The sequence below is a fragment of the Magallana gigas genome, chromosome 1 (genome assembly GCF_963853765.1).
Source record: "Magallana gigas chromosome 1, xbMagGiga1.1, whole genome shotgun sequence".
Classification (NCBI taxonomy): Eukaryota; Metazoa; Mollusca; class Bivalvia; order Ostreida; family Ostreidae; genus Magallana; species Magallana gigas.
The window spans coordinates 48448638-48520726 of record NC_088853.1 but is presented as its reverse complement, the minus strand read 5'-3'; the positions used below and the strand labels follow the sequence as shown (position 1 = coordinate 48520726).

Sequence of the window (72089 nt, the reverse complement as noted above, 5' to 3'; positions counted from 1 at the left end):
ACCTATTATCATAAAATAAAATTCTTGTTATGATTTATCTTTAAATGCTGTAATGGGATGATGCAGCTCATACATGTATATTTATCCTTGTAAATGACTCAAAAAATCTTACCAACTCCAATGCCATAATGTCTCCAAACTTGCAATCTACCAACAAGGAACTTGAAATTGTTGAATGTTGATATGCTTGGGATTGGTTTAAATCTCTGACGCTCTGTGGTTTCCACTCCAACCACCTTCACTCTGTACTGTACATTCTTACTGGTTTTCTCTATTGCCTAAAATATCAAAATATGTTTGACATTATCCAATTAAATCAGGTATAAATTGTCAAAATATTCTTAACAGAATTTCTTCGTATATTTTGAACTATTTCATAGCTATCATATATAAAGTACCTGCTTCATATCCCTTGCTGTTACGACATCATGTCCTTCATTGACAAATCTTCTTATGTTTGCTTTTATTACATCAGCTGTCCTGTCACATGCCCCTTTCCCATCCTGTGCCTCACAAAAATCAAATGAATGAACTGCCTTACAATGGTGGTAGATTGTTGATATTGTTTCAGAGCTTTTGTAACAACCTGCATTATCTGACCAAAGATGAATGGTGGTGATATCTGGGTACTGTTGATTAAGACTCTGTACCACATCTAGTATGACTGCTGTTGTTACACTGGCATCTTGGGAGATTTGTCCATCAAATATGTGTAGATAGGTCAAACCTTTCAAAATTTCGTCATCCTCTGTAAATACTACTGCTACATGCCATGATATACCTCTCTTCACAAACCAATCCTGACTGTCCTCTCTATACTTGCGAGGCAGAAATTTCATGGCCCAGTCCAAGACGATGCAAGCACTTGAACTTGATAAAGACTTGAATACTTCCTGTTTTGCCTCTTCCTGATTTTTTGCTCTTAGTAGATGTGATTTCCAACTAGAAATGCCCACTTCAGCATGCATCAATCTGAATATGATGTCATCTTTGTCATCCCTGTTTGTAAAATCAAACTGATTGACCAGTTGCTTGACATCCCTGACCACTTCTTTGATTTGCTCACAGGACTCACAAACATGATTATGGCTATGACTGCATTGCAAAGAAAATAGAGTGGAGTCATCACTAAGAGCATGCCTGCGACAATGATCAGCAACTTCTGATGTTTCTGCTACATGAATCTGAGATATACAAAAAAATCCAAATTTCAATATTAGTCAGTAATTATACATTATCTCTCAGTTATTCCTTCAAATTGACCAGAGGGATTTTTTCTGTTCCCTTTAAGCCACTCTTGACAGAAAATGACAGTGGGGAAATATCTCCAAGAAATGGTAAAGCATACAGTACGACCAGACACAACCTAGTACAAGTAACGCCAAGGCAGACTCCACAAGCTGACTTATGGTTCGCTATGTTTCTGCTTTTGGTCTGGTTTTTAAAAATTTGGGTCTGCTCTGCGTCCCGGGGGGTCAGTCCTTGGAGTCTGCTTTATAAACTGAAGTGTGAGCAGATCAGTCTTTTTTTCTTACCCTATGTAAGCCCCACCCTTTGTATATTCCAAATATACATGTAAAGACATTTTGGTTTTTTTCAGTAGTAATTTCAGGGTATGCTTCTGAAATTAGGGTCTGCCATAAAACCGAGAACCAAAGCAGACCCAGAAAGCGGATCTGGGGTTTGGTTGGTCTGCTTTCTGTTACCGGTAGGTTGGGTCTGGTAAGTATTGTACTAGTTATTTTTTTCTCTACTTAAGAAAATTGCTTGCGATTAATACTGACACTGATGAGACTGAAATCTACCTGATCCATGATCTGTCCACATATCCACATATGGAAACAGTCATGTACATAAATAATTGGGGAAACATTTTGAGAGAGATGTTAATACAGACTATATAAATGTATTCTACAGTGTTTCATACAGGCTTTGAAAGCAGCGAGCATTGCAGTTCACCTAGCTGTATCAAAACAAATTTCAAATGGTGTAAATACACTCCATATTAGCAGAATTAATGCACTTAACCATGTCCAATGAAAACTAAAGTCTGTCTGCCACCTTTAAAAAAAGTGGTTTGACATAAGAAATCAGATGTATTATTTACCTTGAAATCAGTTTTAAGATATCTTTTGGCAGCAAGTAAAACATCCTGTAAGTGCTTTGCACGCTCCTCATCATTTTCCAATTTGTGGACAATGTCAATAAGATCTTCAAAACTTCTTCCGCCTTCTGCTAAATAATAGTCCAAGCCTTCAAGAGATTTACGGATGGTTGTGGTGCAGTTTTGGAGAATTCTAAACATTGTACTCCTCCCTAAAATATCATAAAACATTCAATCATAGGATTGTTTTTAGTGAAATGAGTGTTAATAATGCTACATTTTTTTCATGTTTAGTAGTACCTTATTTATTTATATCTTAATTGACTAATATACAGTCACTGTAACGCTCTACTTTCCCACTTGACCTGTGAGTGAACGGTGAGCGCACGCTGAACGAAATTTGGTGAGTGCTTATGAACGGTGAGCGAACGCAGAGCGCAAACGGAACTCAAAGCGAGCGTGAATTGAACGGAGACTGTATATTAACCAAGTGGTTCTATTTCTTGCTCTCTGCAATATTGTTGATATTGATCAATGTTTGCTTGTGATGCCATGCACCTGATAATGTTTGGTGTCTCTATTATCTTTCCCTTTGATGTCCGAATTTTCTTCTGCCCAAATGGTAGGTCTTTCACTATGTGAGAAGATGTAATGAATTCTAGAAAATTATCCAATTTAGCTGGATCCATTCGCTGACGAACATCATCCTTTTCTGGTGGTGGTAGGCAGCACCCCTCAAAGTTAGCATGTTTTTTGGCAATATAGTATCTAAAGTTAATTTTAAAAGTGTTCTTCATTGAATACTTCCATTACTGAGGGCTGAAATCACTTTTATAAAGTTTTTTATATTTACTTATTTCCAAACACAGATGATCTAATATATGTACATATTATTAATAATAGTAACAGCTTGATTTGTGCTGGGGTTCACTAGAAACTCACAGTTGCCAATAATTGTCTTTTTAAACCAGTCTAAATAGTTGTCTTAATTTTTAAAAGAAATTTTACATTTAGATTTAATATCATGAATATTTGTCACTCACTCAGCTAACCATTTTATCACTAGTCAAATCATAAATCACACTTGTTTACTTAGCATGCAGAATACATGTACCGGTACATTAATTTGTACATGCATATTTATATATTCATACCTGTACTCGGTGACATCAGGAAGCAAAATCTTCATTTCCTGGTAAGTTCTTGACACACAGAGTACTGACAAAATCTGTCGTTTTATCTGCCAAGAATAAGCTTTCTTGTAGGACTCAATAAGAGCATCTGTAGTATCATCACAAACAGCTAATGAGACGTCAACTGGCTCTGAATTGCCTACTTCTCTATAGAATTCCTTCACCACTGTCTCCTTTTCATTGTCAAACAGAATTTCTGCAACTCTTTCCAACATGTTCTAGAGAGATACATTACACATTGCTGAATATGATATGTTTTAGTCTTCAATTTTGAATACAGAGTTTCAGGGGGAAATCAATTTTAATTTCTTATTTACTATTCCATGATATTTATTATTACATGTATATCTGTTAAGCTTATTATTAAAACAAAGTTTATCCCATTACAGTTCAAAATTTAGACTGGTCAACAGCACTAAATGTAAAACATGTACTATGATAGAAAATGCAATGGATTTGAGCTATGCATATTTGGATTACAAAATCCCAGACTGGCTAGTGCATAATTATCATATTTATGCTTCACCTATTTTGATAATTTTTACTTACTTTTTATATTTGGCAATATTCAGTTGTTAATTTATATCACTGATCATTACAATTTTTCAAAATGATATAAATGTACCTGCATTCCTTTGAAGTATTTATGTTTTGTCTTTGCTGTGTAGGTTTTCCAGAGTAAATGTGGAAAACTGAATGGTTCCAAATCAATATCTTTTAAAAGTGTGTTCAATCTATCAAAGATATCAACTTTTAAGGAACCTTGTGAACTCATTTCTGTTCCCTCTGTTGAAGTGGACTAGAAACAATTGAAGTAATATGAATAAGAAAATAAGCAAAACCAGTACCACTGGCATTAGCTGAGTTTCACCTCCCTCAGTGACAAATGAATAGTTGAAAATTACCTTGTAAGTGATTAATGTTTGTCAAGTCATTGTGATGATATTAGGTGCTTATCTTTATATCATATTTAAAAAGGATACAACAATTTAGCAAAAGGGATCTGGTTCTAATTATTATGATGTCGACTCCAAATATACTCCCACCCTTCAACTTTATGATGGAGAATAATAATACAAGTTCATAATAAATAGATCCAATATGTATGTCATGGATTTGAAAGTAAGATAACTTGATCTGATTATTAAGTTTACTGAGTTGTTATCTTAAATCTATCATTGCAGATACTTATAATCTGCTAAAGATAAATATTTTAATGTGCTACCATGCTATGAAAAATTTAAAACTTACTTGAGATTGGAAAAATTCACTTTCACTATCAGTGCAATTCTTATCTGCCTGTAAAAAAATTCAAAAGAGTCAAATTCCAAATCCATCTCTCTCTCTCTCTCTCTCTCTCTCTCTCTCTCTCTCTCTCTCTCTCTCTCTCTCTCTCTCTCTCTCAAGATAAAAACATAAAACATTTAATTGTACTTAAATTGTATGAAACTTACCTGAAATTGCATAAATTCATTTTGACCTTCAGGGGCAGTTTTAATGAAAGAATTCAGATCTGCCTGGAAAAAAGTGCACTAAAGTGAATATTCACATCTCAACATCTCTCCCTCCAACTAAAACTTATTTATTCCTTCCAAAAAGTCTCCACCTGACTAACATACTCAGCTTTAAAATATATCTTGATTTGCTGTTTCCAATTATACATTTTATTCAATATTGTATTTACTGGTAATATGCATTTAATATCAATTTAATTTAATATTCAATTCAATTTCATATTTCATACATTTTATTTAAGATTTATAAGTAAAAAATGCCAATGATGAATCAATAAACACCATGTTCTGCATCTCTGTTTGGTTACATATCAAAATAACTATTCAAATCACCTTAAGCTTCCTAACTGTCTCCTGATTTGAAACCATAACATCCATTTCAGCAGTTGCAGAGGACAAGTCATCATGAAGTAGCTCTTCATTTATAACATGTTGTCTGTGAGTCTGAAAGAGGTCATTATATGCAACAAATATTAATAAGACAACAAACCAAGTCACATGCTTAAATTAAGAAACCCTAAGCCTAAGGAAGGCTAAAATATCTACATTTAACAAAAACAAATCAATGCAAATGCCTAACAGAATATGATATAGTTAAAAAAATATGTAATAAATAAATTGCATTTTTCTTCATAAACACACCAATATATGTATCATTAAATCTCATCTCAAGGTAAAGGTAGTCTTATTTAAAATGTTTTATAATATCCAAACAAAACCCATAAAATACTTCTAGGGATTATCTTAGCATCAAACCTTGGTTGTTATATCCCTTGTCATCACATCTTCATCTTCTTCAATACTTGGGGCACTTAGCTTTACTAGGCAGCTGGTGCATATAGCTACAACAATTATTTCTCAATTTAACCATGGTAATAGCCACTAATAGGCCTAGTCGTATTAAAGAGATCTTACTTATTATAGAGCATATTTTTTTACACTGTGACTGAATGTTTAGTAAAAAAATAAATAATCAAAAATTTTAAGATCTTTGTCATCATCATACTTTAAAATCATTATCATTCTCATATCATTTAAGAGAGTTAGTATAAAAGCATATTCGTTTCCATTATAAATCATTGTGCATTTGTGTATTAATATGTATACTGGCGTGCGACCAGTTCTCGCCGAGTACCATTTCTCGCCAGTACATTGTGACGTCATTTTTCGTCTATAAGTTTATGTGTTGATAAAATGACGTCACAATGTACTGGCGAGAAATGGTACTCGGCGAGAACTGGTCGCACGCCAGTATAGGTTATACTAGTACTTACGGGTTCCAATTGGTAGAACGGGTCCATATCCTCTGTGTATTTTAAGGATGTCACTGATAGTAAGTGACCTGCTACACTTTTGCTTTTTGGTGATTGATGCTGATGGATGCGATTCGTGCGAGTTTATGAAAAATGGGACTTGGCAAGTTTTTCTTCTATGCACATCAGAATTTCGTTTTAACAAGAAAGTGAAATGGGTTGAACAAATATAAACATTATGGAAAAGTTTTGGTAATAGACCACATTCAGTGAGAATAATATTTCTATTGTTGATATCAGCCGTGTTTAAATCAATTAAATCATTAGAACATAAAGAATTTTCCGGGAAAATAAAATGACAGATCATTGTTGTTATCTTCTGCTAACTGTTTACATGATGTTTTCTATTTTTCAATACAAAAGAGTTACTGCAAGGGCAATAACTCTTAATGGAATTTAGGTGTTTCCCCTTGGAATTCAAGATTTTTACATGCAAATATTTTCATTAATTAAAATAACACAACTTTGATATTGGAAATGTATATAGGTTATACGAAGAACTTCATATTAGGGAAGTCAAACAGACTTTTTTACTTTGCGTTTAAAATATATATCCCAACAAGTTATAAAGGAAATATAGCCGGATAGACAAAACTTAAATTTACAGCTTACCACCAAAAAATCGAAACCTGAAAATTTTACATACACCAATAGATTAAGCTAGCACTAGGTTATATTTTTGCAAAGTTTTATGAAAATTGATAACCATTGTTTTCCTACAAATTTTGGTGCTTACAGAGAATGACTCTTAAACTCTTTCACTAACTGCGTACGTTACGCTGATGTGCCAGCAATACCGTATATGAAAAATAAGTAAAAAGTTGTACCAATTTTGCTTGTTCAATCATATTAATGTTTCACAATTCGTATACACTTGATTTTTTCGTTTCGTACTCAATTAAAGCCGAATGAATACAATGCTATATTTGAGAGACATTCATAAGAATATCAATAAGGCAGCCACATGTTGATAATCATTCATCAGATATGAATAAATGATACAAAGTAAATCGTTCTTAGCCAGTCTATACCCTTTTAAAGCGATAAACGTGATATGATATTTTCCGTTTTCCTTTCCGTTCTGCTTTCCGTTCCGTTTTCCGTCCCCTGGCGCTTTAATTAAGTATACAATACTGTTATACTTTCATGTTAAATACTTAAATCTGATTGGTTTAGACGCAGTTCATAATCCGTTCTATTACCCTCAGCGTTAGCAACGCACTTAGCAACGGGTAACATTAAAAATTGTTACATGCGCGAAAATAATGCGCGTACGGTTCGTCGTAGAATTCACGTTATTCCTATGTAAAAGCAGTTAAGTTTTTTTTAAGATTAAGACATTCAGTATAACAAAATAAATAGTGCCTGTTTGGTAGGATAACAGCTGACACTGTTTAAAATATATTTTTTAATGTAATGTTACCTGCTTATGAGTTTTAAACTGATAAATTGAATCGACTTTTTATATGGATCGCTCTCTTTGTAACAGATGGAAATATAGTCTAACTATTCATAAAATACATATTTACTTTCTTAATATAATTATAGGACTTTATATTCTATATAAATAAGACCTGATGACAAGTAAAAATACCTCAGCGTTTTAAATAGAAATTTCAATTGTTTGGTAACCTTTCTTACACCACCTCTATTTTGGTAATAATTTGGTTGTAACGTCAGTTTTTTCAATGGGTAGACTTAAAAGAAAAAAAAAACGCTCTAGGAAGGACAAATAAACAATGCCCGATAGGTCCTTCAAATTCGTTTTGAATACATTTATTGGTATTACTTTTATTACTAAAAAACCCCAAGTTTGACAACGATAATGTAAATGCAGACGACATTTTGCGTTACAGTTTCTCAGTAGCTGATCAGACTGTTTATGTCACAACCAGCGATAGGAATTTATAGTGCTTGTATTTTTTTAACAGCTCTAATTCTATATATTGAAATCAATATTGTAGTGCAATACTATACGTTGATATTGAACAAAAAATACTATTATAGATTGAATTTATTTGACAGCTTATAATTACCTAATTAGTTATTGGTTGATTTAAAATTTATTAGTTGGTTTACTCAAAATGTGTACAGCTGTACATAAATGCTGGTGTAAAATAGACTAAGGCCGCAAATGGCGGGTCAAATCAGGTTCACCGTAAATATTATAAAAAAGATAATCAACTCATTATATATGAATTTTATGTATTGAACATTTTAATGCGCAAGAAATCTAACAGTCTAGCTCTTTGTCTTGTTGTAGAATTGTCTTAAGCCATGGTGCGCATACAAAGCAAAAGGATCGTACATATTGGCCGTGGTTTGCGACAATGATAAATAAGATAGTTTATACGGGAACAATATTTACAGAGATATTATATCCATGCATTGATTTGACACAATTCTTTTGAACAAGGACTTTATAATTATCTCCTGACTTGAAATAAATCATATGCCATGCTTTACCATCATAAGTGTAAAATAAATATTTTGTTTTTATCATTTGCAGTTCACTGTTGAATACTTTTAAAGCTGCTTGGTCCGATTTTATATAAAATTTTATGCACGCTTTTAAACGATTGCTATGATTAGTATATATATAATAATAGACATTGCAGTAGTTTTACCCGTCAATTATGCCAAATTTCAATACAAAATTTGCTAACAAAAACAAACGACATTAAAAGGTACCACGTTATTTCGCCTCGTGTTAAATTTCACCCCTGATGACGAGACGAGTATGGTTGTATTACGAATTTGACATCGCTTTAAATAAAGGTCGAAATGATCAGACAAATTACAAATCAACATGTGTACGTTTTGTTCGCCTTATATTTCTAAAGTCTGCTTTCTTTACGATCGATGCAAAGCAAGCGGGTTGAATAACCCCAATCATTCGGGGGACGAAACCAAGCGGTTTCCTTTTCTAAACATTCCCGTGATGCATTTTGGTTTGTCCAAAGAGAAATTATTTTTATTTACTTTGAATATCGCTATCTTTGAAAAGAGACTGATTCTGCTGGTGTAAATAGGAGAAAGTCCATAACTTTCTAAGATAAATGATTTGTATGAAAAAAAATTTATACTGTAATTACAAAAAAATCGGACCAAGCACCTTTAAGTGTATAAACACAATGTTGGTACTACTGACAGAAAACTAGGAACGACAAATAAATATAATGAAGTACATCTGTTCAATTGTGTTATATGTCTATGATTGCATGCATGCTTATTGAAAACAAGTTTATTTCCAGTTATTTTTAAAATTAGTGCACGCACGTAATTTATTGCAAGAGCAGTAATTTATCAAATGTGGGTAACGAATACATTTGCTTGACAGAAATGCTCAAAAAAGCCTTCGAGTCATTTAAGCTAATTTTATTCAAGGTTAGTTTACAAAACAGACTTAAAATACAAAATCGACGATTATTTTGTTTGGATGCTAGAGAATTGGCGTTAGAGGTTTTAAGGGACCAAAAGTTGAAAAACCCCGAGCAATTATGTATAAAAAAAGACAAATATTTTGAAAAGCAATATGGAAGATTAATTGTTTAGAATATTGCTCATGTCAATATTCAACCATCGAGATTTTGTCATATGGCTCCAATAAGGAGATAAGGGGTTAGTCTCTAAAACAGTTTTTTTCAAAATAGCTCAAGAACAATGACACATTTCTAAACACTTGTTGAACAAAATATGTTTAATATCAAAAGAGCTTTTGTTTGATATCAAGAAAAAGAGGCTGGTCCCTCAAATTATGGGTCAAAAGTACTACAAAGGCTTTATTTCATAGCACTTTACTGAGAAATATATTGTAATATGTTAAAGAAGCTAAAATGTTCATCTTTTACTTATGAAACTATATATTATAAAATTTTATCATGCGTTAGGTAATTACGGGTTTTAAAGGGCCAGAAGCAATATAGAATAAAAAATGCTTAGAATGATGTTTTAAGCAATTTTCAACCTTAAAAGTTTCATTATCTGGCCCCAATAAGGAGATAAGGGTTCGGACCCTAAGACCTCTAATCCCAGATAGCTCAAAAACGGTAAAGAATTTCTAAACACTTTTTGTACAATTTAGGGGCCAAAAGGGCTATCGAGTCTTTCTTACATAGCACTTTACAAAGACATATTTTGTAATATGTTTATAGAAGCAGAAATGTTCATCTTGCACATATGGAACTATCCATTATGAAAACTTTATAATGCGTTCCGTAATTAGGTGGGTTAAAGGGACCGGAAATTCAAAACCTCGACTAACTATGTCTAAAAAAAGACAAATATTTTGAAAAGCAATATGGAAAAATAAATGCTTAGAATAATAAAAAGTCAATATTCAACCATCGAAATTTTGTCATATGGCCCAAATAAGGAGATAAGGGGTTAGTCCCTAAAACAGTCTTTTCAAAATAGCTCAAGAACAATAACACATTTCTAAATACTTGTTGAACAAAATATGTTTAATATAAAAAGACCTTTCATTTGATATCAAGAAAAATGTGCTTGCCCTTTAATTTAGGGGCCATAAAGGCTCGGAAGTTTTTTTATTATAGCACTTAACTGAAAAATATTTTGTTTCATGTTTAGGGGGCAAAAATGTTCATCTCACTTTTACTAAACAATAAATCATAACAATTTTATCATGCTATCACCGTGTGAAATGTACCCCTTGGACATGACACCTTTTTCCTTGTCACTCACGTTAAGTGACTTTGATTTGGACACTCTAAATTGACACTCAGTTTATCAAAGTAATCCGTTAATTGAAGTAACTCTTTATATTTACTTTTCTATTATTCTCTATTGTTAAAACTGTGTTTCGTTATCTAAAAGTAATTGTTGGTCATGTTCAATTATTCGGCAGTTGGAGAGCGACGGTCAAGGCGCTTGTACCACCGACTCCCGACCTCGCGGAATATTGTTGTAAGTTTGCGGAGTTTTAATAAATCTTGTAAAACGAATACCGATTGACTCGTACATTTTCCGTGGGTCACTATGCGTTCCGGAATTAGGGGTTTTAAAGGACCAGAAGTTTAAAACTTTGATTACTTATATTTCAAACAGAAAAATATTTTGAAAAGCATTATTTTGAAAAGCAATAGAATGATGTTTCTAACAATATTCAACCATCAAAATTTTGTTATGATAAGGAGATAAAGGGTAAAAGTATTAAAGTCAAAGTCATATTACCTTTAAAAAAATCGCACGGAAGACCTCTTCGTTGCTCGCAACAACATCGTGTCCAGTTCTTATTTTTCTTTTTTCTTCCTAGACGCGAGCTTTGAGGCTTCTTATCGTGCTCATTTCTGAACGTTTTTTTTGCTCAAATTTTGCTCAGGGCTAATAGACTTTACAAAACACTATCTTAATCAATTCATAAGTTGTAGAATTCCTCTTCCGTTAACGAGTTATTTCCTTTTGTAAAAAAAAAATAGGGCCTTTGGTTTCCAATCAAAGGCTCCGAGACTGTGATAGCAGGGAATAGGAATCCAACTAATTTGAATAACAGAGGCATTGTAGTTGTGCATAACGGTTTTTGATTTTTGATTACTTTTTTTATTTAGGAAAAGGTAGGGGGTCAAAAAACAGGATTCCAAAAAGTGCGAAAATTTAGACATATTTTCCTTTTTAGTTTTTAAACGAAAATATTTTGTTAAGACATGTAGAATAAAAGTTGTGCAAAATATCAAGGGCTTTTATTTGACACCAATTAAAAAAGGGCTGGCCCCTTACATTAAGGGCCAATAGCCTTTAAAAGTTTTTGATTCCTAACTCAAAAACGGCTAGGATTTCGATATGACTGTCGCTGGAAAAGTTGTTAGTTGGGATCTCAGAAAGGTCGTTAAAATGTTTTTTGTTTCTAAATTTATGTGAAGTATGAATGTAAAAAGCTTTACATGTTAACATGTACCTGTTTTCATTTGGCAAGTTAACAAAAATCTTTGTGCGTACAGCTAGCTGAAAGTTACCTCAGAAAGTATGCTGGTTCATACAGAAGTATTCATAAGAATAAAGAATTCTTTTATATACATGCTTTTTTAGGAATTTAAGTCATTTTTCAAGTTCTTATAGTGCACAATCCAAAATACGAGATTCAGAAAAAACAAAACCTTCTTTTTCTTTTCTAAACAAACACAATACGGATTTTAAAAAAATCTATTATAACATTTTAGATATCATATTGCATGCATTTAAAATCTACCTTGAATCAAAGCTGTGTGTGTGTGTGTGTGTGTGTGTGTGTGTGCGTGTGTGGTTCTGCCAAACTGGGGGCCTGCCTCAGATACGCAAGTCGTAAAATGGGGACCTCAAATAGTCTGGGGACTTGATTTAAGTCCCCATATTTTTTTATTGCTTAAATCAAAAAAATAGCATGTTCTAAACCTAAAAAATATCGAAATGTATCTAGTCCCATTTTCGGGTTTTCATCAGACATGTGATTACACAGATACCGTGCGGATTGTAGTTGCCATCTTCACTTACGCACCTCTGACGATACACATGTTCGAAATGCGCATGCGCGTGTGTATAGAAAACGGAAATGCCATTTTGTTGAAGCGGGGGAAAAGTATGTCGAGAAGAAGTCGGAGGGAACGGGGAAGGCCAGGTCAACATGGTCAAGGAATCATTGACCGGGATGCCTTTTATATTGAAGAAACTCCGAGTAAAGGTATGTTGATTACATGTTTCGATGACATTTGTGATGTAAACTTGAAATACGATGTGCTGTGGAAGGGGGGGGGGGGGTACTCGCACTCGGTGATTTTCTTCCATAACGATTTGCTATAACATTAGAAATGAAAATCTTATTAAGACGGGTTGTATAGTGAACTTTCCGAGAAATGCACAATGTATACTTTTTAAAATCCCCTTGCAAATCATGAAAGGAATATCTTTGTGCATAACGCTCAAGTGCGATCCAGGATTTTTTCTCGGTTGTATGCTAGGCCTAGTTTTCCCTGGGGTTGGGGCGGAGGGTTCCAAGGCATACATTTGGTCATCTTACTGTGTAAATTTAAGAAATTTTAATTTTCCAGGGGGGGAATAGGCCTTAGAAATTTATTTAAAACGTTTAAAAATTGTGAACATACCACATCTATCTATAGTTTGTCCAAATATATTGATGCAGTACATTTGGACAGTTTTTAATAGAAATACACATACCTGTGCAATTAAAATAGATGAAAGGGAAAATAGTCAAGATAATTTAATTGAAACATTATCATTTGTCACTCAGAAAAATTCACAGGAACAAAACTTATTTCTTATGGCTTATACAGCTCCAACACAATCTCCTGATTTAGCTATACTGGCGTGCGAACAGTTGTCGCTGAGTACTTTTTCTCGCAAGTACATTGTGAAGTCATTTTATCAAAACAAAAAATAATACCGGTATATGAAAAATGATGTTGCAATGTACTGGCGAGAAATGGTACTTGGCGAGAATTGGTCGCACGCCAGTATAGCTTCTAAAACTTATGTAGATAATAAAGCTATTCAGAATAGCTTGGTTTAGTTATTTTGACATACGATTTTCATATATGTGTATTTTTTTCAGCATGTAAACAAAATCGCTTTTTAGAGCAGTGATAGTTTTCAACTTTGAACTGTGTCTGTAAACAATGCAATGTAAAGATTACGGGTACTCATCAATTTGTGTTTCTTTCATAGACTTTGCATTCAAACTTCTAAAAGTTTTGGGGCAATTGTATAATGGCCTCCCAGTTACTTCTTGCATGAAATATAAAGAAGGTCAGTTATGGTAAACAAGATAATTATAGGACCAAATGGGGAATGTTGACATCCATTCGGAAGTCACTTTAAATACCTCACAGAATTTTCAACATTATCATGCGGGTCACTTTGCAGTACAAAATCCCCATAGACATCATATTTTTTAGCTGTGTGTTGAAACCTGATAGGCTAGTGGGGGTGTTTCAAAGGAGAAAACTTGGAAATTTTTCATACTGTTGAATGAATGTCATTAGTTTTGAACCCAGAGGTTTTAACAAATATCAAGTAATAAGCAAAATGTGAATCAAGGATATCTTTAAACAGAGATAACAAATCTAATGTTAAAAGCATGCACTGATCACCTTTGACCTTCAATTGTATTGAAAAATCTCATTGTTAACAATATTTTTGAGTTCCTATTGAGATAAATAAAATAATTATATATTTAGTGAAATAAAAACCGTTGCAAACTAGTTTTTTTAATCTCATAAGATATGTAACACTTTCATTGATAACAATACAGCATACATCCTATTTATTAGCTTTTATTTAGTGTTTCATTTAAATGAATTGAACACAATTTGTAATGGATTCAATTATTTGCCGATCATCGGTTTGTAAGAGACAACCGATTGAACGATTAATCAATATTATCATTTCCAACCAATTTGACAACACTAGAAGTGATGGATCATGACCATGCAATCCCGCTGGTTTGAATCAAATTGCACGAATAAATATATATTTTTTATGGTTCTCAACTCTCAGAAAATAATGACGAGACTATAAATTCTGCGGAGGGGGCTTCTTGCGATTTGACGCGGATATTAATTCCTCCATTTAATTAGTAATCTATGGTATTTGGGCAAGGGAAAGAAAGCTTGCCAGGCGTTCTTCATGTTTTTGGACCGAGCCCAAATATCGCCCATATTTTAAGACGTTATCATGTATTTTGTTTATCCTGTAACATAATATCACATTTTGCATCTCAAATAAGCTTAATTCGTCAGATTTTGCTGCCTATCTGCAGTTGAAACCATGACACCATGGCGTAAACCAAGCAAGAAAAATGATGTCATAGTGTATTTGAACGTTAGTTAAATGCATGAGGCTATATTGGGGCATTTACCGAATATAGCTTTGGTTTATTGGGTTACCTTTATTTGGTCAATGCAAGAAGTAGTTGCAGGATAAAATATTTTAATTCAATTTGATGGTTTACATATTGATAGGTCCCATGTTGATCTCAAGGGTCTAGAAACCCTAAAAATGTTTAGAAAAAAGTCAGGAAACAATGAAATTATCTTGGGAACTTTGTAAAAATATATAGGCCCTAATGATTAAGTACAACAAAAATATTCTGCAAAATAATTTAAATTTAAGGAAAAAATGTTTTCCACACATTAGACCAATTAATCCTAAAAATTGTTTATATCATTAACAATTAGATACAATAAAGTGATTTTGAACTAGGTTGCATTGGAATAAAATCTTTTTTTTTGTATAATTTGAGGAACCCATTCTTGTATATAATTTTAAAATTGATCATTTTACTACATAAAATAATAAAATGTTTGTCAGATGCCTAAGGGGCTGTTAAAATGCAGTGTTTGTCAGATGCCTAAGGGGCTTTGAAAAATGCAGTGATATCATGATTCTGTTAATTTGTGAAGGTATAAATAATTTCTTAACCTAACAATTTGTACATGGAAACAGTCTGTCAATATTCCAACATTTGAATTCTATTTAGTATTTCTGAGTATAGTTTGAACTTGTTTGTACATGTAATTGTGAAATTCAATGATTTTAGGGTTTGTATTGAGACTTTGTTTTAGGATAAAGATAGAAGAGAACAACTGATTGTGTTTAACAGGGTTAATTCTGGGATAATTCAAAACACCCTAACTAATGTTTCTACATCTACAGTTTCTTGAGTGTAAGCTTCTGAATTAAAATCTGAATGGATAATCATAAACCTCAAAATCCGAAAAAGCTAGACCATTATTTTGTAACTCGCAAAAGTTGGCAACCACATGTCTCTTTTAGCGCACAATTTCATTTTTTAATTTGCATACAGCAAGTATATCTTGTAAATTTCAACCCCTAATGGAAGTTCTTTATTTATTTTCAGGAAGAGGTGTATTTACAAAGAAAGAATTTGGACAAAATGAATTCCTATTACCGTATGAAGGAGAGTTATTAGAGAAAGAACCAGATGTAGATGACACATATATTTTTGAATTTACATTCAAAGGAAAGCCTTTTTGGTAAGAAATTTTTGCTGCTTAATTTGTACATCATGTTCACCATGTTTTATTGTTTATGTTAAGAATACAAGGGCTTGGTTGTTGGAGAATGAGTTTCTAGATATTTGTTGAAGGAAAAATTGATTAAAATTGGTAATCTAAGGTGTATGTATTGCAATAGATAAATTCACTGAAAACCCCAGTCTCAATCATGTTAAAAAGTATATTCAATGTAAATTAGAAAAGTAAAAGGACGACACCCGCCGTCTTGGATTTATAGGAGGTCCTCACTTCAAGCTAGTGATAGGAATCGGTGAGATTTTCATAATCAATAATCGACTCTCTGCAACTAACTTATTATCGATAATAACCCATACAAAAAAAAAGCTCTAAAAAGTTATACCTATAAGCCCTTAAAAAAGTTACAAAAAAGTCATAACTAAGTTAGCACAATTTGGAACCATCTGATCAATTATGGTTCCAAATTAGCATCAAAAAGTTATACCTATATTGTAACTTTTTGCTTAAGTACAAAAAAGTCATAACTAGAGTGTAACTATTGACAATTTATTTTTTCATAAAAATAAAATAGGTACAAAAAAGTTATCAAAAAGTTATAATTAAGTTATCATTTAGGTACAAAAAAGTTACAAATTAAAGTTACAGAAAAGTTATCATTTAGGTACAAAAAAGTTATACATATAGGTACAGAAAAGTTATCATTTAGGTACAGAAAAGTTATAGATGTAGGTACAGAAAAGTTATACATATAGTTACAGAAAAGTTATCATTTAGGTACAGAAAAGTTATACGTATAGTTACAGAAAAGTTATCATTTAGGTACAGAAAAGTTATAGACGTAGGTACAGAAAAGTTATACATATAGTTACAGAAAAGTTATCATTTAGGTACAGAAAAGTTATAGATGTAGGTACAGAAAAGTTATACATATAGTTACAGAAAAGTTATCATTTAGTTACAGAAAAGTTATAGACGTAGGTACAGAAAAGTTATACATATAGTTACAGAAAAGTTATCATTTAGGTACAGAAAAGTTATAGATGTAGGTACAGAAAAGTTAAACAAATAGTTACAGAAAAGTTATCATTTAGTTACAGAAAAGTTATAGATGTAGGTACAAAAAAGTTATCATTTAGGTACAGAAAAGTTACACAGAAAAATTACAGATGTAGGCAAAAAATATCCATCTGTATCATAAACTTCAGATAAAAAAAACCCAGGTACATGTATAGGTGTTATACTGATGAAAAAAAGTCCCTAATGTTGACATAAAGAACTTTTCATCAAATTGTTTTTGCTCTTGAATAGGAATTTAAAACAGTTCTGTTCATGTGAGCAAAAGAACACAAGTCAATGTTTTTGTTAATCAATATGTTTACTGAATTATATTTACATCTAATGAGTATGCTTTCCTCCATTTCTTATGGAAACTTATAGTTAACACCTTGTTTAACGATTGGTCGAAACCTACAATGACCTTAGAAAAATCACTGAAATAATAAGGATGATATCAATGCAGACTCACATTCCCATTGAAGACAATTTGGCTGTTTCTTTTAGCTAACGTACTGATGTACATTAAGAATAATATAGTAAATTTTACTTACTCTTTACAAACAATTTATATTAATTTGTTAAAAGAAAGATGTAAATATAAACAATATAATGCTTTCTTTGACGATTCATGCAGGTATAAATGAAGGGAGCAAATGCGGGTAATGTATTTTTTCTGCAATGTCGCTACATTCATATCCCGCATATATCACCAAAGAAAGCATTTTATTGTTTACATAATTATCTCAAATCATTACAGACCCTATATGCAAGTTTTTGAAATAAAGCAATAATCTACGGTAACATAACAGCATTTGGGATTACATGTGTGTCTAATGTTCTTGCTAAATTTAAATAGAAAGTTTGAAAAACATTATTTTGTAAACCAAATTTGACCAAAACCTTCATAAAGCATGTTTTAGGTTAAATTCCTAACATATACTAGCATGATTTTGTTCCAAACATACTAGTATGATTTTTTAAAACAGTCCTGGTTAGATGATACCAATGACCTGCAGTAATCTATCAGCAAACAACTGGATCTGTTTCTTGAATCTGTTCCTAAAATGTATAAAAAAGAATGTTTCATTATGGCAATTTCTTACTACATGTACTTTCATTGTAACTGTTAAAATCCTTGACAACTACCTTATACTTAAAACAGAAAATTATATAGCATACCAAGTTGAATATATATTTGACCAGCACCTGGCAGGTGAAAACTGGTTTCTGTTTACACGGCTGCATGTATTTCTATGGGAACGGTTGCTCTTGCATCTGATCTCTTTCATAGTATTATCCTCGTCCTCCATTAATCTAAAATAAGGCAATAAAATTTAAAACATGATACTGTTTGATAAATTTCAATATATGTAGCATAAATTATTATTAAATATCAGTAACACTTTTCAATTCTCTGTTGACCTGGTACTCCCCCCCCCCCCTAAAAAAAAAAAAAAAACATTGATACAGCAGTTGCAATTATATTCTCAGATTTACAATAATCATTTACTAAAAGATATACATAATATGTGGTTAAAATCTGTATATCTTTATTTGATAAACACACACACTTACTTTTTTCATCTTGTATTAATGATGTATCTTCAATCTGGTGTACATTCTGCTAGCTGGACTTGGTTGGGATTTTTTCTGCAATACAATGATACTTTTTTTTAAAAGAGTCTGCCATAATTTGATTATATAGAATGTACATCACAAGATATACATGGCTGCATAAACTTTGATATAATTGATAAAATCATGCACTTCTTATTAGAATTCTAGAAATATTCCAAATGGAATTCATTTCTAAGTGCAAAGCAATAATATAGAAATTGAGATAAGCAAACACAAATGAATTATTTAAAATGTCACTTGTTTGTATATCAGACTTACCCTGAATGGAAATGGTCATCCACAACTAAAGCCATATCATCCAGGTCTTAAGCATGTCTATCTTTATGAAACCACTGCTTGCAGTTTCATTACTACATACAACACGCTGTGATTCTGCATATTTCTTGAAAAAATCAGGAAAATCTTCACAACAACTCCTGTCTTCTTTGCCCATTTCAAAATTTGATGGCGGAATGGCAATTGTCCAATCAGAATTCACGAAAGTCAAAGTTTGAAATTTTGGCCAATCACGATACAGCCACGATTAATACCGGGATAAATCTTTAAAATTATTTTAGTTAAAAAACAATATTATTTACTTAATATTATCTAAAGAATTCTGCATTTAAATGAAACAAACTTTAATAATATTTTCTTTCCTTACAACCTGTTAGTTTATTAACCGATCATCAAAACTGGGCATTTCCGGTCTTAAGAGCCGCCATTTTGAATAATTTGAGGGAATTTTAAAAACTAAATGAATTTAAATACCAACGCATTTTTACAATTGATGAATATGTAAAACCAAAAATTATAACATTTTTTAAAAATAAAACATGTTTCCCAAAGTTTAAAACACAGTCCTTATAGCTATGTGCTGTTATAAATTACGATGAGAGATAGGCTAGTTCTGGGAAAACGTACAGATGGAAATAGCAGTAATGTTCTTTGTTAACAGCATGTCTAATATGTTTTACGGTGCGACCGTTGGGGCGAGCACAGCATGTGATCAAACAATGAATTATAATAAATTAATAAAATAAAATTAACAACGTGAAATTTGAATGCCAAAAAATAAAACATACCTATTTTTCAGTAAATTTTCATTATTCATAGTTTATAAGATTTGTTATAATTTATTTATTTATATGTAGAACAATAGTTTAATCTCAGATACAATGTTGTTAAATAATAAAGATTTTAATATATAAATTTTCATTGCACTGCATCTCCTCTTTTAAAGTGATTGTGATTATGATTGATTGATTGATTACCCCCTTTTTTTTTGCAGTAGACATTTTTTCTTAAACTTACATATAAAACTTGACTCATCATAGAGCTCCCCCCATGCTAAATTTTTTTTCATTTTTGTCAATTTATACATAGAAAATCGACTTACCATGGATTTGCCCCTCCACTTAAAAAAAAATAATTAATGTTTAATTTTATTTTTAATTTACGCTTAAAAATATTTGCTTATAATGTTAAAAGAACATGGTGTTCCCCCCCCCCCCCCCCCCCCGCATGTAATAAATTGAAGTGAAAATAAAGAAACCATTGAACTGCTAAAGAGCTGAAGGATTAAAATTTTCATGATTTATTTTTCTTTTTGCTTGCAAAGTTTTTTTGGATGAGGCTGCCACCCACCCACCCACCCCCTTTAAAAAAAAGGCGCTGCTACGTATAACGTTACGTTTCAGGAAATTACCGTAATTATAGTGAATAAAATATTTGTGAGCATTCATCCAAATTAGTGCAATTTACAACTGTTTCCTGTATCTGAAGAAATGTCCTTATTCGTCAGCTGTTCTTTATCTTAGCCTTTGCAAGATTTTAAGAGGATTTCGGTCATTTCAGCAGATTTACAATAACTTCAATTAGAGTAATTTCCCCTTATCAGTGCTTATTGTGACGTCAAAGCTGACGTTGGTTAAGTGTCGTCTTACTCTTTAAAACTCCCCTGAGAAATAAAAGTATGCGAAGTATACTGTTTTATTTACTTAAAAAGCATGATGTTCTTAAAATTACACATCTTATAAGCTTTTCAAAGGTTTTACTTTGATTCTCGGGAGAACGTGATGTTGGAAACCATTGGTACTATGAATTGTGGGTCAAAATTTACTGACTCCGAAAAAATATATCGGATCAATGTGTAAACGTTTGTGACGTCACACGATTATTTTTGATTGAAAGTGTACTGAGGTGAACTTTAGAGGTAACATTGACTGTATGTCGCTTACATCGTTATTGTTTTTACTGTCTAAATTTGTCTTGCTGATTCTCGTGAGAGTGTGAAGTGATAAAAATTGCCATGATTACAGGGAACTACTGGGACGATTAAAACGATGCATTACTGGTCCGATTTACTGACGCCAAAAAAATCCGTTGAATGAATGTGCAACTAGTTCGAATTTTCTATTCACACACGCCTTGTCGGTAGAGCTCGCTTCGCGCCGGCGCTGCGCGCCGGCGAGCTGCGCTCGCTATTAATCAAATATGTGAATAAATATGGTGAACCCATCTCATAATAACAAACAATGCTCCCACCCCCCCCCCCCTTTTCTTCGCATGCATTCGATGTCGTGGGAAAATTCTGAATCAATTTCTAGAAATCTACTCTATTCCTTTATTCATGGGGTAGGCCATGAAAAGTTGGAAAAACTTTCAGTGATAATATAAAGTTGATGCTACCCCTTAGTAGTTAACAGTGTTTAAACGAAATCGTAATATGTCTAATGATGTTCAACAGACAGATAACAAAATAATGCTTGCAGGAGCAAAATAAAAATGTCTGCTGGTCAAAACACACACATAAACTTTTTATCTTAAACAAACATCAGTGTCATCACAGCACGGACTAATCATGACCTCTTTAGACACCCTTTACTGTTAACCTGGGATGTGTGTGCGTTCAGGCGGAAAGTGATTTCCTGTTTCTGCCTTATAAAAACAATAAAATTTTGGACAGGTGTTTGTGTTGCAATTGATGGACAGGATTCCCGTTATAATGGTTATGTCATTGTTTTCAAACAAATCTTAGTGATTTTACTAACCTACATCTACACCCCCCCCCCCCCCCCACTTATGGTGATTTTTATAAAAAACAAAGTTATAACGATATTTTGTATTAGTTTTTAGATTTATTGTGATAAAAGTCTACTTTAGACTTGAACCTCTTGGATAAGATTCACTTAAATTTTTAGTGTAAAAATGACAAAGTCCAAACACATTCACAAATTGACTAAGTTCAATGTAGGTACATTTTAGTTATACTGAAAAGTTTCTAAGTTCAATGTAGGTACATTTCAGTTATACTGAAAATTTTCTAAGTTCAATGTAGGTACATTTCAGTTATACTGAAAAGTTTCTAAGTTCAATGTAGGTACATTTTAGTTATACTGAAAAGTTTCTAAGTTCAATGTAGGTACATTTTAGTTATACTAAGAAATTTCTAAGTTCCATGTAGGTACATTTTAGTTATAGGGCAGAAAGTTTAAGTCCAATCTAGGTACAAAAAAGTTATAACTTTTATGTGCCTAAATCTTAGGTACATAAAAGTTACACTTTAGTTACAGAAAAGTTATGACTAAGTGTAACTTTTTTTTGTATGGGAATCAAAATTTGTCATATTTCTTAGTTAAGTGTTAAAAAAATGTAAAGAAACAAGATACAATTAACTGACTTGTTAATAGGCCTTTGATATTTCAATTTATTTAATATTTCTTGCCATAAAAATGCTGTATTCAAAAGATGTTCTTAAGTAGCTAGACGGTTCAACACTCAATTTCTTGAAACAAAAAAATGTCCAAACAAGAGATTGTGCTTTATTTCACGGGTAGGGATAGCGCACGTCTGACATATCAGCCATTTTTAAACCGCAGCTCCTTTTTGGTGTATTGATAGTTCGGGTCTCAAATATTCTGCTATATGATATGCGCTTGTCGAGAGGGAAATAAAAACCCAACCAATTAATTGTAATGAATTTTTTTATAATCGAGCACTTAGAATGCGGTAATAATCAACTAATTTTAGATTATAATCAATGATTAGAACATCACTTATCAGTCTACTTCAACATATGTTTTTAAACAATATTAATATCTCCAACGATTTCTGATGAGATCTAGGTGGGAAAATGATCAAATGAATTATCCCTATCGTCTAACTACATCTGTCTGTCGCATAATAAACACATTGTTCCAAAATGGACTAGATACTTGCCAAACTTGTTGAAAGCAATAGGAAGGTTACTTTTGAGTGACGTAAATTCTCCATATAATCACTGAGATGTTCTGAAAACGTATGATAAATCCAGAGAGAGCAAAAATCTGAGGGCTGTGTGAGAAACCTCTTGGTTTATTGTATTTTTTTGGATCTCCTCAGTGTTTACATGGATATAGTTTGCATCAACCTCCGTTGCTTTCAATAAGTCTAGCGAGTATCGTAATGTATCAGAAAATGTTTACCAATACACAGCCCTAGTGAACTGTGATTATCTAGCTCTAAAAATGTTTCAGTATACCCTTTTACGTATATAAAGCCTTGTTTTTATATTTTATTACATACACATATATATGTAGAACTTATGAAGTGATTTGCAATTTTAGATATTTTGTCTTCATATCTTTCACTGTGACAATACCAGTTATGCAAGGTTCAAATTTATGTTGCTTATTTTATTTTCATCAAGGGTTGATGCTTCAAAAGAAGATGGATCATTTGGACGTCTGTTAAATGATGATCATATCCATCCAAATTGTAGACCAAAAGTGATGGAGATTGATGAAAAGCCAGTCATTTGTTTTTTCTCTCTAAGGCCATTATCCTCTAATACAGAAATGGTATATGACTATGGCCCAGGCAACATCTATCCTTGGAGAGGAAAGGTAATTACTCCATTGCATATGTTGATTGTGGAAGTTTTTGTGATTTAATAGTCGATGAAAGATTTTCACATGTTGATGTTTAAATTTGTATGTATTTTACACTTTAAGTAATCAAAATTATACCCACACTTTGTAAAGAATGTTATTGTTGTTACCCCTGTTAGTCTGTCTGTCAATCTTTTTTTTGAAAATCTTGATATTGCTTGCTCTTACTGTCTGCACTGTTTCTGAGAAGGCAACTTTTAAATCTTTGATATGCCTGATGTCATAAAGTCACTGACAGGCAAAAACTACTAGGGATGGGACGATCCACCGATGCACCGGTGCATCGCGGTATTTATTTTGACGATATTTGAATCGATACATTTACCATTAAGACAACGATACCTTACCGAACTAATTTTTCAAAAATATCCGAGCTTCATATATCGGCTATTTTTAGTCTGTGCGCCTAATATGAAAGTACAAAGATGGCGGAAAACCTCGTAAAGTTGTCAAAACTGTTAGGAAGCTAAATATGGAGTGTGGAAAACTTTTGGAGTACTTGTTTATGAAAAACTAGTGTACACGAGACTAAAGTAATTTGTAAATTGTGCAACGCTCATTATGAATATAACAAAATAACTTTGGACATGCGGTAATACATCGGCAGGTTGAATAAATTTTAAACTTTTATTCATGTTTTCATTTAATTGCAATGTATCGTGATATGTATCGTATCGCACCTCATGTATCGTGATATGTACCGAATAGGCTCAGTACAGTATCGTCCCAGCCCTAAAAACTACCAGATATAGCATGTGGCCTTCTTTTTTTGCTGTCCAATGACAACATATATTTTTTTTCTGTAGATGTCCAAAAGAGATGCATGTAATACACATCCTTAAAACGTTTTTCATTTTTTGTGCATTATATTCTGTTATTTGTTTTGTTACAGGTTGTAACTCGTTATCATTAGACTACTGTGGTATTATTTAAATTTGTGAGGGCCAATTTTCATGAACTATGGGTTATTGCTCATTTGTGGGGATGAAATTTCATAGATGCATCGGTTTTCAGTTTTAGTATGATGACTTACCCAGGTACTCTTTCAAAATGTGTTTTCGTCAAGAGTGTAAATTTGTGGGGGAGTGCTACACACAAATACTACAAATATTTAGCCACCACAAATTCTAATGATTTCACAGTACTTGTCCTTTGGAGTAAAGTCAATCTATATACAATCTAGACTGTCTTATGTGACAATCCAACATTAATCATTATTAACTTAGTACATTGTTTCAAATAGATAAAATATTATGTACAGTATCTTTTATCTTAAAACTAGGATTTAATTATTAGCTGTATTTTAAAATTCATGGCCATTAGGCCACATAAAATTACTTTTTAGATTCTCATCCCCGCCCACCTCTCTGAAAATGACCCGCTCCAGTGTATTTCAGGGAAAAAATATCAAGCTCGGCACATACAAACATTGCAATGGCTGCTTAACATGGATAAACGTTCGATTCCAGTCATGTTTTTATAATAAAGATACAAATGTCTTTCTGCATGTGCAGTTAAGTTGAAATTAAAAGATTACAAATGGGTTTGTATACTCATATTAGCATTAACAATTTAAATATTTCAGGAATAGAGCAGTTGTAATTTCTAGGACATGAATGGTGAAAATAATAGTTTTTAAAAGATAATATAAAATAAATCCACCCACCCGCTCCATTATTTAATCCAAATCAAGATGAGAATCTAGATATCGAGGGTTCCACTTAATATTATAGTCAATTTGCCCGAGAAAAATTATCAGATTAACCATGCAATTATAAGATTAGCCGGTTTAGCATTTTTGTCGTCTTTGATATTGGTATAGAATAAGATATAACTTGTTTCAAGACATAATATATCAATGAAAAATATGTTATGTGGGTCTTGATATGGTCGCATAAGACAGAGAGTTGCTATGGCAGTCTAGACTGTATATGACAATTTGAAAGCTATATATGCAGTAGCAGTCTAAATCCTGCTGAATTTAAAGTTTTTAAGCATTGTGAAGAGTTTTTTTTTTCTTTTGATTATATTTGCATGAGTTTATTTATTTCATCTGATTAACCAATTGCTCAATTTTGAATTGTTTCCATCATGTTGAGTAACATTACAACTTTGGGGACTTGCACAATAAATATAGAATACACTAAACTGAGGACTTAATACACACGGTAAAACTTGAGGATTGGCACATAAATATAGTATACACTAAACTGAGGACCTAATACACATGGTACAACTTTGGGGACTTACACATAAATATAGTATACACTAAACTGAGGACCTAATACACACGGTACAACTTTGGGACTTACACATAAATATAATATACACTTAACTGAGGACCTAATACACACGGTACAACTTTGGGGACTTACACATAAATATAGTATACACTAAACTGAGGACCTAATACACACGATACAGCTATGGGGACTTGCACTTGAATAAGCTGTGTTATGTACCAGGTAATTAACTAGTTACCAATTATCACCCTTGATATAAATCCCTCCAGTTCATTTTAAGTTTTGTCAGTTTAATCAGTTACCATTAAGACATGTAAAAAAGATTCAGTTGTCCACTTTGTTGTATTGCAAGCATACAGCTAGGGTTGGATACCGGTACACGGTACCAATACCGTACCGAATACTTGCTTTAAAAATACCGTTAAAATACCGTTTCATTTTATACCGGTACTAATAACGGTATTTCTGTAGCTCTGAAACCTTTTTATACATTTAAAATGATTTGAAAAAACAATTTCAGACTCGCTAAGATCGAATTCACCGCGTAATAAAATGACAGGCTAATTAACGAAATATGTGCTTTATCATTCTTAGTACGATACTTGATTTGACTGCCAATACTTTGATTAATCAATATGTAATTTTTATTAAAAACTAAAATACATTTACAATAATAGTGTTTAAATTTTATTCTAACAATAAATGTAAATTAAAAAGACAAAATAGCGCAAAAGTGTTTTATTTATTTCCATTCTATTTTCTGATGTTTCGTCAATTAGTGCGATCAAACAATGGCTGGCAACCGGGTAAAGCGCTCGGCTGTCTATAGTAAATCAGATGGTGGTGTTTGTTTGCTACCATTGTCCGTTATTTTGCCTGGGAAAAGGGGGAAACACAAGTAAATTTACTAAACATTTGAGAATCAGATTCACTATTTATTTGTTTTGGTCATCTTTTATTAAAAGATTGAAGCATAAACATAGTTTGTAAACTCATATGTTATTGTACTAAATATATGATACTATCTTTATAAATTATAACGCTGAGAGATCAAAAACACATTTATTGAAGAAAAAAATCATCATTCTCATTTATTAAGGTCTAGTATCGTATCGTTAAAAATACCGTATCGTTTCAAAAATACCGGTATGGTATCGTACCGTTTCATCCTTAACGGTATCCAACCCTACATACAGCTGCTATTAGAAGTCATACATACATGTCCATTTACAATAATTTGTGTAACATTGAAAAAAATGGAAAAAGTAATGAAGAATAAAGACTTCAGGGATTTACCGGTATATTCACAACTAATCGATTGCTTGGGGCACGTAAAATTGGTTAAGTGAAAATTTAAATAGAAATATTAATAAAATATATTTTGTCAGCTTCAAAATAAACTTTCACTATACAACTTTGCAATCGGATACTCAAAAAGACCCCTGTCGATTTTAGATATTCGGATACTCAAAAAGACCCCTGTCGATTTTAGATAAGTCCTCTTTATTAATTTACATAATTAGCTATTAAATTTGATTTTTTCTTACCATGCCAGTTAAATAAATAAAGCCCTCATCTTATAATTATGTTGCATTCTTTTTTATAAAACTGTTTATCGTGATTGGTTAGACAACCTTAATTAATTTTATTTTTGTCCAAAAGTGACATACATATATTCTTTTTTTTAGTTCGGAATGCTACGGAATCACCAGAAAAACTTAACAGCAGTGTACCTAGGAATGCCACAGATTCTCTAGAAAAACCTGACAGCTGTGTACCTGGGAGTGCTACAGATTCTTCAGAGAAACCTGACAGCAGTGTACCCGGGAATGCCACATATTCTCCAGAGAAACTTGACAGCAGTGTACCTGAGAATGCCACATATTCTCCAGAAAAAGTTGACAGCAGTGTACCTGAGAATGCCACATATTCTCCAGAGAAACTTGACAGCAGTGTACCTGAGAATTACACTGATCCTCCAGAGAAACTTGACAGCAGTGTACCTGGGAATGCCAAAGATTCTCCAGAAAAAGTTGACAGCAGTGTACCTTGGAATGCCACGGATTCTTCAGAGAAACCTGACAGCAGTGTACCTTGGAATGCCATATATTCTCCAGAGAAACTTAACAGCAATGTACCTGTGAATGCCACAGATTCTCCAGAGAAACTTGACAGCTGTGTACCTGGGAATGCAAAGGATTTTCCAGAGAAACCTGACAGCAGTGTACCTTGGAATGCCACGGATTCTCCAGAGAAACCTGACAGCTGTGTACCCGGGAATGCCACTGATCCTCCAGAGGAACTTGACAGCCGTGTACCTGGGAATGCCACAGATTTTCCAGAGAAACTTGACAGCTTTATACACCATGATTTTGTTGGTGATGATGATGAGTTTTCTTTTTCGGATTCCAATGATTCTGATTATTCACCTTCAGAAGATACTGATCAGTAAGTAGACACTTTAAAAAATGGAATTTTGCAGATTCTTTTTTTTCTACCTGATCATTATTTACAAGAATAGGTTCTGTAAAGTCTATAAAGGATTGTATAAAAATAAGAGTATAATTAATGATTTGAATTTTATACAGAATTGGGTTCATCAGTCTTAATTTGTTGTTTAGTAATCACTATAAAAATTAACATACCTATAGCAAATTCAATATTATTAGCTCACCTGAGCCAAAGGCTCAAGTGAGCTTTTCTGATCACAATTTGTCCGTTGTCTGTCGTCGTTGTCGGCGTTGGCGTTGGCGTTGTAAACTTTTCACATTTTCATCTTCTTCTCAAGAACCACTGGGCAGATTTCAACCAAATTTGGCACAAAGCACCACTAGGTGAAGGGGATTCAAGTTTGTTCAAATGAAGGGCCACGCCCTCTTTAAAGGGGAGATCATTGAGAATTATTGAAAATTTGTTGGTATTTTTCAAAAATATTCTTCTCAAAAACTATTCGGCCTGAAAAGCTCAAACTTGTGTGGCGGCATCCTCAGGTAGTGTAGATTCAAGTTTGTTCAAATTATGGTCCCCAGGGGTAGGGAGGGGCCACAATGGGGGGATCAAGTTTTACATAGAAATATATAGACAAAATCCTTAAAAATCTTCTTCTAAAAAACTATCAGGCCAGAAAAGCTCAAATTAAAATGGGAGCCTCCTCAGATAGTGTAGATTCAAGTTTGTTCAAATCATGGTCCCCGGGGGTAGGGTGGGGCCTCAATGGGGGGATCAAGTTTTACATAGGAATATATAGAGAAAATCTTTAAAAATCTTCTTCTAAAACATTATTAGGCCAGAAAAGCTCAAATAAAAGTGGAAGCTTCCTCAGGTAGTGTAGATTCAAGTTTGTTCAAATCATGGTCTACGGGGCTAGGGTGGGGCCACAATTAGGGGATCAAGTTTTACATAGAAATATATAGACAAAATCTTTAAAAATCTTCTTCTAAAAAACTATCAGGCCAGAAAAGCTCAAATTAAAATGGAAGCATCCTCAGGTAGTGTAGATTCAAGTTTGTTCAAATTATGGTCCCCGGGGGTAGGGTGGGGCCTCAATGGGGGGATCAAGTTTTACATAGGAATATATAGAGAAAATCTTTAAAAATCTTCTTCTCAAAAACTATAAGGTCAGAAAAGCTTAAATTTGAGTGGAAGCATCCTCAGATAGTGTAGATTCAAGTTTGTTCAAATCATGGTCCCCAGGGGTAGGGTGGGGCCACAATTAGGGGATCAAGTTTTACATAGAAATATATAGACAAAATCTTTAAAAATCTTCTTCTAAAAAACTATCAGGCCAGAAAAGCTCAAATTAAAATGGAAGCATCCTCAGATAATGTAGATTCAAGTTTGTTCAAATTATGGTCCCCGGGGGTAGGGTGGGGCCACAAGAGGGGGGTCATGTTTTACATAGGAATATATCGAATTTTTTTAAAAAAATCTTCTTCTCAAAAACTATAAGGCCAGAAAAGCTTAAATTTGAGTGGAAGCATCCTGTAGATCCTGTAGATTCAAGTTTGTTCAAATCATGGTCCCCAGGGGTAGGGTGGGGCCACAATTAGGGGATAAATTTTTATATAGGAATATATAGAGAAAATCTTTAAAAAAATTTCTTTTCAAAACTTTATGGCCAAGAAAGCTCAAATTGTAACCATCCTCAGATAATGTAGATTCAAGTTTGTTCAAATCATGGTCCCTGGGGGTAGGGCGGGGCCACAATGGGGGATAAATTTTTATATATAGAGAAAATCTTTAAAAATCTTCTTCTCAAAACTATAAGGCCAGGAAAGCCCAAATTTAAGTGGAAGCATCCCAAGATCATAAAGATTCAAGTTTGTTTAAATAATAGTCATGGGGTATGGTGAGGCCACAATGGGGGATGAATTTTTACATAGGATATATAGAGAAAATCTTTAATATCTTCTTTTTAAAGACTATTTGGCCAGAAAAGCCTAAACTTGTGTAGAGGCATCCTCGGATAGTGTAAATTCAAGTTTGCAAAATCACAGTCCCTAGTGATAGGGCTGGGCCGTGACGGCAGTTTGAATTTTTACATAGGAATATATAGAGAAAAATCTTTAAAAATATTCTGGGAAAGTTTTCGGTCCAAAACTCAGTACTTAGTGTGAAAGCACAGGTTATGCAGATTTAAGTTTGATGAAACCATGATTCCCTAGAGAAAAGGGGGGCCACGAAATGGAGGGGGGGGGGTAAATTGGAATAGAGAAAAATCTTCTTACAGGTACAACAACAAAAGGGGCTTGGTATTTACCCAAAAAAAGAGGTGGATAAAAATTGACAGATTTTCTATTTTTTTTAGCAAGATCTACTGTACTTAGTTGTCAAGATATTTTGATACTGTAATGCTAATTTGATCAGAATTAAGGCAATTGTTGCTCAGGTGAGCGATGTGGCCCCTGGGCCTCTTGTTTATATTTATAAATTTATTGGTTAAAGTACACCAGTACTTAACTTTTTAGAAACAGAGTTTTGCTATTTGTCAGATGGAATTAATGCAATTCCTTTTTATAGGGGTTCTAGTGATACAGATGACAATGCAGTTTGTTCCTTGCTACATTTAAAAGATTCATCCAATCCTTCCGATTATGTCAGTGACAGTAATGATTCTGAGAAAAGTATTGATGTTCCAATATCTATCCCTTTTGAAACTAGGTATGTACAAAAACAAGAATATACTGTAGATTCCTTATTTTCAGCTAATACCCTGATCATCCGTCACTTCTGGTCTGCTAAAATGGCATTTTTGGAAAACTGTTTTAAAAAAAATTTAAATTAAAAATTTGGATTTTTTTCTTCATCAAAATATGTTTTAAACTTACCAAATTTGATTATGGACAGGTTGTCCGTCACTTCTGAATGTCACTGGAAGTGATTCCAACACATTGCAGAGATATTGCCTCTTAAAAATGACCTTTTTTGGAAATCTTAATTCTGCAGTGTTGGGCCAAAAATTAGTCTGAGAAAATTAATATAGTAACTCGTACCAAATCTGATTCAGAAGAATTGTTAATTTGTACCTAGTAAAATGAATTGTTTTATATTAAGCCTTTTAATTTCCAGTTTTTGTTAAGTAATGCATAAAATCATTCGGGCTTTTAGTTAAGCCCTTCTTAAGATTTTTGGATTTTAATAAAGTTATTGTATTTGTTATGATTTTGCCCAATTAAGGTGGATTTATTAAATTTTAGAAATGAAATAATGTCAACATATTAGTTGAACCCTGTCATTAATTCATAATCAAACAGAAAACCTATTTGTTGCTCGCAATGAGATCATGTCTAGTATTTCTTATATTTTTATGAATTTGCTAAATTTAAGTACATCAGAAGTGAACTTTATAGAAACATGAGTTTTGCTATTTGTCAGATTGAATTAATTCAATTCCTTTTGATAGGGGTTCTAGTGATACAGATGACAATGCAGTTCATTCCTTGCTACATTTGAAAGATTCATCCAATCCTCCCGATTATGTCAGTGACAGTAATGATTCTGAGAGAAGTATTGTTGTGCCAATATCTATCCCTTTGGAAACTATCACTGTACAGAAAACCAACACAGAGAAAGGAAAGCAGAAATGGGACAAAAAACATGCATGCAAATTTTGTGGAAAATTGTACCCAAAACTGGCTAGACACTTGGAAACAATGCACAAAAATGAAGTTATTGTAGCTAAGGCTCTTTCCTTACCCAAAAACAGTGCCGAAAGAAAAGAAATTTGGAAAACAATAAGAAATGAAGGAGACTGGGATCACAACTTCAACGTTCTGAAAAATGGAACTGGAACATTAATACCGAAGTATAGAGAGCAGAAGACCAGAGCACATAGTGAATTTATACCATGTAGTGGTTGCAAGGGTTTGTACTCCAAAACTTCATTGAGTGATCATTTTAAGACATGTGTTAGTAAGCAGACTGATAAAAAAAATCAAGGAGTGAAAGAAGGTCGTTTTTTACTACCTATTCCAGAACATATTAATGGAGGATTTTACAAAGATGTTTTATTATCCATGTCTCAAGATGACATTTATATGTATATATATCGCGATCCACTCATACTGAAATTTGGAAAGCGCCTGTATGAAAATAAGGACATCCAGGAACATACATCTAACCACATCAGCTGCAGAATGAGAGAACTAGGCAGACTAATTGGAGAAGCCAAAAAGACACCTGAATGGGGTATCCAGAAGATTGAGGATTGTTTTAGTCCTGAGAAATTTAACAATGTTGTGTCATGTGTGAAGTCCCTTGCTGGATTTAGTGAAGATACACATATGTATGCAACTCCTTCACTGGCACTGAAAATAGGGTATAGTCTTCAACGATGTGCAAGGATTTATAGATCAGATGGAATTATTGAGTCAGATATAACAAAACAAGAGAATGGTTCAGCCTTTATTCAGTTGTATGAGTCTGATTGGAACGATCTCATCTCTTCCCGCGCGCGACAAACTTTGAGTGAGAAAAAGTATAATGCGCCAAAAATGTTACCTCTATGCGAGGATGTGTACAAGCTTAATTCCTACTTAAAAGAAAAAATCAAAGAACTTTTGATGAAATTGTCGAATGATTCAGCTTTTACATTGAGCTGGCAAAGATGACGCTATGTCACATAACTCTCTTTAACAGGAAGCGTGGAGGCGATGTGCAGCGTATTACTGTAGACAATTACAAGCAAGCTATCGAAGCACAAAACAGTGTTCCCTACGATGACGAACTTAAATCAAGTTTGTCAGACGTGGAAATTGAGCTTTGTCGTTCTTTGACTCGAATTGAACTCAAAGGCAAACAGGAAAGAAAAGTTGCAATATTACTTACTCCAGAGATGATTAAATGCATTGATCTCTTAATGCAGAAAAGAAGTGATGCAAATGTATGTGGAAAATATTTATTTGCTAGACCATCACCCTCCACACGAACACTAAGGGCAAGTGACGTATTGAATGAAATATGTGGGAAAATAGAATTGCGCTATGGAAACATTATAACCTATACAAACCTCAGAAAACACATTGCCACAATGGCACAAATCCATGAGCTTAGTGAAAACGGTCAGGATCAGTTAGCCAAATTCCTTGGCCATGACATAAGAGTCCACAGAGAAATTTATCGGCAACCATTGGATATCATTCAAAAAACAAAGATCTCCAAGATGTTGATGCTAATTAACGAGGGGAAAAATGTCACAGAGATGCTCTTTAATAATCAAGGTGAGTTGTTTTCTTTAAATTATGATAGGCTTATAGACAGGGAAGGATTCAGTGTTGTGAATAGATTATTAAAATGAACTCATTTGTTATATTTCAATGGTGATTATTTATTCCTCCTGTGCAAGTTTGATCTATAGACTTTTGATAACATTTGATTTTAGATTTGGTTTAGTATAGTATGTTTATTGTGGACTGTTGTACTGTAAAATTGTGAAATTCACTGGGAGTGGGGCAGGGGTTGGGGCTTTTTCGTGGGGGGGGGGGATAAATTTGGCCGTATAGTGAATGACTTTTTTTTAGGTCAATTAATTCACATGGGTACATGTAACATATTGCTGCCATAATTTAGGAATTAACTGCACGTGTGCATTATTAGCAAAACTGAATGTAATAAAAGTTTACCGTTAAAGTCTGCAAGTTTCTTTTAACCAAAATTAAAATTTGGATTAGGGTTTAGACTCCAAAATGAAGCTTAAAATGCAAAAACCAGACCCTCAGCCAGGTTAATCTAAATGATATGGTACTCAGGTGACTGTCAAGGCCTGTAGGCCTCTTATTAGTTAATGAAGGTAAGAATTCTAATTTCTTGTATATATGATATAAGAATTAATGTTCATAACTTACTCTTATCGTTTTTTGATTATTTTTTCCAGAGGAGGTAAAGGAAATTGACGGGTCCTGTGCTGATGAGAATGATGGAGAAATGGATTACCAGACTGATAAAGACAGTCTTCATAATAAAAGCGCTCAAGGTCTGTACCCTTATTTCAGTACACATTTATTATTGGTATATTCTCCTTTTCTGGTATATTATAATTCTACTTTAAACTAGATGCATGAAAAAAAAAGCAGTTCTCAAGATTAAATGTTGGGTACATTAACAGTCAAGCTTCAGTCCACACAGGGTCATAGTTTTAAACTAAATGTTTCCTGAACAATATGCATCTTTGAAAAACTTTTTACATCTCCCCCATCCATAACAAAACAGTTCCCAACAGATGTATTTTAATTATCATACTGACATTTTTCCCAAGAATATATTTGTTAGAAAATATGTTTCTAATTGAGTGGAAAGATTTCAAATTCTGATTTACAAAAAAAAAACAATTTTCTTAGTTAATTTGTTTTCTTAAAACAAGACAAAAACAAAGCTTAAATACGACTCATGAATATAGTTGATAAACTTCATCACTGGCATTACCATATTTTCTGTCTGCTCATAATGTGAAGAATTTTCAGTCAAAAATCAAGTACATGTCAAGACCATGTAATTTATACAGAAAGTTTTTATATACTTAGTATCTTTCATATTACATATACATGTATGATAGATGCAGATGACAAATTCCTTTTTATACTTCTCTAAAAATATTTAGCCAGAATGAGATATGAAATTATGGTACCTGCAAAGTTATTTATTTTACAATCCTTTATCAATGTATGAATACTATTGTATCGCGCGTGTAAACTGTTCTTTCGTGCATTAGTCCTATCCTAACGTACAGTAATCTTATCAGGTTTATCGTTATATTTTATCAGTTTCTCCATTTATCCTATCGTGTTAGCTGTATCCTGCCTTTTCGTAAGCAAGCTATTTTATTTTAAAGTTATAAGTCGTTCATCGCTCCGTTAACAATAATATTGGAACAAATTATGCAAATCTTTATCAAACATTCCATCAAATTAACAATATTAAGCTATATGTATTGAAGTTCTTAAGTCGAAAGATATTTTTAAAAAGAAGACATAAGTAACATTTGGAGATGATAGGATAATGTGTACAATTGAAAATTCTTTGGAACAAGATAACATATGTAACTGTATGTCTGACATATTAAATTGTACGCAGAGAGTGTTTTGAATTACTGTGTAAACATTAACTTGCATGTCATCTAATTTGTTTATTTAATTCAATAAAAAAAAATGATAATATTTAGATAGATTATATATTATTAAAGAACACGCATTGTATTTTGATTATTGATAAAGATAATTCATACATCATTTTAGTTTATTTTTCCAATGAATTTATTCTAACGACGCAGCTCGTAATAATTTGACTTTTTTAATAGAATGAAATTCTGCATAATATTTCTTATTTCCTACATTTTCTTTATCAAATTATGCCATTTTCGGGTAAATCGTGAAGATCATATATCGTGATTATTCGTTAATTATGAACATGCATAGTATATCCTTTCCTATGGTGTATAAGTCCTATTGTATCATGCATGTATCCTGTTCTATCATGCATTAAGCCTGTCCTATCGTGCTTAAATTCTATCATTTATCTTGTGAAAAAAAATGTTGCGGTACTGTATGTCTTCTTAGTTAATCATCAACCAATTTATATTGTAAAACTCGTAATTTTAGGGAAAAGGAAAGCACCCTCTGATGGCAGATCTACCGATGAAAATTCTGCAGGCAAACGTCACAAAACACAGAAAAAACCATGGAATCCATCTGAAATGAATTCAGTCAACAAGCATTTTTCCCATTTTATTGCAATGTCCAAAGTTCCTGGCAAGAACGATATCGAGAATGTTTTAAAAAAGGATAAAATCCTTTCCAAAAGAACTTGGAGAAATGTGAAAGATCAAGTGTACAACCTTATAAAAAAACAAAGAAAATGCTGATTTTTTTGTCTTTATTTACTTTGATAATGAAGTAATTACAAGTTCATTATAGCTTGTGGACATCAATTTTCATATATTGTATAAAGCACAGAAGTGTGAGCATTAGCGAATTTGTAGAAAATACTCCATGTATAGCTTTACCAATACATACTGTTGTCATGTTTGTTGCTGTGATGAGCATTCACCTTTGTAAAATAACTAAGGAATAAGGGCCATGATAACTTTAGCTGGAATTGATTAATACAACTGTAAAACTAATATGGTTTTGTGTTTTTAGTTGACATTAACTTGAAATGACAAAAAAAAAATTTCAGATATTTTGGGTATAGATTTTGATTAATTTTAGCGTTGTCATTGAAATACAGAGGGATTGGAATAAATATTACAGTGACTGGACATGTAGTTTTAATGAGCAAATTGTGTACCGGTATATCTACCTTCATTGTTGGTTGTATGAATGACTATGGTTACAGTTAGTATTTGTATGAATTATACAATGATTGGTAATTGATTTGATTTGATGTTTGGAAATAGATTTTGACAAATATATAATGTACTAGAAATTAAGAAAATATTTAGTAACTTTGCATACTGCAAATCATATTAATGAGCTAGATTTGCTATATAAAAATTAATTGTACTGTTGATGTGCATTGATGATAGTTGTATGAACAACAGAATGTGTACTGTATTCACAAAAATTGTAGATTTGTTAAAATGTTTTAATGATAGATATAAGAATTGGTTATTTTAATCAAAATGTAGAGAATATGTTGTATGTACATGTATATATATATAGTGTTTTACGATTTCGGTTTTGGAGTGAACTGACAGCATTAGTAAACTCTGAATAATTTGAATTTGTAAATTCACAAATTGCACTGATGAAATGTTGGAGAAGTAGATATTGACATATTTCATACTGTTGAAATGAATTACTTCATTGTGGATGTTGAGAGTTGACAATGATATGAATGATGCATCGTTTACAGCTAGTATGCACATGCACTATACATACGAGGTATTTGATTGTTTGGGATGATTTGGAGATTTGGAAATAAATAATTGGCTGATTTTAAGTAATGTAATCAATATGCAGAGAATGTTAATTAACTGTTAAGTACTACAATTTTATCAATGATTTGTGTATGATCAAATAGTATATTGTTTTACATAGAATTTGTTAATTTATTTGGATGGAGATGTTTTTTAAAATTTAAACTTCTTACAGCATTAAATCCTATGTTTAAGTGGAGTTTTAAACTGACATGAATGGATTGAAAGTGTATGATAAATGATAACTATAATTGCAACTTTAATTGCAATTTTATCAATTGTATGAAAATATTTGCCAATAAATTTTGATTACTTATATTAGTGTTAATTTGTTGTAGAGCAGTAAGAAATTTATTCATTACATCAAAATGTAAATATGTTAATACGAGGCTCACATGAGCTGTAATGTTCAGAAATTTATTGTGATCATGCTGCGTACAATTAAAATTTTGATTTGAATGACATAAAAATACTTATTTTTGTTATAATAACTACGGAAGAAGAATAATGCAACTTTCAGCTCATACCTTGAATAGCCTTTAGCACATACTCTGAACAAAAGTTTATAAATTATAATTTAGTGGTGAATGTAGGATCGGCGAAAAAAAGGTGCAAAATTGCCCTGGAAACGTTTGAAAGTTCAGTAAATTGTGACTTTATCGTCTATATTTCATAATTTCAATATAAAGCTTAATATTTGTTAAAGTCTGCAATTACTTTGTGTATTCTATATTCATGTGCAAGTCCCCAAACGTGTACCGTGTGTATTGGGTCCTCAGTTTAGTGTTTACTTTATTCATGTGCAGGTCCCCAAAGTTGTACCGTGTGTATTGGGTCCTCAATTTAGTGTATACTATATTCATGTGTAAGTCCCCAAAGTTGTACCGTGTGTATTAGGTCCTCAGTCTAGTGTGTATACTATATTCATGCGTAAGTCCCCAAAGTTGTACCGTGTGTATAAGGTCCTCAGTCTAGTGTGTATACTTTATTCATGTGTAAGTCCCCAGAGTTGTACCGTGTGTATTAGGTCCTCAGTTTAGTGTATACTTTATTCATGTGTAAGTCCCCAAAGTTGTACCGTGTGTATTAGGTCCTCAGTTTAGTGTATACTTTATTCATGTGTAAGTCCCAAAGTTGTACCGTGTGTATTAGGTCCTCAGTTTAGTGTATACCTTATTCATGTGTAAGTCCCCAAAGTTGTACCGTGTGTATTAGGTCCTCAGTTTAGTGTATACTTTATTGATGTGTAATTCCCCAAAGTTGTACCGTGTGTGTTTTGTCATCAGTTTAATTTAAATTGGATTCATATGTCAATATCAAAAGGTGCACTGTGTGTGTTATTGGCTCTTAGTTAAATATATTTAAAAAATAAATAAATAAATTTATCATGCCTAAGTTCCCAAACTATACACGTAGTTATGTGAGGATTAGGATTTCAGGTTTTTATGTTATCGGTACAAGTATTCCTCGCGATTTAAGATTTTAATCACATAACATTTTTCAAACGTTTTAAATCTCATTTGTTGAATGTTGAAATGATCAATTATCAATTAATCATAGATCATTGTATGAATCCTCAGAAAATGGGGATCCATGTGGGATATTAAGATGGCGCCATTGCAGAAAAAATACATAAAATGCTAACGTTGGTAGTGAACGTTTTTTCTGCAATGAACGTTTCCATTATTTTTTTTAAGAATTTAGTCTAATCTAGATAAGGTCCTCAGTTTTGTTTGATTATAAGGAGCAGGGTCCCCATACTTTACACTCAAGTCCTCAGATTGGCACTTCCGGGTCCCCGTTTTCAAAATCCATTGATATTTCGTTTAAACACAACGATTCACTTTATCTACTCAAATCAGGATACAAACAGAATAAAATGAGTTGAACAATGTCAACTATGCTGTGAAATCTCTTGGTCCCCAATTTGAGATATTTTGACAAGGTCCCCAAAAAGGGGTTGATACACGTATGTGTGTGTGTGTGTGTGTGTGTGTGTGTGTGCTATTACGTAAGCTATCCCTCCCCCGCGGCCAAGAAAACCGGTCACCATGGTCGCGCTGGACTACGTAGCGGTTATCTAACACAAGAGAGTTGCGTCTCTCATATATGAGTTTTTTTTAGCCGCGAACTCAAGAATAATTGTAGTTTTCATTAAACATAAAGGTTTTTTCTTCTTCAATTGGATTAAACGATAGGGTGTTAATTCAGAAATCGTTCAGTTAATTAATAAATGCTATTCTCAATCTAAAGAAATATCAGACATAGATAAGTTGGGGCTTTTAAATAAAAAAATAAGATCTTCTATTTGATAAATTTTAGTCATTATACTGCAAACTTTTCAAATCTAAATGGGTTCTGAGCTGTGCGTGTGTGCGTTGTACCTTTTCGTAATCTATCCTTTGTCCACGGCCGAGGAGATCAGCCACGGCTGCACTACCTCGCGGTAAGCGGTTATCTTATACACAAGATTCGCACATGCACATTTACATGTATATAAACGTGTTTGAATTTAAATTGCCGTAAATACAAGAACTGTTTTCATTTTTATGCTATAAAATTTTGTTCATCTTGTATTTATTTAATTAAACATTGGAATGTAAATTAAGAAGTCGTTCTGAAAATTAATAAAAGCGATAAAATACAAGATAAATAATTTCCATAATTATAATAATATGCACGTGTATATGAAGGTTGCACTCTCATTCGTTTAGCTGTAGGTGAGGAGGTAAACTTGTAGCGATGTTCATACAATGCTGTGATTGCACATACGGATTTCGGACCATTGCTACAGACAATACCCATTGACAGTCTTTCAATACATCTATGCACAGATTGACCTTAAAAACTGACCAGTTTCATAACTACTTCGAATTTCTCTAACACGGACAGTCTAAGTCCTTCTCAGAATTCCAATTTACGCAAGCGCAATCGAAATTTTATTCAATTTAGTTAGTCAGCCCACGGGCTAACTAAAACTCAGCAAAATATTTTATTCTTTAACTCTGAAATAGTCTATAACGGAAGAAAAAATGCCTATATATGGCTTTCGCTACATATTACTATCTATATGTACTTTTAACCTCAGATCTAAAACTGGGGAAATTCAGTTTCAAAACTTTTTAAAAGCTTTGAAACGCTTACCACTTAGAAATCATTTAGATTCAAATTGACACATGTCATTGAGGAGACACAAGATTGCCTTTGACATGTACGTAATTTCTTGATATATCTTTATGATAAAACACAGGAAAACAAACAAACAAAACAAAAACATCGAACGTGCATCAAATTTACTTCATGTACATGTTACCCCAAAAAGCCGACCGAATATGCCCCTTTGTCACATTTAATTAAATTAACTGAAAATAAAATGCGTAACACCATGATGATATTTCGCCTATTTTTATAGAAGTTTCTTTTTTCAAAATACATACGTAAACTTTCTCTGATAAAATTACTTTTGAAATGATAAATAAGAAAAAACTAACATGAGAATATGGATTTTTCATATTATTGCGTCGTCGTGAGAAGTAATATTTATTTATGTAAAGAAGGTTATTTAATTTCACGTTACAAAGCGGTGTCTCTAAGAAACAGCACCATTGGGTGTAAAATTTAGACGCTCACTTTTGCATACATTCTCCCGCTGATCATTTATTTTGAATGCCCAAGCCTACTCGTATAATTAAGAAAAGGTTACGTGTTTTTTTAAGCGGGTTCGTGACATGAATCATGAGTACATGTATATAACAATGTTTGGTAACCTTTAAAAATTTAACGTTTATAAACATTGAACATAAAGACGTGGCGATTATTTTTTTTTATTATTATTTATGACCACGCCAACATATCAAAGTCATATATGTAAGTAGTATTCTCTATGCAAACAAAATAATTGACTACATACAGAAATGTGCATAAAGCGTAACACTCATACATTTTTCTAAACATATGTACATACATGCATCATTTGCAATTTGCAGTTGAACTCTTTAAAATCATCCCTGTTTCTAAATATCGTGCCATGGATCTGAATGTGATTTTATATGATTTAGATCCTTCCTAATACGTCTGTCTTCACCTTGTCTGCTCCTATCATAGTGTTCAAACTTCAAGCCGTATGCACGCATAATTCGTTTTCTGGATTCCTCTGACATGTTCATGACAGCGAGTAAGGCTTCCCAGACCTCTTTAGTAAACGATTCTATCCGGCAGCGGTTACCACCCAGACTCATTAGATCCCTCAAACCACGGTAAGTATTTTCGTGATCCTTTATATAATGCATGTGGTTTTCATGCTTTCCAGCATCTGCTCTCAATTTACAAGACTTCCGTTTAATATTGTATAGATGTGTGACATGCAAAATCAATTGAATATTCACATTTGTCTCTAAACAATTCTTTAACCTTTCTGCGCATTCAGCACATGGAGAATTGTTGATATAAACAGTCATCTTCATCGGTCCGTTGTAGATTGTTTTCAAGTGATTTATTAGTATGTACTCTGCGTGTAAATTGTCATTGCAAGATGTGATAGTGTCATGTACACCGTCTATCCTACACACTAACAATGTTTTTGATGCAAGACCTTCAAAATATCCGCGTCCGTGGTGCAGAACTGTTTTCCACATACCTTTTACTATATCTTTGTCGTCATAATAACCTGCTAAAACGAGAAAAAAAAAGTTGTTTAAAACGATCTTTATAATGTGTATTGCCCCGATCCTCTTTGATTATCGTATACAGTATTCAACCTCAACCTAATGACCATTTAGTGCCCGACTACATATATTACGCGAGGTTTCGTTCATAATTAACAAGGCCGGGTCTAATTTTTCTGCCCTAGATTTTTGAATGAAAATTTCTACATGAATTTCTACTGATATAATTATTATTTTAAGATAAAAAAATAAGACATTTACCACACCGTTTGTTTAGGGGGTCATTTCAAAGTTTGTTAATTTTTAACATAGGACCCTACGGGATTTTGCTTGAAATGTATGAATTTTGCACATTTTTTACATTTTTTTTAAACTTCTGCCCTAGGGATTTCTTTTTCTGTTCTACATATTTAAGTTATTGCTAAAAGGCATAAAAAAGTCAAATTAAAAAAACCTTTTACCTCCTGGTTTGTTCCAGGGGTCTTATCAAAGTTGATTTTTGTATGCCCAATTTCCAAGATTTGTCAGATAATGGCTATTTTTTATTTGCCAAAGGCGGATATGGTTATCTTTATAGTGTTATTAAAACATTCAGACATATTTAAGTAATAAATAAATATATAACATCACATATTAAGGGTCATGAATATAAAATATATGGTTACTGTCTTGAAATATATGAATTAAGCTATAATTAGACGAGTTAAGAAAACTTGACTGAGGGTTAGGCTTGCTGAACCCTCTTCACGTTTTCGACCCGAGCCAAAATATAGCTTATACTTCGAGATATTTATGTTTATTCCACAATATAACATCAATTTTACGCATCAAACGAGCTATTTTCAACAAATTTCTCCGAATATCTGCAGTTGAAACTATCACGCCATGGCGTCAACCAAGCAAAAAGATGACGTCACAATACAAATGAAACGCTGCGCGAAAGCGTGCGTACTCGTTCTGTACTCGGCCTCGTTAACAACCAAATTTGATTTGCATATATTTAAACAATAAAGTGCTTTGGTCAAGAAATAAGGTATCATTTTTGGATGTATATCGGGATACAAATATGGGTTCGTCACGTGATCCAAAAATGATACCTTATTTCTTATATTTACATTTGTTGCAAATTATGACAATAACTATGTTCCATACTTTTTTGTGATGACTTAGAAAGCCGCTTCCATTAAGATTACGTAACCAAAAATAGTGCAACAATCTTGCAAGCATTTGCTTATCGTGATAAATAAATATGACACTACTTTTGACAAGACAACACTTTTTTATTATGATTTAGTGAAACAGAAAAGAAAATTTACTTGTACAATTGAAAAATACGATTGAAGCTTGGCAGAATAGTACCACTTCTGTTGAAGTCGCAGAGCGTTTGGAAATTTGAAAAGAAAACGATCAAAAGTTGATTTAGAGTCTACTTAGGCATTTTCAGGGGAAAACTCTTTCGCAGAATCAGATTCAAAAGCAATATGATTTTCCTCCGACATTATATAGGAAAGCTATTTATACTTCTAAGTTCTCTTAACGGAACAAAACGGACAAAGAAGCACAAGGAGTTAAATATTTGACCGTGATCCGTGAATGGACTAAAACGAAAGGCCTGTGATATTGCGTTTGCGATTTTGGTCAAGACTTGATAAAAAGTCAGAAATAAATTTAACTGAATTAACTCCTTTGACAAATTGCGATTGTAATTATCAAGAACACCTCGTTTCGATGTCGATCCATAAACATTATTCTGTTTACATGCCTATCTTACCTGAATTATTTATCCCCCGCAAATTAATGTTATATTTTTAGAAAATGAATGAATATAACTTCGGATAACAAAAAAAAATATACGTTTATTTTTTATGCCTAAATTATGTTTTCATTACGATATCTAATAGGTATGATTCAGCATAAGTATGTTACCACATAAAAAAAAGTATTATTATTCATGCGCTACTTTGACTTCTTGACTTATAATGATGTTATGCAGAAATACCAGCGGATTGCGCAAACAGTGAGGTATAAGAGAAAACATTTGCAAGTGGTGATTTGGTGAATTCAGTTATTTGGTGATAACCCACGTTCATCGCTACCTTCATAAACCAAATGAATCATCAAAGAAAGCATTTTATTATTTATATTAACATATTTATTTTAGCTAATTGATAAATTATGAAAAGTGAGTAAACTTCACAAAATTACTGTTAATGTACGCAAGTACGTTTGCTAAAATAAACAGCATAATCGTCTCCTGTGAGACTTTGAGTCTGATATCGTCATGATTATTTCGTGCTGTCCGTGATTTTTCCTAGGTTGCTGTAGGTTTGGACCAATCAATAAACAGGGCATGTCGATATCTGTCCTGTCAGATTCTTGCTAGTTTCAGCCGCTGTAGATTTCGATAAACAGAGTGTGAAGATTTTAATCTGGCCGTTTCTATAGTTATGAATTAACTAGTAGTTTCCGTAAGAAAGAAGGAATAATACTTGGTAGATAATGTTTTTCTATTTCTCTCCTTTCCACTTCGTTGTCGCTAAAAAACTTGTAAAGCGGAATCACAGCAAAATGGCCGTTCCCGCAAATTCTAAATGTTCGCTAACTTTTATTTTACGGTATTCTGGATGTATAATTTGCTGTTTGTGAACTCGGGTCCTAGTACGGAGCATAGTTCCGGTTTCGCCAATGTAGTATTGTCTAAATCCCCCGCACATTATACAGTATATTAGGTTTTTGGTTCCGCACGTCATGCTGGAGTTTACTATAAATTCCCGGTCTCCGATTTTAAAGTGTTTCCTTCCTTTAAATATGGACAGGTTCCACATCGTTGATCAGGACATTTTCCTACTGTATGCAAATTGTTATTGCGAAAGTAAGATTTGCAAAGTATGCGTTTCAGATTTTTATGCGGTCTTTTACTTTCTATTATGCGGAAATTTTCGAAAACTTTACACATCCTTTCATCTGTTTTGAGTTCTTCGTTTAGGTGTTTAACAAACGGTAGAGTATTCTTATTTTTCGGATTGTAGGTGGTAACAAATGGAATGATTTCTTGTGATGTTATATAGGGGACGAAGTATGCATTAATTGTTTCCGGTGGAGATTTTTAGATTTTACAGTATCGCTCACTATGGTGCATATCCTCTGTACTAAATTGTATGGAATCGTACGTTTTGTGTGCCTTGGGTGGCATGAATCGAAATGAAGGTATTTGTGCGTATCCGTTGGTTAGTAGTATATGTCTGTTGATAAACTCTCTCCCTCGTGAGTTATACATTTGTCCAAAAATGAAATATCATGTTGACTTTCTTCAATTGTAAATTTGATGTCAGGGTCTATATTATTTAAAAGTTCATGGAATACTTTTTAATCAAGGATTTTCCTGATTCCAGATAATAAAGCGGTCGTCCAAGTATCTCTTCCACGTTTTCTTGATGTTTTCAGTTTGAACCAAAGAAAAGCATCTATTTTATCATATAGATGCTTTATATCCTAAGGTAAGGGTGGCATACGTGGGGGCCATTTTTGTTCCAATTGCAGTTTCTTTGATTTGTTCATAATGGGTGTTGTTGAATACGAATGTATTGTTGTTTAACACTAATTACGTTGCTTCTAAAATGAAATTCTTTTCAAAACAATTGTTTATTTTTTCTGGAAATTTATTAATCCAATAACTTAATGCTTAGAGTCCTAGCGTACTTGTAATATTAAAATACAAGATTGTTACGTCCATTGTAACTAATTTGTCACTTGGTGTTACTGTATTTGGCAAATATCTAAAAAAAAAATCCAAGTCGTCTTTCACAAAACTCTTCACCTCTGTGCAAAGAGGTTTCAAAAGAATGTCCAGTAATTGACTGAGACGTTAAGTTCGTGATTTGAGTCCTCCTACAATTCGTCTGAAAGTTAGATCCTCTGGTTTAAGGCATGTTACGTAATCAGAATTTTGATTTTTAATTGCTTCTCCAACTATATTTTGAGTAGTGAATTTTAGGTAGGCCGTAGAATACACATTCTCTGTATTCAAAGTCTGTCAAAAATAAAGCTTCTTTGTTCGTAACGGAGGATGTGTCTTTCTGTTGAAGTAGTAGATTTTTTACTTTCTGCATAGTTCTACGATCTTGATTTTCAGGTATTTCCTTGTAAAATTCTCAATTGGAAGGCATTTGAGTGATTTTCTTTCGTAATAGTTAGCGTCAATTATTACTACAGCGCCTCCCTTATCTGCTTTTTTGATAACAATTGTACAGTCATCTGATAAGGATTTCATAACTTGTTCTTCTTCTTTTGTTAAATTACTTTTTTGTTTTTTTTTCCGTTATTTTTAAGAGGAATGTTTTCTAAGGTGTCACAAACAGTATCTAGTACATCATTTCTTCCTCTTTTTGGATTGAATGTAGATTTGTTTCTTACAAGATTAGGTTCCGTGATAAACTCTTCTTCTTTCTCTGTGTTCTCACTGTAGAAATATTATGCCAATCTAAGCTTTCATGTATATTCATCGATATCTTTTGTTAATTCATGGTTGTGACTTTTAAAAGGCGTTGGTGAAAATTTCAGTCCTTATGAAATATATATATATATATATATATATATATATATATATATATATATATATATATATATATATATATATATAAAGCACTGAATAGAATCAACAACACTAGGCATCTTTAAAGTGTCGGATCTAATATATAGATACTAAGGCGTGAAGTTGGCAGTCGATTGATTACTTTAGAGCGATCGGCGACAGTAGCAACACCTTCTTTAAGAGTGTGTACAAATGTTTATAATGTAGCTGTTCTATTTTATAGTTTCTTAAGTAGTTTAGTAGTAGCTTTAGATTTTGTTTTCTTGGTTTTGTACTCATGTAATTTATTTTTTGGTCCTGAGAAGGGACTGGTTGTCCCGAAAATTTGACAAATTCTATTGTTCGCGTCGTTAACCATTTTTAGTGCTTTATATATATATATATATATATATATATATATATATATATATATATATATATATATATATATATATATATATATATATATATAATCAAAAAACAAAATGGACAGTAATATATATATTATATACTTGCAATTTTTTTCCCTTATATAACACTGTTTGTGAAATCCGCTGTTATTTCTGCGTAACATCATTATGGGTGAAGATGTCAAAGTAGCGCATGGATAATATAGTTAACTACTTTTTCTATGTAATCATTTTTTTATCAAACTAAACTTATGCTGTAAACACCTTTACAGCTACTAATTATCTTAATGATAACAAAATTTAGGCATGAATTTAATAAAAACGTATCTGTATTTTTTATACAATATGTACAAAGTGTTTTTCATTCATTTTCTTACAAAATGTAACATTAATTGCGGAAATAAATAATTCATGTATTATAGATAGGCTGTAAACAGAATCATGTTAATGAATCAATATCGTAACGATGCGTTCTTGAAAATTACAACCGGAATTCGTCAAAGGGGTTAAAATCAGTTCAAATTCATTTCTGCCTCGTATAACAGGCCTGATCAAAACCGCAAGCGCAGTATCACAGACCTTTCGTGTTTAGTCTATTCACGGTCAAATTTAACTCCTTGTGTTTTTCTGTCCGATTTCTTCCGTAAAAAGAATTTGAAACTGCTTTCCTCTATTATAATAGTGTCGGAGGAAAATCATTCTGTAATTTTGCGATAGAGTTGCCCCTGAAAATGCCTTGGTAGACTCTGACTCAACTTTCAATCGCTTTGTTTTCAAATTTCAAACCGCTCTGCGACTTCAACAGAAGTTGTACTATTCCGCCAAGCTTCGATCTTTTTTTCAGTATACAAGTGAATTTCTTTCTGTTTCACTTTAATACAATAAAAAAAGTGTTGTCGTGTCAAAAGAAGTGTCATATTTATTTATCATGACGATCAAATACTTGCAACATTGTTGTTACGTCATCTTAATCGACGTCTTGGTAATTGAAGCGGTCTCTAGGTGATCACAAAGAAGAATGTATGGATATCGTCATCATTTTCAACAAATGTAAATATAAAAGGTATCATCTTGGATGTATATCGGGATATAAATACAGGTTGGTAAGTGCTCTTCGGGCTTTATGACATTTGATCACGTGACTAACTCGTATCTACATCCATAACTAAGTCCAAAGAATGATACATTATTTCTTACATATTATATTTTTATCTTCACTTTTAGGTGTGTAGTATTTATTCATAATTCATACACATTTTTGTTTACAGTAATAGTGAGAACAATTGCAATACACATTTTTGATTTACAAAAAAAGGAAAGAAACAAAATAAAACGTTAATATTTTTTTCTAATGTTCTTAATGCCTCGGCAACCGTTTTATATACATGTCCTGGGGTTATCCTTTCAATTTTGTTTGATTATCTTTTCTGATTTTGTAAGCATCAACATTAAACGTTAGTAAATGTTCATCATTCATTTAAATTTTTTATATCTTCATTAGTTTTCCGAACTAGTAAAACAAGGAAAAAACGTTGATTACCTCTGACAACCCCAATAACGCGTTGTCTTTCTAATTCAATAGCTTCGTCTGATTTATAATCCTTGTCTGGTTCATCATCTGTCTCCGAGTCATCTGTTCAATATAAATTTATATCGATTGTCTTTTTTGGTATTCGTTTTGGCGCATTGCAGATATTATAGTATAACACAATAAACATGAATAGTTTTAAAATAAATAAAATGTAATAATGAATAATGTGGGTAAAACACAGGAAACAAATTCTAGCACTAACACTACTGAAGAAACTTTAAAAAAAAAAACAGCAATAGTTACTTTATCTTAAGAATTGATTTTGCTTGTGAACGCCGTCAGGCTCCGGGATCATGAAACTGTCTTAAATCTTAAGTCAGACTTAAGTCAATAAATTTGCACTTAAATTTTAAGATTATTCTTAAAGTGGATCACAAAAAAATGACTTAGGGTTAAGTCTGTAATATTGTCTTAAATCTTAAGACTGCTATTAGGCAGACTTAAGTACATAGATCGTTACTAAATAAGTTCAAAATGGCGACACTCGTTGGATTTTTATGAAGAAATGAACAGCAAAGAAGTCGGCTCCCACGTTCTCGGTTTTCTATTTATAGTCTAGGTTTTTGGGAGTTGATTTTAACCAACGCTCCTATGCAGTTACTCAGACAAACAGAAAGTGAAACAGTGTTTGGACTTCAGCACAAATCATTGCTGCTGACAAGACTTAGTTCTTGAAAATAACTGATGAATTCGATGTAATATATGGTAAAGTATTGTTTTTCAAGGAAACTTATTTATAAATACCTTAAAAATAGTCAGATTTTAAATGGTACAAACAATTTAAATATTTTTTATAGTCGTATGTATTCCTACGCCAGAGTTCAATATAGTCTCGTTCAACTCGACGCTCGGCTGTCTCCGTAAACCCTTGTCGGAGATGTACGTGCCATTCGAGCGTTTGGTTGAACGAGACTAGAGTTCAATATTGCTTGAATTCATACAATTACTGAAAAATATTTCTATCACTGATACATAGTTTGATTGAATTAATTTTATCTTTAAATATTATTTAACATTATTCATATAGGTGTTTCTCGACATTCTTGTCCTAGAAGTCCAAAAGTTTATATTATAAAAACGTGCGTAATTCAAATTAGAAAATACACAATGTTCATGCAAAATAACATTTCATTGATTTGGAAATAAAAAAAAAAACATCGACAAAATCAACTCCCGTCAGGTCTTCGGTACTTTGATTCCCTTTGTGGACTTGCTATTGAAGTTATTTCCCTTTGTAAAAGTGAAAGTGTGTAAACACGTCTGTATAATGACCGACATATTATCCAATAAGAAACTGTGCTTATATTTGTGTGAAACATCTTTTAAATATAATTTTTTAACTTTGTGATATATAATAATGTTTACGATGCAGCCGACTGGAATCTGCAAACGAAGAAGAGTTCCACTTTTAACAAATTCGGTCGAAAAATCGCGTGAGTTACTATGAAGTTTAAGCTAGGCCAAATCTTAGCTAAGTTTTTTTATTAGATCGTTTTGTGATCCACGTAAGAAAGCAATCTTAACTAAGTCTAAATCTTTCATTTCAGACAAAATTCTAACTTAAATTTAAGACAGTTTCATGATCCCGGAGCCAGGTCTTAAATATTTGAGACTGTGCATTCAAAACTTTTCCTTGCTTTTCCTCTCTGCATTTTAAATATGAGGTCAAGAACTTGTTTAAAGTTGTTTTTTTATAGACTTTATGCATTTTATATATAATTTATTAAATTCAAATGGACTAAATATACTTAGTTTGTTTTTATTTTGATTGATAATTACAGTCTAAAACATGACTGTATTGTGTTTACCAATAATTTCAGCCGTCTATTCATCCTATCGAACAAATCTCATATTATGAAGCATTCTTTTAAAAAATTCAAAAATATCTCAGTCTCATCATAAGTGGCAGTTATGCACATTTTTAAAACACCAAATATTAAATTGTCAAATATCGGGACTTTTTCGAATGGCCTTTATGCTATTAATTTGAATACCTGATAGAAACATTCCTTTTTCGAATTGTTCGACTACATCTTCAATACCTGTAAAATCATATAGAATCATTTAGATATTGATTACTTATGCACAAACTGAGTTGTTTTCCTGTAAAAAACTATGAATGCAAATGTGTTTTACAAAACTGGTCTTTTATGATTTACAACTTAAAAGTTTAACAAAAAACATACTTACTGTACTGAGCCATTTTTTTCTGTAACGAGTTGATGGTTCTACAAATAAAACTACATGTAAACACAAAAATAAATATAGGAAACAGATAAAATTGACTTATCCTCCACATGCACATTTATTTTATTTAAACTCTTTTTATATTTTAATATCTTACATTTTGCATGTTGAATATCATGAAAGCAATTGATATACTTATTTGCCTTTCATTTATATGTATCCTCTAGTTGCTGTTGATATTTGAGTTCCAATTTTTAAGCCATTATTACAACAAACTTTTTGTTAATTTGATATCTCTTGATTTGTTATTTATATAGGTAAACATTTTAGGCGTGTGCGTCTCCCCTTTCATTAAGGAGTGCCTTGCTGGGCTCACTTTAAGATTTAGTCATAAAAATTCAACATAAATACTCAACCGTTCATATTTTATTTTCCTTATTACTTTATGAAAAATAATTCGGAATTTGTTCTAAGTACGTGTAACAGAATGCTGTGTATCCGTCCCTTCATACGATACCTTCACTTACGTCCTTAAACATTTAAAAATTTGTATCAATAAGCTGAGAGAAGGCATGCAAGTTTATACCATGTATCACGAAGAAAACACAAATGTTTGACCCCCCTGTACATTTTAAAGCAAAGATATGATTGTGGCGAAATCACTGTTTTACCAGATTTTTTTGCTTTATTATTGTTTTTAAATTTAAGGTATCCGATTCATAATAGCCCCAGATTCAAAGAATCTGGATGCATAACAGATATTTATGGGCTTAATACTCAGTATATTTGGTCATAATTTTCCCATTTAAGTATCAATATGCAAGTGTGGAATGTGTCCTAATTAATGACCTTTTCCTTTTTATTGAAGAGTTGTCCCCCTTTGCTTTTATTCTATAAAAATCAATTCTAAAAAAAACCCACAGATACAAAAAATATTTTCAATATATATGTATTCCTAATGATAAAATACGTCTTTCCATAAAAGCATTTTTTTATATTCCTTGTAATTACTTTTTTCTTTAAAAAAAATGTGCTTGTCTCCTGAGATCTTAATGCAATCTTCATTTATTATTTACTGCTTAGTTAATAATATTTTTAAAATTATCTCGGTTAATATTTTTTTATTCTTAAATGCCTAAAATAAATATCAAAGTATTAAATACATAATGGATATTCAAGATTGGAATAATTTGGTTCTAATATGGATAAGATACCTTAAAGGAGAGAAAGCATGAAATACATCTTTTTAAAGAAATCTTGTGCAATATCTGAATAAGATATAAACACTACTGTTCCATTAGATTTTAGTAATATTTATAATTGTGTGGGATAAATAGAAGAGAATAAGATATTGAATACATCAATTTAAAACAGAATTTTAAGATTTATTATTTCTGTTAAGTTCGCGAGAGTTATCTATCATGCGGTATGGTGAATGTTATAGAGCATCTTCATACATGAACACAAAATCAACGTTACCGGATGTAAACAATAGATTTATTTCGCGGTAAAATTGTGGGAGCATCACTTCATTATGGCTCTCACTTTCTTTCAGGACGCCGATAGCTAAGCATTGCAAATTTTCAAAGCGATATTTAAAACGTAAGGTTTTTATTCGTGTTTTATTTTACTTATGCAGTCCAATAAAGTACTTATATTGGGTCATTCGATTGTTCGTGCTTTCAACAATTCCTAGTTAGTGATGCGAATGTTAGGTACTGCGAGGATCTTGGTCTAAGAGCAAATCATAGAATATTTTAAAGAAGAATGGCTCTGCAAGGATGCTAGTTTCATTGAAAAAGTAAAAGCTAGTAACATAATTCTAATTGTCGGGGGTAATGATGTTCGACATGCGACGTCTCCCGAAGAATTGGTCGCATATCAGCATATAGCATTTCAGATCCATATACGTAAATTGTTGCCACGATTTAAGCAATATTTTGACTACATCAGTACTGTAGATCAAGTAAATATCGTTCTCAAATCTGCTCTGCACTGATTTGAATTTGCTTCATTTTGGGAACATAACGACCTCTTTCCTTTGCCCAAGTTCAAGGCGTGTGAACATAAATTTCTATTTGACGGCGTCCACCTCGTTAAAAAAAGCAACGTTCATCACTATAGAATTTTGTCTAGAATGCGTTAAAGAGACAGTACGTCTGAAAAAACATCTGTGAATAACTTCAGATTTACCCATTGTTTCGTAAGGAAATAGGAAATAACGTTGATTGTTACAGTTGAAATAGATAAAAATCTCTTTCACATACCTAATAAATGTAATTTTGAGCTTCCAGAGATTTAAGAATCGTTCAAACCGGAATAATCCTATATCGTTTATTTGTACCACGTGGATTTTGATTGACAATCATTGACACGTGCTGAAAACTACAAGATATTCACCTGACTACGATCATCGTGGTATACGAGGGCTCTCTAAATGGAACACATGATCACTTTCTCGATAATCTATTAATGGTTTTCCAATTTCGGTTCAGTTTACAATGAACAGACATAAATTAGTCAAATAACCCCTCAAGGGGCCTCACTTACAAAAATAAATTTAGGTTGTAGTCAACTCCTATGATAAGCACGCAAAATACATGCTTACAATAATAATAATTGTGGTACAGGAGAATCTTCGCGAGCCCTGCATGCGTTTTGTATACAGTAAATACGCATGCGTAATAGTAAAGAAGGTTGACCCCATAACACGTGGCGATGTATTTATGTGATGGGTTATACGTAATTATTAATTTTAATGAAATAATTAGATTTATTTAATGGAAAACTTTGTAATTTCTGAAAGTTTATTTAAGAAATAAACAACGTTATTTAGTGAACATGGCGCTATGAATAGCAATTGCTCTGCTGGCATATTCCATGATGCGCGCTAGCGCATTATGGAAAATATGCCAGCAGAGCAGTTGCTATTCATAACGCCATGTACACTAAATAATCGTTACCCCCCCCCCCCCCCCGCCCCGGTTTCGACGCCTATGTCCCCTATATTTTATTCATTACAATTTATTTATCACAATTAATATACGTACGCGTTGTTATTGGATTTTGTTTTTACATGTATTTTGCATTTATGTTTTCCTTAGGTCTGTCATTTTATTTTAATAAGCTACACAATAATTTAAAAAAAAAAGTATACATGCAGAGACTATTTTTATTTTAAAAAAAACATTTTAGTGTGATTATTATTGAATAGCAACTGCTCTGCTGGCATATTCCATGATGCGCGCTAGCGCATTATGGAAAATATGCCAGCAGAGCAGTTGCTATTCATAACGCCATGTACACTAAATAATCGTTACCCCCCCCCCCCCCCGCCCCGGTTTCGACGCCTATGTCTCCTATATTTTATTCATTACAATTTATTTATCACAATTAATATACGTACGCGTTGTTATTGGATTTTGTTTTTACATGTATTTTGCATTTATGTTTTCCTTAGGTCTGTCATTTTATTTTAATAAGCTACACAATAATTTAAAAAAAAAAGTATACATGCAGAGACTATTTTTATTTTAAAAAAAACATTTTAGTGTGATTTTAAAGTATCTTGAATTTTCCATGTTTTGTCATATTTTTGTCCATTCTATTCAGACCAGATGTTTGTTTACTAACTAAGATCAGTGTAATTGTATTTTTAGTTAATCTATCGTCATCAAGAATAAGTATGCCACCAAAATTAACAGGCCAAGCTCGCGCAAAACCATCAACTGCCTCAAAACATAAGAAACGTAGGACATCAATGAACTTGGAAGCGGTCTCGCTAGCTTTATCCCCAGATGTACTGGAAACCACCACAGTACAGGTGACCCAGCGGGTGACGGCCACAATTAGAGATAGTTGACTGCGCTGATAAAGAACATTAACAGCAACAATGCTTCAAATAGTCAGGGGAGTATTAGTATAAACCCTCTCGGGGCATCTAACAATGATGATAATGACGGGTTGGTAACAGAATCTAGACATCTGTGCAACACTATTCAGTACTCAGTTGAAGCGATAGTTGTGGGTCACACTGATAAAATCGCTGGTAAGTGTCCGACAGGTTTTGTTAGTACAACACTACCAATTGATGCAAGGGTATCAGATCAAACTAAATTTGATAAGTAGAATTGTCAAGCCTTTTGTCTAAAGACAAAGCTAGGTTAGTTCTCTCTACAGATCAAAAGACGGTGACAGTCAAGGCCAGTTTCCAATCCACCAGGTCGAGAATGATTCGGAAAACGAGGTAACTTTTTCATCTATGCATGAACGGTTAACAGCATAGAATAAATTTGCTGCAACCTATTGCATGAAATACCCAGAACAAAAATCTAAATTAGCTAAGCATTTAGAAACAGTCAGAGATATTGCAGATGTCAAGGGCAATTGGAAAGATTACAACACCAGTTTGAGGAAGTTTGTTGCCCAAGAACAAGTCATGGGGTGATATACACTTGGAATTATATATCAATGCCAGACTGACGACAGCTCTACCTTCAAAACCTAACGAAATTTATAAAGATATGTCATCTAACTCTATGCCAAGAGGTGTCTGTTTCCAGTACCATTATGTTAATATAGATAAACAAGGTGGCTAGTTGACATCTTTTATTTAAACAATCTGCCATTCCCCATTCCCCATCCCCAGGGGCAGACAGAAACTCTCCTTGTAGGCATTTAAAGAAACATTACAGAGAACAACTATTAGCATTAAAGCTTAAAAATTCTATCAATACCAGTTTCAACTTCTGAATTTTTTAATCTTTCACGTAAGTTTCAACATCTGAATTTTCACCCTACATTCGCTCTTTTAACACCATCTAGTATTCATACCCAAATCATTTTACATGTATTGTTTATCAGTGATTTTTGTTAGCCAATTATTATTTTACTATTAATAAGTCTATTTATTCATTTGGAGACTTCAAAAACTGTTTTTTGTTTTAATAAAAAAAAATACTTTTTTTTTCATCATTCATTTTCTTAATTATATTATACTTTAATGGTTAATATTTCCATTAATTATAAAAAAAAAATAAAGCAAGGAAAGATAACTTTATTATGAAGAAACAAGGAAGATAATTCAATTAACTTTCACGATATCTTATCTTCGATACACAGCTTCATTCTTTCTCTTTTCTAAATACACACGTATGTGAATCATCTCATTTCTTTCCTTGAAATTCCCTAGCAAAAGCAAAATAAAATAACAAGACAACATTACTCCCTCTCTCCCAGCCATAATACTTGCTTTACATGTAGGTGGCATGAAATATTATAAAAGATGGCAGCTTCATGGTTTTTTTTCTTCTAAATATGCAGTCAGTTTTTATTCCGTGTCTGTAGACCTTTTAACATAAATGGCCATGGTTTTAGCCACACACTGCATTAAGATTCCCTACCGTATACACTATATGAGTGTTTTGGCCCCGCCCTAGATTCAGAACCCCTACCTCGGGGGACAAGAAATTTTTATAAATTGGTAGAGGATTTCCTGGTTTACAAAATTATGAATTCAGTTTTTGCTAAAGGTGTGTGGGAGTAGAGAAGATAATGTTCAAACATTTTATGCATTAACACTATACATCCAGTTTGGTCCCGCCCTAGAGTCAACACCCATTGTCTAGGTGACATAATATTTACAATTTTATCAGAGGACCTCCTGGTTAACATAATTATGAAGTCTGTCTCTCTTACAGATGTGTGAGAGTAGAGAAGAAGATTTTAAAACCTTATATGCATTAGCAATATGCGGCCATATTGCCTCCCCCCTCCCCATATAGCAGGAACCCCTGACCCAGGGGCCATGAATTTCAAAATGTAGGTAGATGAGTTTGTGGACGTCATAGCCATGGATTCAGCTTTTTTCCCACATGTGTGGGAGTAAAGAAGAAGATTTTCTAAAATTTATTACATTTTCACCATTTGGCTACATTGACCCCGTCCTACCTAAACCCATGTCCAATTTCACATTTTAGAAGACTTCATGGACATTAAAACCATGCATTTAGTTTTTAAAAAATAAATATGGGAGTAGAGAAGAAGACTTTTTCCGATTTAACACATTTTTACTACATGGTCATATTGGCTCCATCCTAGATCCTGAACCCCTGGCCCAGGGGCCATGAATTTCACAAGTTTGGTAGAGGGCTTCATGGGCACCAGAACTTTTCCCCACATGCATGTGTGGGAGTAGAGAAGAGGATTTTTGAAAATTTTGCTTTTCTTTGCATGTCCCACCCTGTGGCGCACTGGGGTGGTAGAGCCATGAAATTTACAATTTAGATCCTTCTTACAATAGAGATGCTTCACACAAAAATGGTAACAATTGATCTTGTATTTTTCAAGAAGAAGCTAAAAATGTAAAATTGTTAACGCACAACGCACGACGACGGACGAAGACCCATTGCATTAGGTCCCCTGAGTCACTCAGATGACCTTAAAAGCAGTATTATAAAATTAGGATGACGAAACAAGTTAAAGATGATTTAAGTGTCTGGTATGATTTCTTGAGTAATTTTAATGGTTCCTCAATTTTTCTCCCAGATATATCCATGGTTAAGTTTCAGCGAACTAAGGTTATATAGAGATGCATCTGGAGCTGTATGCTGCAGTTTTTGGTAGTCAGTGGTTCAAAGGAGAATGGAATGATGGTTGGCGAAATCAGAACATAGCAGTTTTAGAATTTTACACAACAGATTTGGCTATTGATGTATGGTCAAAATATATGGCTAATAGGTGCATTTTGTTTAACACAGACAACAAGCACTGGTTCATGTCATTAATAAACAAACTGCAAAAGATAAGCACATCATGTTTCTTTTACGAGCACTGGTATTGATATGCTTAAAGGGACTTGGACACGATTTGAGATCAAAAATTTTATTTTTATTTTTTGTGTATAAAATGGTTAACTGGTGCATTTTAAATGATTGACCAAAATATTGAATGTTAAAGTCAAGTTACAAGCGAGATACAGAGGTAAGAATTGGTTGTTATGTAAACAAAGCTCGAGTCTTACAGTTGTTTACAAAAGTGTAATGTAGAGAAATACCATTTCGTAGACAAAATGACATTTGATTGAATCTTACACCAATACAACACATTTGTAAAAAATGACATTTTCGAGCTTTGTTTACAAAACAAAGAATTATAAACTCTATATCTTGCTTATAACTTAATATTTGACTTTCAAATTTTGACATAGCATTGTAAACTTCTATATTTATCAGTATAAACATTGAAAATGGGAAAATAAAATTTGAACATTTTAAGTCAAATCGTGTCCAAGTCCCTTTAAAGTTTCATATTATTTTAAAGCCCAGCATTTGACTTCAAAAGAAAGTTTACTTTGTGATTGTCTTCTTTCTCGTTCAAAGGTAAATCAGTTTTTGGGAGTTGATTTTAATCAACTCTCCTATGCAGTTACTCAGACAAACCGAAAGTGAAACAGTGTTTGGACCTCAGCACAAATCATTGCTGCTGACAAGACTTAGTTCTTGAAAATAATTGATGAATTCGATGTAATGCATGCTAAAGCATTGTTTGAAACTTATTTATAACTTCCTTGAAAGTAGTCAGATTTTAATGGTACAAACAATTTAAATATTTTTTGTAGTCGTATGTATTCCTACGCCAGAGTTCAATATAGTCTCGTTCAACTCGACGCTTTGCTGTCTCCGTAAATCCTTGTCGGAGATTTACGGTGTCAGCCGAGCGTTTGGTTGAACGAGAATAGAGTTCAATATTGCTTGGATTCATGCAATTTTCGAGAAATATTTCTATTACTGATGCGTAGTGTGATTGAATTAATCATATCTTTAAATACTATTTAACATGATTCATATGGGGGTTTCTCGACATTCTTGTCGAAAAAGTCCAAAAATTCATATTATGAAAATGTGCGTAATTCAAATTAGCAACTACATGCACTTGTAATGCAAAAAAACATATCATTGATTTTGAAATAAATAAAAATCGACAAAATCAACTCCCGTCAGTTCTTCAGTACTTTGATTACAATTGGCACTTGACAAAAGTCCAGTCAACATACCTCTACCACCGCCATTTCCGAATGAAGAGGTGACAAACAAAGACTATTGGATGCGAGCCTTACTAATTCCTCATTAGCTTCGTACTCACATGCTTGGACAGTTTTTAAAGATTTTGCCGAGATTGTGTTGTGCATGAACTATGCCTAAATAGTGGTCAGGGTTTGAAACATAGTGCACGAGCCGGAGGCTGTTGTTATTATTATGCTTACTGTTGAATATACTGGCGTGCTTTGCTATAAGTAGCTGTGACGCTCGGGTGTTCACTAGTCCCTAAAAATAATCACCGGAAAAGCAAGCGTTTGTTTTTTTCAAATTAATCAATTGTTTTTATTGTTTATTTCATCAACAAGTTGTTGTATAATAAAAAGACAACAAAGGTTCATGTTGTTTTCAAGACATGAGAGACGTTTGACCTTACCGAGAAAATTCGAAACGTTTAGCAGACGAAATCTCATTGAATTTTTTCTTGTACATTCTTTATCAAGCGTCATTTAAAATAGCGTTTTTGTGATTCTCATTTAGAATTTTTTGAAAAATGTTCAATCAATTTGTCCAAAGGTTTATCAGAAACTTTAAAATTATCGTCAATAATGTAGTGTTTTTGGAAAAAATAATATTTTAAATTGCTTGATGTCAGTCGTATATATCTACATGTTATATTATATATAAAAAAAAATTACCGTCATTACAGCAACGGCTAATGTAGCGTAGCGGAAAACGCGTTGGGCTTTTACATGGAATGATTTTAGCGTCGTGAGATCTAAACACGCTGTCGGCGCTTGTAAGATTTTCGTTGAAAACATTTGCTGTGCATTATTTCGGCATAGTATCCTTACGCTATATAAACCCTTTGTATACGATGCGAAAATAGATTAGTATTGATTTTATAGCGACAAACTGACAGAAGGCATCATAATTCATTATATCTCTCTGCTATTAGTTACATTATAAGGTCAGTAGTTTTGGGGATCCATGCTCGCCTTTTATAATACAAAAATTGCTCTTATCAACACGCAAATTAAAACCTTCACAAGATAGTTGAATACCTTTACTAAAAATATTTAGCATCAAACTTGTGACTTTTTGGCAGTTACAATTGTTAACTTATTTGAAATAGCCATGTTTAGAGCAATGTTTTTGTTTGCCTTTAATGAATTCTTGAGAATGGGTGAAATAACATCATGTCATAAGGTAATTAACAAAAATTGTATTCAGTTTAATCAAATTTCCAGGGAACCACGAACGTCATCAATAAATTATCGGATCTTAAACACATACCAAACTCGATTCAATCATGAGTTTATAACTTAAAAACTTGCTCTTTATAAAAAAAAACATTGATAACACGGTGTCCTTTAGAGCGATGTGTATTCCCTTTAAAGGGTACCTTCAGTGTCGGTCAATTTTTAATATAATGGAGATCTATGTGTAAAAACATCATTCTGAAAATTTTACAGAGATCGCGATCGCATAAGTAGTTTTCGAGATATTTGGGGAAAACCCGATTTCACACCTGAAGGAGTTTTGAATCAAGCCTATTTGGCGCGAGATGAACTGTGACGTCACGGGGTCAACGCCGCTGTATGAGAAACAGGAATATCGTAAGAAAACTGTTCGTTTTCTTGCATTGTTTTCTCGATATATGAACATTTTTTTTCTGTTGTTTTATTTCCTTTATCAACCCTGGATAACTAAATATACTGTTGTTTGAGTTTTAACCCGTATTTTATCGAACAAAAATGCCGAATTCGGAAAATTGTTTGCTTCATGAATTTAGTCAAATGTGTGACACATTTTGCATTAAAATGCACAGCATATGTAGGAAAATGACAATTTATCTATTGTTATAAGATACACATTTTTTTGTTTATATTGTCATTCCTTCGAATGATTTTTCCGTGACATTATTATCTGATTAATAATATTGATAATACATATTTCGTAAAAGGTAACGCGGGGTCTATTCCTCGTGTAAGGCATAAAATTACAAATGATGTCGCCCGATTATTCAATAATATTGATATCGGACCAATAACAATCATAATAGTGTACATTCTTTAACAAACAAACACGGGATTATAAACCGATCAAGGCAAAAGTCCACGATGGCTGCATAATTAAGTCTGTCTCGTATTCTTTTAGAAATACGATAATGGAATTTCATTTTACATTTATTTACATCCTTTGTCAAAATGTTCAAGTTTATTCAGATTCAGAGATAATGAAAGAAAGAAAGTTGCACTTTATTAAATAAGAAATTAGGACCAACGTAATTACTTCCGAAATAATTACTTGATCACATAAAAAAGGTTTAAATTGCTGAATTGTATTTGGTCACTATTTAAGTTATTAGATAAGTAACAATAAAGGAATTTACTTCGAACATTAGTTTTACTATTCGATAGTCTTACGATTCTTTAATCACTGATTGACGGACTATACACAAGTATTAGCTTACGAATGCTTGATTTTACAGTCTAATTTATTTTTCTGTTTTATTTTTTAACAATTGAGTAGCTTATTATACACAAATCAATTTACCAGTCTAAAGGTGTGAAACCCTCTCTTGTGTACCATGAGTATACATACCCCAGATACACGTGTGTCTGGAGCAGTGGCTTCGTTAGTTCACCTGTGTCATTGTCTCGGATCATTCATGTGTGAAAGGATATTACATAATCAAAAAAATGAATATTGAACATAAATCTGCCCATACAAGCGTTTTAAGATATCGTATTCATCGAGGAAAAGGCGACGAGAATAGCAAATTTTAAAATCCTTTAAAAAGAAATCTGACTGTAATAAAATAATTACGGATACAAATTTCTAAATCTACAATACTTAAAATAACTAGATAAGTCAAAACATCAGACCTGTATCAATCATTTTGGCGGAAAAATCGAATTTAATTTGTATAGCTTTGAAAAGAAATTTACCTCCTGTTGACCTCGTGACGTCACCTCCGCTGAAGCCTCGTTATCGCCTAATTATATTTTCTTTTGATTAGTTTTCCCAAAGCAGGTAAAAATAGCCACTTTGAAGCGACGTAACTCCGTTATTTTTGCATCGATTTCGATGCGGTTTTTTGCATTAAATTTTGGTTAATAAACTATTTGACATAAGTTTAACATCGGCTGGGCTGCAGGTACCCTTTAATGTTTATTCCTAAGAGCTATTCGCGGCTGTTCCAAAACCCTCCCTCAACACATTTTCACTGCTTGTTCGTCCAAATAAAAAACCCAAATTAATACGTTAATCATCGAATTCATTAATCAAAATTAATTTTAAAAATCATAAATAATTTAAGTGTGTATTTCATTCATATCAAAATATATCGTCTGCATTCGATTTCGATCGATAGTCAGCAATCGATGTACTTGTAAACAAACAACCGATGTACAAACAAGTCATTACTAGCAAAACATTTAGGGTTACGCGGAACAGCCGTCTCAACCAATCAGATTAATCTAGCTTTAAAATATGACCTACTTCCTCTCTCCATAAATATTAAATAAACCGATCAGCTGATAGTCGGAGCTGTTACACCCCTGCAAATGTTATTGTCATTAAAATTTTAGACCACTTTGTTATATGTGATCCTTTCAGTTTCGCAGTAAAAATCGTACCTCGTGTTTGTAGTCTATTTCATAGAATTAAGGTACTTGTAGATGAATATAAAATCTGGACGTTTATTAATATTGATTTTAAACTTTATCCTTATTAATTGGTGGATAAAATGTGTTCTAGAAATAAATGTAACAATACAAAAAAAGTTTTTCTGCTGTTGCAACAATTAACATGCTTAGTAGGGACACCCCCCCCCCCCCAAAAGGGTTTATTTTCGATCCGCGCCTGACCCAGAGTAGTAATAGCATCAATAGTGAAACATACAATACTATTTCATGCAGAATGTTCCTTGAAAATATCTCGATATACTAAGTTTTTATGCAAAAAAGACACCCATCATTTTTTTTAAACCTTGTATTGCACACAACAAGCATCAAACATGGCTATAATTTTATTATGCAACCAAATGTTTATACTTTCAACCACTCTACACGTGGTTGAACACGAACAATAACTCTGTTCTTAATATCATCGTTTAATTTAAATAATCGCTAGAAGGTGAAATAAAACATACATTTTACATGATTTTCATGTTTAAACATAAATCCAAGTTGGATACGATATGAAAAACGATCAGTTCTTTCGTATTTTGAGAATATAATCCGAACACATTTACTTCCGCTCGAAATTTCACAGGAACTGAACAAATCTCGGTGAAGTCTCGTGAACTTTCATTCGAGCCTCTCTGGATTTATTATTTACTTGGCAACGAGAAAAAAATATTCCGCACATTCGCAGGTGTGTGTTAGTAGAATAGAAATAAAGGTCTTGTAACCGTTCGACTCAGCTTTTATATTTCTAAAAAACATTTCTCGACCTCGGGGGTTATTCTGCAACATTCACTAAGACTCGAACTTTTTTTCCTAAATATTGACAATTCAAAAATATGCTGTTTTACATATTTTAATAACACAACTTTGATATTTTTATCTCAAGCATTATAATGTTTATTTTTCAAATTATTTTAAACAAATGCAATTTCACTTGTTCAGTTCATCACAATTTTAAAAAATGAACATGCATAAATAATCATAATAATGCAAAGTAATGCCATGTAATGCTAGCATTGCACTAGAATTTGGAAAGTAATGCAATGCATTATCGTTACTTGTTATGCTAATTTTGTGGCATTACACATTATGTACTAGCATTACTTTGAAAATATGTAATGCGTTGCAATGTATAACCATTACATTTAGCATTACTTAAAGCCTGTATAGAGTTCTCTATTTCTCTGGATAGGTAGTGTTCATAAATTCAGGGTTGACAATAGATTATAGATACTGTTCACATTAAAAAAAACCGGTTTGCTGTCACATTTACAGCTTTTCTCTTGTTTCCCTACTTAATCACAAGTGCAATGAACACTTCGGGGAAAGGGGTAAACGTCACATGACAGCATCTGACATCAAGCTGCTATGAAGTCACAATCATTGACAGGGTAAAGATATTTTGTTACTTAAGGCATTGCTTACTGATTTTTTACTATGTTTAATCAATTTTCAAACACATTTAGACATTTTGTAATTTATTTTGATATCAGATTCCGAATCTCCATGGCTATTGTACATCCAGTTCAGTAAAACTGAGAAAAAGGCATTGTCTAAATAGCAGCCTTTTTTCAATGTATAGTGATATATCAAGCAAATATTCTTCCCAAGAACCACATCCCTTCCATTTTTAATATTACTTCTTAGGCATCGTCATTATAAACTGAAACGTTGATTCTTAAAAAATGAGAATATCCGCAAGGATTAGGCCCCAAAAGGAATGTTTTAATTTAGTTTTTGTAGGTATATGTGAGGAAAATGTCGGGAAAAAAATTGTTACATCTAGACAATAGACGTTTGTAAGAGAAAAATAACACCCTCATTTACATGCGGTACGAGTCAAAATATTACGTGAAAATAAGAAACAACGACCATTTTATCGCAAATTTTAACTTACCTTTGTGAAAGAAGAATTTAGAGAAAAGCAACACGGACCTGAAAAAAGATAAAGTTCTCTTTACGTTTCTTAAGATCTCAACAAATTGTTTAATTAATTCAAATGTTCTTATTCTTTTCAGTGGAGATCAATATATTGATCAAAGATAAATAACCACTTACTGTAGCTTTGTCCTTATCAGTGTGCATGTATGTGCACGTAATGTACGTGTGTATACCTGACTGTTTGTACGGTCGTTATCAGGATTTCTAAAATCAAATCAAACAAATTGTTAAGTTTATGTTTCCTACCGATAACAAACTTTGGGACCATATCGTTCCTTCTGCATGTCTGTCAAACATTCTGTCATTTCTTCGTTTTCTAGGCCCCTTTTAAATCGATTGATTTAAAACTTGCTCTACAGGTATAAATGATGAATTCATTGCGACTTAAAGATTTTCAAACTATGCATATTACAACCATCTGATTGGGATAATATTTAGATCTGTTTGACAGTTTTTTAACGTTCCTGTATACTAGACGCGTAAAGACTCAGATCAATGACAAACACAAACTAAAGGTTAATTATCGCCGTTTTTAACGCCATTAAATCATATTTGAATTATTTTTATATCAACAAAAACACACTTTTTTATTCCTGTGTCTGAAGGGTATGAAATCAACTACTTCCATACGTTGCAGAAGAATATCGAACTTTTTGTTCAGTCCGTCGCGTTTTTCATTGTGTACATTAACGGTGCAGATCAAATAGCCGTGTGATTATTTGAAATAAATATTAAGGGATGAGTTATTTTTCTTGTTCTTTTCCACGTGCACCAATCAATAAAGTTCGTTTCGCTCACCGGGCCGCGCTCACTATAAATGAACAAATACAATGAAACGTTAATGTACTTTCAATTCTGAGTTTCCTTTTCGTGACTTTTTCGGACAGCAATCTGATTACATGTACTTGTAAAATCACGTACACATTGATATAATTCCAATTCAAAATCGTCCAACGTTTGAACCCTAGACAAATATCAATATGCAAATAATTATAGATAACAGTAAGAAAGTTGGCCATCATCTTTACATGTATGGTCATGTACATATAATGTACCAGGTAGGTATGTTGGCTGTTCTTATCAGGATAGATATTTACGTACCTGTTTTCAACTAAATGGTTTTGTGATTATCAAAAAGTTTTTATCTATTCAAGATAATATTCGATAGTTTGTTCATTGCCATCTTTAATTATACTTCTCAAAAGCTGAACCTATTTTACAATGTTTTAAAACCTTAATAAAGCGATGAAATATAGTTAAGTGTTCTTAAATTGTTCGTGCATCTATAGCAAGACAACTAACCTCTTTAAAACAGCAATGTGCGTTGTGAAATATATTTCACTAGGGGATCAGCAAGTAGAAGAATAAAATATTGAACAGAGAAAATGAATAATTAATTGAATAAACCACGTTTTTCCCCTACTCTATCACAAATACAATGCACACTTCGGGGAAAAGGATTAACTTCACACACATGTAACAGCATCCGACGTAAAGCTGCTGTATGAAGTCACTATCATTGAAAGGCTAGAGTTATTTTTTTACTTAATACATTGCTTGCTTATTCTTTACTATGTTTTATCAATATTCAAACATATTTCGACATTTTTAAAATCTATTTTGATATCCGATTCCGAGTCCCAATGGCTACTTGTACATTAAAACTGAGAAAAAGGCGTGATCCCAATAGCGGCCCGTTTTTCAATATAGTAACACATCAAGCAATTATTTTTCTCGAGAATCACACTCCTTCCATTTGAAACATTACTTCATAGGCATTGTGATTTTGTATTGAAATGATCATTCTTTAAAATGAGAATATCCGAGAAGGACTAAGCCCAAAGGAATGTTAATAGTTTTTGTAGGCATATGTGAGGAAAATCTCGAAAAATAATTTTCTTTACATCTAGACACTAGAAGTTTGTAAGAGAAAAATTGCAATCTCATTTACATCTGATTTGAGTCAAAATATTAGTTGATAATAATAAACAACGATCATTTTATCGCAAATTCAAACTTACCTTTGTAAAATAAAAATTTAAAGCAAAGCAACACGGACTTAAAAAAAAGATAGAGTTCTCTTTAAGTTTCTAAAGATCTCAACAAATTGTTTAATTAATTCAAATGTTCTTATTCTTTTCAGTGGAGATCAAACATTGATCAAAGATAAATAACCACTTACTGTAGCTTTGTTCTTGTCAGTGTTCATGTAGGTGCACGCAATGTACGTGTTTATATCTCACTGTTAGTACGGTCGTTATCAGGATTTCTAAAATCTAATCAAACAAATTGCTAAGTTTATATCTCCTACCGGTAACAAACTTTTGGACCATAGCGTTTTGTCTGTCTGTCAAACACTATGTCCTTTTTTCTTTTTCTAGGCCCCTTTTCCAAATCGATTGATTTAAAACTTGCTATACAGGTACATGTGTATAAAATGATGAGTTCATTGCGACTTAAAGATTTTCAAACTACATGTATGCATATTACAACCATCTGATTGGGATAATATTAAGATCTGTTTGACATTTTTTTAACGTTTCAGTATACTAGACGCGTCAAGACTCAGATCAATGACAAACACAAACTAAAGGTTAATTATCGCCGTTTTTAGCTCCATTAAATCATATTTGAATTTTATTTATATCAACGAAAACCGTGACACACTTTTTTATTCCTGTCTCTGAAGGGTATAAAATCAACTACATTTGTACTTCCATACGTTGCAGAAGAATATCGAACTTTTTGTCCACTCCGTCGCGTTTTTCATTGTTTACATTAACGGTGTAGATCGAATATAGTTGTGTAAATGGGGCAAATATGCCGACACAGATTATTTATACTCAAAGTCTCCTCCTGAAAATGCATTTAAGTTTAAAAGAAAAAAAAAACAACAACAGTGATCTGTTTTTATATGGTTCTTTGTTTTCATTTCAAGATCGCCGATGATATCGAATATAACTTTGAGGTTACTTACCTTCGTTTTGGCTAACTTAGCCCTGTCGAAGTACACTGTAACATGCCGAGTTCATTTTTCAGCTTGGCGATAAAATTCTGAGTTGCCATAGCGACACGATTAGTACGTGTAAACCCGTTTACTATGCTCTTTACAGGTACGTCTGATCTCTTTTTTACCAATCCTGATCACAAATTGTTGTGAATATCTTTTATAAAAGTCATTCTAGATTTTTTTACGATACTAACGAAAATCATACCTTAGAACAGTTACAGTCATCCGCAAGAAGTATTTGTAAAAAAAAAAATCAAAATGGCCGCCGCCAGGTGAGTAATGTAGGTTCCACTTGGAATTGAAATAAAGAATGTTTTAAAAAATCAAAAACTTACCTTTAATTTTGTATTTTATATTTCCTTCGTTTCTCGTTGCTCTTAAGAATCATCTAGGGATGGATTTATACAAGTTCCGGATATAACAATTGGATATACTTGTATTTTGTCCCGAATGGCGTGTTCAAGTTCATGAACGTTACTAAGTATTATGTTTGCTACTCGTGTTTTAAGTTCTATTCGCCACAAAAAGTTTCCAAATATAAAACACTGTTCCGGATAATTATGCCAGTGCCAAGGTGGCATTTTTGCATCCGTCTAAGCTGCATATATCAAAAAATTCAATCTGCCATATGATAGATCATTGCTTAAAGAGTTTACAACCAACTTTGTTATAATTGTATTTCACCTGTCAGGTGAGATATTTACCTTTCAAAAAAAGTTCCCATAGGAAAATAATTATTCCCATATGTAGGAAAAACAATACTCCTTTAGGATATATGAAATTTCCTATCAGAATATAAGAACTTTCTATAGGAATTTCAATTCCGATAGGATTTGATAAAATCCGATAGGAAATCTTCATTTCTATAGGAAAACTACCTGGCTAAAGCAAATTCCTACAGGGAGTATCATTCTCCTATTGGAAATATAATTCCTATAGGATTTATAGAAAATCCTATAGGATTGTCAATATTCCCTGTAGGAGAATCATTTCTCCTATGGGAATTATCTTTTTCTTACCTTTTATGATAATTTCCCGATTTTAAAATTAACCTCGATTATGACATGCCCAATTGTGACAACGAGCACACTGCGGTACGGTGTGACTGGTCAGCAGATGGTGCTCACTCCTCCTAGGCACCTGATCCTACCTCTTTCTTTTTAAGAGGTCCGTGTTGCTCTGCTTTGAATTTGTTTTTCGTTTTATTAATTTTTCAGATGGTTGACAGTTTGTTATTGTCATTTTTTTCATTCAAGAATACCACTCTCAATAAAACCGTTTGTAACGATGTCGGACTTTGATTTGATATAATCGTTCGTTTTGATTATCCCGCTCCAAGTTTTTTTAATACGGGTAAGCGAAAGATCAGCTTTGGTATAAGTGTTTCCCACTTGGGCCCCGACTGCTTGACAACTTAAGCCGCATAAAATTGTTAAAATTCAGATTTTAGAAATCTTTAGCACATTTTTGACAGATAAATCCATAGCTTGTAACTTGGCAGTGCAGTTTGAATGATCTTTTTATTTAAAAAGACTGCGAAAATCTTCAAATCCAACAGGCATATATTATGTTCCTCCTTTATGTTATCAACATAGGGGCATATGATTTTATTAGTCCACTATCGGTTTCACCGGAGGGGACAATAGCTCACCTCTGCGTCCGTCAGTCCGTCTGTCGGTCCCACTTCAGATTTCCACACTTTTTTTCTTTATGCGTTTGAGGAATAATATGAAATTTGCTGAACAGCTTCAAAATGTCAAACTACAGATCAAGTTTACACTTCTGAAGCGAGAAAATTATTTTTTTATGTTCCAATCTTTTAATGTTCGGGTTCGTTATCGGGTTCGGTGTGTATCAAACAAGGGCACCGCTAAGCGGAGCAACCCCTCGCGACATGAGTTATTGTGTGGGGAATGCATTATTTAGGCATTTATAGTTATGTAAATGAGAAGATCACATTCTACTAACCCTCCATTACTACAAAAACTATTGTTATATCTGTACTAGATCTAAATCCAAAAATTAAGTTGTTGATTTGAACTGCTTACTTTCACTTTGGTTTCACAGAGGTGAAGCGGAAGTAGTTATTGTCAAGTCGTACATAAAATTTCTGTATAAAACTGTGTTATTTTTACGAGATATTAAAAAATACTCAACAAATTGACTTGAAAATTATCAGGTTTTATCCTTTTAGCATGATACATACTTGTACGAAGTTTGATAAATATCCGTGCAATGGTTTTTCTTTAAACTTGCTTCAAAGCTGAACACACATACACGCACAGCAGCGATGCTATATCCCCTTCGCAACAAGTTGCGCGAGGGGATAATAACAAACATTCAAACACACATTAAGCTATTAACTCTATTAACTCACCGTAACGTTGTTCTGTCACACTACTTTCGCTCTGGGTGATTGATAACTTTTCTCAGAAAGAATCCGGGGGAATAAGCCGAGGCAAAAAACCACATAGGTCCATTAAAAAAAATATTGTATTTCTAGCAAATTTCACTTTCGTTACATTTATTAAACATATGTGATCATATACATTCAGTGCTGCCATAACCCACAACAAGTAACGTCACATTTAATTGATATTAAGAGAACAAAAAAGTTATATGCTAATTTGGCAACAAAATGATATAGAAATCGGATGTTCAAAATATATTTTTTCATAGAGTGGGTCATCGTACCATTTATTAAAGAACGCATATTGTTAACACATATTAACGTCTATCTTTTTCAATTTTCCAAAAAAATGGTACGAAAACCCACTCTATGGTAAAAAGTGAGTTTTCTTCTTTAAATTTTTAAGATTGGTCTTTAAATGACTAAGTCCAGTCGTTTGCGTAAAACTGATAACAATAGAATCAGCTATATTATAGCATCTAAACAAGTTAATCGGTGGTGTAGTGGTAAGCGAGGAGTTCTTTAAACAAATGTAACTGTAAAAGTGGGTGTTCGAATCGTACGCGTTATGGGTTGTTTTTTTTTTTTTTTACATTGTTAGAATGTAATTTTCTTTTTTTTACTTAATAATATACATTGTTACAATGTAATTTTTTTTTCTTAATAATAAAAATTTGTTTATAATAACTTGAAATTATTTGATATGCATGCGTTTTCTACTACTTTTCTAAAATATGAAATGTATGTTATTCTCTTTGAGATTGCACGATTTTATATTGTAAACAAATGGTTGTTGTGCATGCAAGAAACAATTAAATGGCAAGATAAAACGTTCCATCCGTTAATTCTTGAGAGTCTTGTTAACACAACAAGGACATACGCTGGACAAAAAGCATGTAATTGTGCACAAAATGCAGAATACAAGTTAAGTCAAATGTATAGTATGCGCCTAAAGAAAATTCAACGATTAACTAGGCATGTATTTCACTTTCGATTGTATCGGCAGGAAAATCACATTACAAATGCGTGTTTTGTTGTGAAAGAAAAAGCATAGTAGTTCTACCAAAAGACACAAAGACCACTAGGACCAATAACCAACACAAAGTTTGACCAGTGTCCTATAACAAGCCCCCTTGTTATACGTTACTGGTTTGACTATCGCTGTCTTCCTTAGCCCCCCCCCCCCCCCCTCACACACACACACTTTTTTTGCAAATTTATACATAGAAAAGACCTTTTTTTGCTTGTCAAGATTTTTTATAAGTCTAGCCCCCCCCCCCACTTTCAATTTGCTTCCGACGCCACTGTATATTTTTTTTTGAAAATACTTGTTTTGAATACCTACAAAAGGAGTTAACTAAATTCCTCTGTCTCCGAAGCGGAAAAATCGACACCCTCATACTCTTTTGACTCCCCTGCGTTAGGGGTTGTATACGATGACTGAGGTAAATTAGTAAATTAAATATTGTTAGAAAGTAATCAACATTTTTGTATTTTAACTCTTTAAATGAGTATGTGATTGTCATTCTAAATTTGCCAGTTTAAAGTATATGGAAATACTAGAAAATTTAAGCGCATTTGCGCCTTTCAAATTCCGATTGCCCCTTTCTCGCATTTTATGACATTTTCATTACCGTCTTCCTTGGAAGACGGTATAAAGAGTTGAAATAATTTACAGTCTCTGGGCTGTGCACTTCCTCTCCTTTGTGATTGGTAGAAAATACACGATGTGAAAATTTACAATTATTTCATTGGTTTATATATTGATCGGCACAAGGGAGATAATTTTCTGTTGATTGTTTTTACGTACGACTTAACAAATTACGTAGATTTCAAATCTTAAAAAGTGGGAAAAAGAAAGAACAATAAAAATGGCTCTAAGTGAAATTTAGGCATTCATTTTTCTGTTAACAAGTTAAACGCAATATTCTGTAACATTTCTTGAAATAATTTGTTCTTTTTTTTTTATTATACAAATACCAATGATATTTCATTAGGTATGGCTAATATCAGTAAACATGTTTGTATATTAGAAACGGTTAAAACTAATATCAGTAAAACTGAATGATACTGAATGCATTTGTATTAACTTTGGATACAACCCTTCCTAAGATCTCTTTTTACCTACTATAGTCGATTTCAAATAAATAACACGCTGTAAATAATTTTCAATTTTTAGCACGCACGCTT

At 32.7% G+C, this 72089-nt stretch overlaps 4 protein-coding genes and 1 long non-coding RNA gene across 6 annotated transcripts in view; 2 read left to right on the top strand and 3 right to left on the bottom strand.

Annotated features, from left to right (window-relative positions):
• The window catches only part of LOC117683106 (uncharacterized), a 7247-nt gene extending 800 nt beyond the window's left edge, over positions 1–6447 (bottom strand). The window contains exons 1-12 of the mRNA XM_066086551.1: positions 6086–6447; positions 5568–5653; positions 5145–5255; positions 4752–4814; positions 4549–4596; positions 3923–4096; positions 3259–3515; positions 2592–2872; positions 2108–2316; positions 399–1184; positions 113–278; positions 1–2 (exon numbers count right to left, since the gene is read on the bottom strand). The exon at positions 1–2 is cut by the window's left edge and continues 800 nt beyond it. Coding sequence (XP_065942623.1) covers positions 1–2; positions 113–278; positions 399–1184; positions 2108–2316; positions 2592–2872; positions 3259–3515; positions 3923–4096; positions 4549–4596; positions 4752–4814; positions 5145–5255; positions 5568–5653; positions 6086–6431 — 2529 coding nt within the window. The 5' untranslated portion in view covers positions 6432–6447. The remainder of the gene's footprint in view (positions 3–112; positions 279–398; positions 1185–2107; positions 2317–2591; positions 2873–3258; positions 3516–3922; positions 4097–4548; positions 4597–4751; positions 4815–5144; positions 5256–5567; positions 5654–6085) is intronic.
• Positions 6448–18177: 11730 nt separating this feature from the next.
• On the bottom strand, positions 18178–19740 carry LOC117684125 (uncharacterized). The gene is made up of 4 exons (XR_010708572.1): positions 19081–19740; positions 18760–18834; positions 18364–18498; positions 18178–18243 (listed from the first exon to the last, which is right to left on the bottom strand). It is a non-coding gene; the product is annotated as an uncharacterized lncRNA (long non-coding RNA).
• A 7026-nt stretch (positions 19741–26766) lies between these two features.
• On the top strand, positions 26767–28427 carry LOC136275996 (dentin sialophosphoprotein-like). Its single transcript, XM_066086544.1, has 2 exons — positions 26767–26803; positions 27664–28427. The coding sequence occupies exons 1-2, from the start codon at positions 26767–26769 to the stop codon at positions 28425–28427; spliced, it is 801 nt and encodes a 266-aa protein (XP_065942616.1).
• A 4638-nt stretch (positions 28428–33065) lies between these two features.
• On the top strand, positions 33066–37720 carry LOC136270724 (uncharacterized). 2 transcript variants are annotated; one of them, XM_066069244.1, is made up of 4 exons: positions 33066–33693; positions 34347–34445; positions 35233–35275; positions 36067–37720. In XM_066069244.1, the coding sequence occupies exons 1-3, from the start codon at positions 33081–33083 to the stop codon at positions 35256–35258; spliced, it is 738 nt and encodes a 245-aa protein (XP_065925316.1). In that variant the 5' UTR covers positions 33066–33080; the 3' UTR covers positions 35259–35275; positions 36067–37720. The 2 variants fall into 2 exon arrangements, with proteins under 2 accessions (XP_065925316.1, XP_065925312.1); XM_066069240.1 differs by lacking the exon at positions 35233–35275 and having other exon boundaries at positions 36067–37718.
• A 3512-nt stretch (positions 37721–41232) lies between these two features.
• LOC136273849 (uncharacterized) lies at positions 41233–66754 on the bottom strand. Its single transcript, XM_066079493.1, has 7 exons — positions 66662–66754; positions 64597–64683; positions 64436–64473; positions 50811–50848; positions 50615–50662; positions 48570–48662; positions 41233–42054 (listed from the first exon to the last, which is right to left on the bottom strand). The coding sequence occupies exons 4-7, from the start codon at positions 50821–50823 to the stop codon at positions 41399–41401; spliced, it is 810 nt and encodes a 269-aa protein (XP_065935565.1). The 5' UTR covers positions 50824–50848; positions 64436–64473; positions 64597–64683; positions 66662–66754; the 3' UTR covers positions 41233–41398.
• Positions 66755–72089: the final 5335 nt, after the last annotated feature.

Coding starts and splice junctions, on each gene's coding strand:
- LOC136275996 (XM_066086544.1), top strand. CDS start 26,767: ATGGCTGGCAACCGGGTAAAGCGCTCGGCTGTCTATA. Junction 26,804..27,663: donor AAAGCGCTCGGCTGTCTATA/GTAAATCAGATG, acceptor TCTTTTTTTTAG/TTCGGAATGCTACGGAATCA.
- LOC136270724 (XM_066069240.1), top strand. CDS start 33,081: ATGACGCTATGTCACATAACTCTCTTTAACAGGAAGCGTGGAGGCGAT. Junction 33,694..34,346: donor GATGCTCTTTAATAATCAAG/GTGAGTTGTTTT, acceptor TATTTTTTCCAG/AGGAGGTAAAGGAAATTGAC. Junction 34,446..36,066: donor TCATAATAAAAGCGCTCAAG/GTCTGTACCCTT, acceptor TCGTAATTTTAG/GGAAAAGGAAAGCACCCTCT.
- LOC136273849 (XM_066079493.1), bottom strand. Junction 48,663..50,614: donor AAAAGGAATGTTTCTATCAG/GTATTCAAATTA, acceptor TATATTGAACAG/ATGACTCGGAGACAGATGAT. Junction 42,055..48,569: donor CGTTATTGGGGTTGTCAGAG/GTAATCAACGTT, acceptor TTCTCGTTTTAG/CAGGTTATTATGACGACAAA.